This window comes from Uloborus diversus, chromosome 10 (genome assembly GCF_026930045.1).
Source record: "Uloborus diversus isolate 005 chromosome 10, Udiv.v.3.1, whole genome shotgun sequence".
NCBI lineage: Eukaryota > Metazoa > Arthropoda > Arachnida > Araneae > Uloboridae > Uloborus > Uloborus diversus.
In genome coordinates, this window is record NC_072740.1 from 19,009,364 (window position 1) to 19,081,452 (window position 72,089).

Genomic DNA, 72,089 nt, shown 5'->3' on the forward strand with positions numbered 1-72,089 from the left:
TTAATAACCTTTTGAAGTCGGGGCCTCCTAACCTAACTGAGTAGGTTTAGATTTAAAGACTAATTTCGCATTTAGTTAAATTAGTGTTCAACTCAGGATTCAGTGGGTTGTCAGATACGTTATGTAGTAGTCTCATCAAAAACAACCCTGTTGTAAAAATTTCCCCGCCAAGAAAACCTTTAACTTTTCCGCAGAAAAAAGAAAACCTGCATCCTAAACCTAAAAAACCATCAGTCATAAAAAGTTATGATATCTAGTTTGCCCGCCAAGTATCTGCCAAACTATCATCCTCCCTCTTCTCCTTTGACCCTCCTCCCACCTTCAACTCCTCAGGAATATGGATAGATCTTTTAAATTGTTTATCTTGTTTGGCGGGAAGCTTTTTGATCACCAAGCAACCACTTCACTTTGAAAAGCTTCCCGCCAAACAAGATAAAACAATTTAAAAGATCTATGCATATTTCTAAGGAGTTGAAGGTGGGAGGAGGGTCTAATGGAGTAGCTGTGATGAAAAAGGAGAAGAGGGAGGATGATAGTTTGGCAGATACTTGGCGGGCAAACTAGATATCATAACTTTTTATGACTAATGGTTTTTAGGTTTAGGATGCAGGTTTTCTTTTTTGTGCGGAAAAGTTAAAGGTTTTCTTGGCGGGGAAATTTTTACAACAGGGTTGTTTTTGATGAGATATCACATCTTTTTGCATTGATATTATTACTTTGTCTGTATTTTTAGAATTGAAAGCTTCAAGTCAGAAAATTTTCAATTGAAACAACGCTGTTTTGTGTTTTTAAGGAACAATAATGGCTAGTCTAATTTTACGTCAAGTTATTTTCTGACTATTAAGATTCTATGTTCATTTTGCGAGAATTGGGTGGTTTAAATTGTATTGCAATCCTTGCATCCTCTCTGTTGCAAAGAAAACTTCTTGGATAATAAAATACTATATTTTAAATTATATTGTTTTCGAGTATTTTACAACTTCGCAATAAATTCTATTACAGTTTCTTTATTTGACAGATTAATCAACATCTTCATGAAGGTTTCTTTAAATGTTTTACAGCTTGAGGGCTATTTTAATCTAGCTTTTCACTTTTTGTTTAATTACATTTCTTCTTAAATCGTGGATTATTTTACGTTTTATGGGATAATTTTAACTTTTTGGTGATTTATCTTTTTCTTGATAGAAGTCTTTGTTTTGTTTAATAACTAGTTTTGTTTAAAAGTTCATTTAAAAAACGAAATAACGCATGTTATTGCCAAGCAAAAAAAAAAAGTCTGCGCGCATGCGCAGTCGGTGTGGCAAATTTGTGATATCTGCGATTTAAGGTCTAGTTGCAACTGTTGGATATGTTTTTAGTCTTGATTGAATTTCATTTCCTAAGACAACTTTGGAATAACTGTTAGATCTGTTCTAACCTTGCAATTGCTGTCCGAGATAAACAAACCCTATGAGCTGAGAGTAAGTACATAAGATTTTAGGGAAAATTAGTGATTTTCAAACTTCAATTACTCCGGCCCATGATGTCCCTGGGGTTGAATTTTCGTATATGTACTCAATGCCCCCCCCCCCCAAGAAAATGTATACAAAATACCATTACCGTAGCCCCCCGGCGAGCTGTGATAGAACCCCGGGAAGGTACAATTTGGGGGGTAAAAACGAGGGGGAAGAGGAGGGGGGTCAAAAGGCACATCAGTAGGGCACAAGGAATGTGTGTGCGAAATTTCAGCTTGATTCCTTTTTTCGTCTGGGCTGTAGCCCTGTCAAAGAAAGCGAAAACTTTTTTGAACAGCGATTTTATAACTTTAATACCTCCTTCCCCTGATGGTCCAGGGGATTGTATTTTGGTTTACGGCTTCAGGGGCCACAAGAGATTGAGTGTACCAAAAATCAACTCCGGGGGTCTTCATGGGGCCGAGATACAGAGGGGTGAAAAACCCAAAAAACCCGAACTTGCTCTGACGTGTAATCTTGTTCTTGGCCGCTTTTATTTTCTTTCGTCTTTGGGGGTGGATTTGCTTCTGTTGGCTGCTGACGTTTGGTTTCCTTGGCGGGGCGGGACGCTCTCGCGTCCCGTGATATTTTCTTTCGTCTTTGGGGGTGGATTTGCTTCTGTTGGCTGCTGACGTTTGGTTTCCTTGGCGGGGCGTTACGCTCCCGCGTCCCGTGATAAGAGGCATCGACTTTAAAAAGTTATTAAAAATTAAGAGATATATAATTAGTTCGGTATTGAAATAATTCATCGTATAGTAATTAAAATCAGTTTTTAATTTTATAATTGAATTTTTAGTTTAATTGATTTTTGTAACGAAATTGTAAAATAAATTTGATTTGTAGGTTTGGGTAGGGTATCATATGTAAGTATGACGAACTATTTTTTCCTTTTTAGTTCCTCTTTGTTTTTAGAAGTCGGTTCTTTTTTTATTAAAAAATATATATATATATATATATATATATATTGCATTTTATTGGTGTGAATATAAAATAGGTAAAGGGCACACCGCCTAAATGTCCCGAAGACTCCCCCAAAGCAAGAGCCCCCTAAAAAGGGAAAATACCCCTCAAAACACCCCCTAGCCGAGGGGTGCCCACCCCCAAGAGCAAAGTCACACCCCTCCTAAATATCGTGATGACTTCCCCCCACCCAAGTGAAAAATACCCCTCTAAACAAACCCCTAAAAATTTCAATGACGCAGTCTGCGCCACGACTCGCCCCTTCCCCCAGATGGGCACCTCTGCTCTACTCTAGCCTCTAGGTGGACACGCCTGATTAATACTAATGTTTTATGGTACTTTCTTTAACACTGAGTAAAGAAAGTACCTTTGTTTTATGGTCACTTTCTTCAACAATGGGTTTTATATTTAGTCGTTTAATAAGGAATTAAATGAAATTTATTGTTTTTTGCCCATAACTTTTTTCCAAAGAACAAATATGGTGAAGCAAAGGTTTGGGACCTAAGTTAGATGACCCCTATCCATTAAACAAAAAAAAAAAAAAACATAATCACTAAGTGAGACGCTTTGAATTTTTACAAACAACAAAGCGCGAGTATGAAATTTGAAAAGTTCCCTCGCTTTCACCAGAATCCCTCATACCCAAACTTGATAGCCATTAGACGACCGGGAGAAGTATACAGTTTCAAACAGAAAAAGAATTGTCCTAATCGCGCTCCAGGCGTAATCGGAGGCATTGTACATAAAAAAATTCCGACGAACTCTGTCAATTAGTATTGTCATAACTTTAAATTAAACGGACGGAGTCATGAAATATTAAATCTAGAATGTCAAACTTCCGAAATCGGACAGCAGTTACGATATATTAATTGAGCATTATAAATTTAATCGTTAGAGGAGGGGGGTGGGGATTTTTGTCTTCTATTCCCCTTGAATTGAACACTAAATATATATAGAAACTGAAACATTAAAAAACGAAAAACTTTAATGACTAAATTAAGGTTTTTTTTTTTCTTCAAAAAATACATATTTAATTAATTATTAACTCAACTATTTTCGTAGTAAAATACATTTACTTTACTGGTTTTCTACATGTGAGTAATAGATACATTTAAATAATCAGTAATCCTACGTTTTGAAGCACAAAAATTGCAAATTATTTGCATTGAAAAAGTTGTTCCTTGTAACACCGAAACACGTGTCTGCAATAATTTGCAATTTTTGCGCTTCAAAACGTTGGATTACTGATTATTTTAATTTTCAGCACAAAGGTATTTATTCGTTAAATAGATACATTAATAAGAATATAATTAAAATTTACAGGCGGCGCCGTGAAAATCAAACATTCCGATGGAGTGAAAATTATATATTGTTCAAAACAAAATCCTTCCGTCAAGAAAATGCACAGCTCATGGCAAAACCACGTGACCTGTGACGTATGGCTCGGCTGACGCAAGTTGGATTATGTAGCCTCAACGTATGAAATTTAAAGTTTCTTAGATTTCTCTTGGACCGCTCAATCAGAACCGCACAAAATTAACATTGGACAAACTGGAAAGTATACCTTTTCAAACAAAAAAAAGACTTTTTCAAATCGGTTTAGGCGTCTTGAAGAAACCAGAAAACATACATAAAAAGCCGCAAGACGAATTCATAACCTCCTTTGAAGTCGGTTAATAAAAAATGAAACTCTTTTTGATACTAAATAACTTTCACAAAACAATATTTAAGTAATAAGTAATGGTTGTAACGTAACAGTTATACATAAGTAAATAAACATTTGAAAAAAATCATACAAATGAATTCAATCGCAAAATTCACGTAGAAACACTCAAATATGATATTTCTTTTTTTCTTCTTTTTAGTATGGAATGTTTTTTAACTTGAACGAGCAAAAATCTCTGAGGACCGGTGCCGGTCTACCGGGCCACTGGTTGAGAATCTCTTCTCTAGTCAATAGAAATCCACGCAGAGAAACTACCAAAGGATTCCAAAAAGGTTTTGTCCTTCACTTCAGAAACATTTTTCTATTCTGGTAAATTAGTTTGGAGAAAATTGAAAATCGTCTAAGTAAATGAAAATTCGCAGAGAAAAAAAATTTTTTTTTTTTGAATTTACGCAATTATCTTTTTAGCAAACCCTTAGAAATCTGGCTAATTTATGTGCACAAGCACTATTTTCAATAAAAAATACTAGCATGCTGTTGAATATATTAAACGTTAGTGTTTCCAATGTATGGCTGATAATTTAATGTTAAATATATGGTTGTTAAAATTTAGAGTTACAATATCAAAATCATGTTGTGTTCTACGCGCGGGGTGCACAGTTCCTTTTGAACCACAGTATCTAAATATTTCCTTTCTCCCTTAGGCAAAATTGCTTGTACATTACTGAAGGAAACTAGTTTACAAATCAAAACAAAATTAATTTACAAAATGAATAAATTAATGTTTTGTTTCATAGTTAGTGATCATTGATTGCGCTGCATTCCATCAGTCAAAAACATAAAAAAGTTTTTTTTCTTGATTCCTGAACGGAAAAAACTCTCTGTATTTCCGATCTCCATGTGATCCCCCCCCCCCCCCGACTCCCTTTTTCTGTAAACTTCCTCTAAAGACAGAATTATGTTAAATAAATAAATAAAAAATAAGAAAAAATTTGATCATCAAATCTAGAGCCCGACTGAAAATACTTTGGTTTCTTGGTCAACTGATTTGGAGCAGCTTTCAATTTTTTTCTAAACTACCCGTAAAAAACCCCTTACAACATAATATAATTTTGTCCCTTATAGAACCAACTAAACTCAGCGAACAGCGGCTACGTAACCGCTTTGTTGATCTGTCACAGAATATATAGCTGTATCACAGAATATAGAGCTAGACCACTGTTACAGTGTGTCTTGAAAAAGATTGACTGTTTTAAAAATTTTGTTACAGAAAAACAGTTAAAAATATAATTCCCCCCTTGCAGAAAATTCATGTGGCGGGTCGTAAATTTTTTCCTTCTAAAGTAGTAAATTTTAGTTCAAAAATTTTCGAATTGATGCCGCTGCAGATAGTAAGCCCGCGAATCAAAGAAAGCTTGAACATTACATCATAATTTTTCGAAAAAGTTTTTAATGAACAAAATTACATTTTTTTTTTCAAAAATGTCGACCGTCGGCTGCAATTACATGTCGCAATCGAAGGAAAAATCGGTGAATTTCAATTCTTCGTTTTTGACTTACAGGCTTACTATCTGCAGTGCCATCTATTGAAAATTTTTTGAACTAAAATTTGCAATTCTATGGGAAAAAAATTACGGCAACCATGTGAATTTTCTGCAAGAATTTAATTTTAACTGTCAGTCTATTTCAGAACACTCTGTATATGGTTTATCTGTATATTCTGCAATAATCAAGCTTGACTAACTTTTTAGTAACCTTCGTCTTGACAAAATATCAATTCGTTTATCCCGTCGCAGTAAGGAAGAAAGCAGCTTAAATGTCAAAAATGAAAATCAAGCTGCAAAGTAAACAAAAAAAAAAAGGAAGATGTTAGTTGTTCAAACATCTGAGACGAGAGTTCCTACAGAGCCAACCCACTTGGTGTTGTACCTGCAGAGTGGAAGCGAACAAAGAACTACGTCACTCTTCTGAGTGCCGTTCAGGTCTTGATGCTTCGGAGAAGTTGAGGAACAGATTCATTGCAAAAAGATATAAATATATTGTGAGTTTTCACGTGCGGTGGTTGGAGCTAAGAAAAGCTCCTTGGAAGAAGGAGGGAGAGTCTGCTTTTTGATGACGAAATCTTATTTCTCAACGTACGTCTTGCTTTTACTCTTCGAAAAAAATCATATCATTAACAGTGAATGCCAATTTCACTGGATAGGATTTTACGTAAAGAGCATTACCAGTAAAAAATTAAACATGTAGATTTATCAAACTGCAGCAGCCCATTCGGTGCTTAGTTATTGTTTGTTTGCATTCTTTTTTTTTTTTTTGTATTCGCACTGGCATTGAAATATTTAAAGCAGATCACAAGACTAAGATTTGAAACATGTTGTCAACTTTCAACACGTTTGTTTACCGTGTAATGAATATTTGTTCTTCACCTGATCTTCTTAATGCAGAACTTAACTGTTTAAGAGCTGCGGCTGTTGATAGAGACGATCCGCAGCCTTAGTTGATTCCATTTATAAAAAACTTTGCAAAAAATCTCAAAATGTTTTTCTTAATAGAACTTTTTACACTAAGAATTTGGTTGTTCTTCCTTTCTTCCCTGGTATTAGTTCTCAGGTTGCTAAGTTTCTGAAGCGATAAAGATTCTATTCACCCTCTTAATTGTTGTAAGATTTATAAAATTGTTTGCAATTGCGGATTCGGATACATTGGGCAGACACTCCGTTCTTTGAAATTTCGCTTAAAAGAGCATCAAAGCTATGTGAAAAAACAACAGCTGAATAAATCCAGTATTGCTGAACACTGTTAGGATTCGAATCACTCGTTTGATTTTAACTCTTATCAAATTATCCAAAAATGCCCCAATTCGTTTGATCTTGATTTTTGGGAATCTTTCCACATCCTAAGGACTAGTTTAGTTAACGATCTTACTGCAATTTCGTATTTTTCTTCTGTGTGGACTCCATTCTTTAAATTGGTTTAGTTTTCCTATTTTTTTTATGTAAACGTCTGTACATTTCTTCCTTTTATTTTTTTTCAATTTTTGCTTTCTTATTTAGTTTTGTGATCAACTAATTCCAATTTTTTTTTAATCCTTCACTCTGTTTTTTTCTGCATTTCTCCATTTGTTACATTACTTTCGTACATATTTTTTTCCCGTTGGTAAATTTATTGCTAATTTATTCGGAGTGGTTTCATTTTCGGACAATATGCATTGTTTATGGGATTTCTTGGAAATTTATTACTTAAAGGTTTTTTTTTCTGATGGAATTATATAATAAATTTCGACTCCAGGTTCATTTTAGCTTTTTTGTTATTTGTACTGTCTCATGTACCACCGTGTTGCTTTTCTCGGGTGATTTTTCATCCAGAAGCTCACATTTCTTTGCATTGAAAAAGGTGTTCCTTGTAACACCAAAACACGTGTCTGCAGTAATTTGCAATTTTTGTGCTTCAAAACGTTGATTCATTGATTTGTTTAATAAATGGTATGTTTTTAAAACGTTAGAAGAATTTTTCCGTGCTAAGTTAATAACCGGACAAATTAGCAAAAGCGCTCAGCTTTGTTAGAATGAAACCATTGATGGCCAATAAAACGCAATGCTTGTACTGTAAATCTTTTAATAAATTAATTTGTCTTTTAATGTTATTTTGAGAAAGAAGAAAGAGTTTGCTTTTGTGCGGAAACAATCAACTGCATTTACGGAAGTTTTCAAAAATAATGCATTTACGTGTTTTAGAGTTCCACGAAATTTCTTTTCATTTTATCTTTCCTTATTTTAAACATTAGGAAATGTAGAACAGGGGAGATCGGGACTAGTTGGTACACGGGACAAGTAATTAATTTCGGATATAAAATGAAGCACGACTAAAAACACATTTTTTTCATGCTAGGTGGCAACTTTCACATGTGTAGCTTCAGCGTCCCACAAGTGCTTGCAATTTTAATTGAACCGCGTATTTCAAATAACCGTGAAACGCCATGGTCCAAAATTTCTAAAAAGCAATTCTATCGTCATATTCAATTTTTTCGATAAGGATTACGATATTTTAAACTCATACATATTTAAGCGTATTTCACTGAAAAAGCATTACAATTTCTATTGAACAATTTTATATAATCTTATAAATGTTTTCCTAAAATGAGAAATTTTGACATTTGACTGGCTCTTGAAATAAGGATTCAACTAGTTGTAGAGATGGTTTGTTCGCAGACTAATTTTTCTAATAAATTCTACATTGCGACTAAGACTGAATAAAGTATTTTTGATTCATATTTCACAGGCACATTTTCTTACTTTTAGATGATTAAAGTTATTTTTCCTTCAAAGCATATTACTGATCTAATGAAAAATTTCGAATGTATGTGAGTATGTCGGGCAGAGAGATCGTCTGTAAGTTTTTAAAATGAACGAAGTCGTTCAAATGAACGGATCAAAAGAATGAACGATCCTCTGATGAACGGATCATTGGTTGTGCAGGCAGTTTCCCGGGTTACTCTAGAACACGTCTGCATAAACAGCTAAGCAGGATTCATTTTATAAAATGTTTCAGAACGACGTAAGTAAGATGGAGTAAAGTTGTCATAGGTTAAGTTTAACATATGCCCTTCATTTAAAGTCATTTAATCTTTACTTATAAGACATAGATCAGTTAAACATCAAGGTTGCCAACCATTTACTGTTTTTAAGGTCAGCTGAATTAAATACAACCGAGTTTAAATTTGATACAGCATATTGATTAAATTAAAGCGAGATTGTAATCCACTTTATATTTGAAAAATTTTGTAATATTTGAAGAAAAAAAATCATAGAATTTTTTTCTGCAAACACAACTTTCAATTTATTCTTGTAGATTAATTTACGCCGCCCCCTTACCCTCTCCAAAAAAAATCATCTGCTAAATATCAGTAAAAAGTAGAAACTTAGAACTAGAAGTATTTCGCATACATTGAATAAATAGATAAAGCTTGATCTTTTTTTCCCTTTTGTTTTTTGAATAAATATTGTTTTTTGAATAAATAATATTTTTTCGGAACTCTATTTGAGTGTAACATTTTCTTATTATGTAGTTCAAGTTGTTAAGACACTATTCAGACGCTATCTTTAATATATTCCCAAAGAAATAAAACAATGTAACTTATCACACCTTTCCTGATGGAATTGATGAAATCTAGGAGTGAAATAAGATTAAAATTCTTGGTAAACCAACTTTTGCCCACAGTTGACCATCAAAAATTTATTTAAATAAAGTTCATTTCTTCAAAAGAACTGAGGTGTGTTGAGCATTAAAAAAATTTATGGCTATTTATGATGGTTTTATATCTATTTTTATAACTATGACCACTTTACCCCATCCCAGGTCATTAACACACATGAAAAAGAAAATGTCATTAAGCTATTTAAATCTATTTTTTTCTTCCGAAAATTCAGTGCAGCGTGTTCTTTATTAATGTAATGTAAAATACCGACAAAAAATTTTGAAGTTTTAAATAAAACTCCTATCGTTATTATATTCCCAAGTTGAAAAACCTGTGTTTTAAGACCACTTTACCCCACCAGACCCTAATGTACTCATTGTTTTTCACGAAGTTGTTCAAAACGAATTGTTATCTGTATTATATCCAGAAAACTGAGATTGGTCAAAATTAAAGTAATGACATTAAAACTTCTACTCAAAACAATTTATTGATTCTGCTCAAAATAATTGAACTATTTAATAATTCTTTGAAAAATCGCTATTACTACTAAATAAGTGATTAAAATACAATTCAAACAAAATTATGTGGTTTAAAATCTAGTAAAAAGTTATTAATTGAAATGATGCTGGGTAATAATTGTGTGAGTTAAACAGATTATAATTCACATACTCTTTGAAAGCAAATGAGCAATTAAAATAATTGCTCAAAAATCATTTTCAAAACACTAATATGAATTGATTTGCCAACTAATTAAATCAGTGAAATTTCACATAAAATTGACAGCACGCATCAGAATATGAATAAATCATGTAGTGATATAAATTATGAGTATGGAATACTTACTTTAAGGCCAAATTCAGAAGTAAACTAAAAAACTGTTTCTTTAGAGCAAAACTGATTAGATTAGGAATATTACTTGATATTTTCTTTTCAAAAAATAAATGACGATTTTAAGTAACTTAAAAATCGACCGAGTTTAATATAAAAAGACCTTAATTGTACTTTGCATGACTCTTCGCACTCAGCAACTGATTTAGGGGGGGGGGGGGGAGGCATAGTACCTATGTCCCTCCCAAAAGGATGAATTAATTAAACTATTTCATTCATTATTTTTAATCGACTTCTCTATAGCATAAAAGTTTTTTTTTTAATGTTATTTAAAAAGAACACAAAACACATAAAGCATGTTTGAATAAAAGTATTTTTGTTTGCTGAAGAAGTAGTACTGGAGTCAGAGATCAGAGCGGCAGAAAACATTTAACTCATTGGTTTCGAATTCAAGGAAACGTAATATCGCGACTCGTCCATTAATTTTCCTTTGATGGAATCAATAATTAGCATTAAAGAAGAGACTCTTCTAGAAGAGTCATTTCGATCCAGGAAGCTATTTACAAAATAATAGATTTCTGTTTCAGCCTATAAAAGTGCTAAATAAAAGAAGTCACATGGTAGTTTCTTGGCAAAACAATAATATTTATTTAAACGGCATGCATTATCAAAGTGTTAGCTCAACTGTATCATGGGATTTAAAAACAAATCAGTAACTGCTTTGAAATTTGCAAAGAAATAGTTTCTGAATTCTTCAATAAAACTTATATAATTAAGAAAATCATAGCTTCACACCATATAATATTTTATATAGTTGAAATTTAAATTAGTTTACAAAAACTTTTATGAGGTATGAGTTTTTTAATAACCTTGCCCTCGTATTATAATCAGTTTGACATTGTTCCTAATTAAAACCGCTCATTTTATAGCATCTCAGTGAAATCATATAGGGTTTAGTATTGAATTGGCTTAAAATGTTAAAGATATTTTACGTCCCCATTCAAAAAATATTAGTGCATAATATTTATGTACCTAAAAGTAGATTAATTGGCCTTAAGGGATTCCCCCCCCCCTCTAAAAAATGAAGTCATGAAAATTTTGTTATAAAACATTGTATGAAGGCGAAGAGAAGGGTGCGCTTTTCAATTTCCCGGCCTTCTGTAAAAACTATTTCTGTACCTGCCCCTGTACGCACTTAAAGCCATTTTAAAAGACAAATGTTCCAACTAGTGAAAAAGAAGTCCTATAGTTGCATAAGAATGTAACTGTAATCAACGCTATTAATGAACACGTGCTCTAGAAACACACTAATTGGAAAATATGTTTAAAGACCAATCTTGCGGCTAGTGGAAAAAAGTGTTAGAGTTACATAAGATTATAACTGTAAAAACGATTCAGAAATGTTTCTGGAAAATAATGGGCAGCTGATGTGCCCAAATTCTGCCAGTAACACATGTTGCAAAAAAACAGGAACGTTTTCCGATAATACTCAGTAATCTTCCTAAAATTATTTCGGAAACCTCCTTAAAATTTCAGAAATCTTCCCGTTTGAAGCCTGTCGCATCTGTGAAACTTTAGAAGTTTAATACAATAGCTTGGTCCCTTCCTGATGCATAAAGAAAGTTCCATAAGCAGTATTGCAAACATGGCCAAAGCTAAGCCAGAATCGCAAGCAGATATCGAGAATTTTATTCGTCCGCAACTCTTGCAAAGCAGCTTAGCCCATACTTATTCACTCCCTCTGGGACCTTAATCAGCATGGACGGGCCGTAAGTAATCAGAAGCCGATTCACTTTATAAATACGCAAAGTTAATCTTTAAACTGGGAGCTAAAAATATTTTTTACACCAGTGATAAATGTGCATTCGTGCAACTTGTAGCAATTCAGGAAACTTTTTGACAATGATACTTGATTTTTCCAGAAAGTGGATAAAAACCATTGAAATCCCGACACGTTACACGGAAATACTCAGTAACGTTTCGGAATTTTTTTACAGTGTAATTAACGCTACTAACGAACATGTGATATTTTAAAAATGTAACTTATTCGCACATAGTAGTTTGAAACTTTCATAATAGGAAAAAAAAATTGTTCTTCTTACTTACAACTGCAATGCAACAAAAGAGATGGAATTTATTGTAAAAAGAAAGATAAATCAATCAGAAACATTAATCAACGTTGTCACAAATGCATTTATTTGAGCTTTTGTATATGTGATCTAATTTCTTAAAAAACAAACTGTCTCTAAAGAGATCAACTGTTTTGTATGCAAGTAATATACTATCGTTTGTTTCGAAAGTAATTTTTGAAGCAAGTATTTTACTTATAACACTATATCCTCCATTAGCATTTAGGTAAAATACATTTTCTATGCATTATATGTAAAGTGTTAGAAGTTGAATAACATAATAAATATTTTTGTACTTTAAACAGATCTATGGTTTCCAAAAAAAAAAAAGATACAAAACAGAAAAGTTACTAAGACTTGCTCTGCTTAATTCGATAAAAATGCTATTTCATAGTTTTATTTTTGATCTATTTCGCTAAATAAATAAAAGTATTTTATTTAATGTTTTTAAGATTTTTCTTTTTTAAATAAAAATGCACTACATTTTCTATACCGTTTATTTAACTAAATAGAGAAAATGGATTTTAGTTTTTGTAAGTACATGTTGAATGATATATAGGGGAAGGTTGCCGTCAACGAACCATATAACAGTTTTCGATTTTTTCAGAATTGAAATCCAACTCAAATTTTACATTAATTATAGGAACAATTTCTCAGTATATTTCTCTTTTAATAATAATATTCACTTCATGATAAATATACACATTAAATAATAAAAATTAAAAATAAATATGTTCGCAAGTTGTCCATTCATGGCTACCGGTTGCTATGGATAAACCATCGAGTTTCTATTGATGGACCACATTCTCAAATTAAAAAATCAATGTGTCCCTTTCAAATATTTATAACAGGCGATCAATAAACATAATAAATAACAATAAGTTATAGAAAAAGTGATTCATTTCCTATTTTTTTTTCGGAAAAGAGGAAAATACAGAACCCCAGTACTCACACAACACACAGCTGTTGTCATCACACCTCGTTCACCACTTGATATTTTCCCAACCTGTGCAACACTGTTCTTAGCTAATATGTTTTCAATCTCTTTTGAACTGTTGGGAGTTTTGTATCGACGCACGATTGTACTTGCTCTCTAAAATGTCAAAGAACTTATTCAACTTATTTTATTACTGAAACCAGAAGCTTAGGTCTCAAGCTACCAGAAAATATAGTTCTAACAAACTTTTTGTCTTAATTAAATCTGTGGGACGAGCTATTTTTCTCAGCCTCTTGAAAAGCCAATTCCCCCAATTTTTCGTAGTAATTCAAAAACATCTTCTCTAGTTTCAAAATATGATTCATGTTCCTATTTCGGAGGGCTTATCTTCTAAATTTCTAATAAGTGACTAAGATAGCAACAAACCGATTTTTATCTTCTTTGCGAATGTTTAAAGTTGCTTTCAGGACTCGATTGTCGGCAGACTTCGTTATGGTCCATGCCCCCATTTCTGTAAGCTACTGTAGCACGTTACATGCTCTCACTTGTCCACTCGTCATATTTTACTAATTTTTGCATTTTTCTGGAACAGCAAAAGTATTTGAAACTGTATTATTGATTTTTAAATTTTTAATCAATTTTATAAAAAAAAATTTCTGTTGAAATTATAATAAAATAAAAGAGTTTTCACGAATTACTGAGAAACATTTATTCATTACTATCATATTTATGTTAAAACAATTGAGCAATTTTCAAAAGTAATTGAGCTGAATTTACAACAATATTTGCGATTTTCCTTGAATGAACCACTTTCTCAGGTGGTCCATTCGTGAAATCACCTAGTAGTCCAATGATAGCAACTGCGTCAATTTGAGTATTCTTAAAGGTGTTATTGCTGTGACGAATCATGATGAAGCATGAAGCATGGGGAATTGTACTTGAAAAGGCACTCTTTTAAGTCAATGCTCACGTTTAACTGATCAGTGGTATTCAAAGCATGTTATAATTGAATGAAAATCTCAATAATTAGTAAGATAATAGTAGAAATCTTATCTGACTGCTTAACAATGTAATGAAGTAATTTTAGCTACTTGACGACTCTGCAGTAGACTGTTTTTAGACAAAGGAAGGTACTAAAACTGATTACACGTCTGCACAAACTTTCGTACAGGAAATATCTTCGTGGTCTAGTCATGGAACTGGTTCATTGACTGCAACCTTCCTCTCTCTCTCTCTCTCTCTCTCTCTCTCTCTCTCTATATATATATATATATATATATATATATATATATATATATATATATATATATATATATATATATATATATATATATATATATATATAATGTTTTGCCTTTACTTAAAATGCGTAATTATAAACTGCCCACGACAACACCAGACAGAAAGATGGGGAAGTTTTAAATTATTTTTGGAGGTAATAATAATTTCATGCTAAATTCAACTATTTATATATGATATCAAGTAATCATTTATTTCAGAAACAATAACTTCCGCTGGCGGCAGTTTTTTAACGCTATTGCGTAGATGAAGTTAAATTATTTTTAAAATACATAAAGAAATTATAAAAGAAAACAAAAGTACCTTCCCTTCACTCATCCCTTCTACAATAGTAGAATACTACAATAGTAATCTACAGTAAATAAATAGTTATACTAAGTTTCCAAATTTAAAACAAAAATTGTTATATGTTAAATGAAATTGTATTTATAAAGCCCTCAAATTATTTTAACTAAACAAAATATTTTGAGAGTTTTAAAAATACAATTGCCTTTGGTGTCCATTAAAAATGTTTAGTCATAAAAACTTAATTATAAATGTAAGAGTGAGAAGAGCATTCATAATAATTTTTATGCAAATAATTAAGTTTTCATATCAAAAAGTAACTCTATATTTCTGCAAAGTAAAATGATTCAACTATCATAAGTTAATAATAAGTTCATTTGAGATTACATAAATCTTATACTTGTGTGTAAAGTTTGTAATTAAATAATGAACTATAGCGGTTATTGCTCCGAGGAGTCTGAAACATTAAAAATAAGTATAAAGTTGAACATTAGCATACTTAATTAATCATATCATCAACATACTTAATTAAAACGTACACATTGAAGAATAATTTAAAAATCACCCTTTTGCTACTTCAAATCTATTTTCAGAGGCGCAATCGATTAAAAATGTAAGTAGTCATCTGTAGGAAGGGTAAAGTGAAAAAAATTTTTAGTTGCTGTTATCATAGTAAGTTTTATAGCATTAATTCAGAGAAATTCTAATAACGCAAAACCGACGTTTGTAAAGAATTTATCCTAAAATGATATTTCAAAAAATATCCGGAAAAGCTACAAAAATCTATGCTATACAATAGTAAACGTCAGCACCAATTAGATTTTCTGTCAAGCGAAGAAAGTAATATTTACCCTTTTTTTGCAGAATGGAGAAATCGCTCTTCACGCTCAGAAAAGGATAGCGTGAAATGTCGTGCTCGGGAAGCGCAAGATGACTTCGGAGCACGTGGGATGGAGGGTTGTCGGAAATTTTCTCGCCAAAAGCGAAGTTAGTGTGATGTGAAGAAGATTTCGCCAAGTTGTTTGTTCAGGTTCAGCTTTTATTTTTTAAGAAGACCACGTGGATTAAAAAGGTATGAATGAGTAAATAAACACATAAATTAAAATTGCGTTTAAAAAAATGAATTTCTTTTCCCTGAGATTAAAGTTTTCACGATCAACTACTGCTGTTTAGTTTTGAATCATTGTTTGACTATTTTCACTAGATATTATAATCTTTTAAAGTGTTTTTCTTTCTCTTTTAGAATTTCATGATTCTTAAAATTTAAATTTTTCATAAATGTCATGCTATATTTTCAGGTTTTTTGATCACCCTAAAGATAAAGGAAAAACATCCCTAACACATTGGAACATTTTAATATGCTGTATCATAATACACAGGTGCAATTACCAAAATCCTGATCTATGCAGTAAGAATTGTGCACACTTGCAGTATTTTTTTTTTCATTCCAATGGGGCTGCGTAAGAAGTTTTAACCTTTGCAGATCTAGTGCACCCCCCCCCCCCCATATTGTATCCTGTCTTTCATGTCCTACCATTAAGGCTTTCAATGGCGCAGAAAAGCGTAGCAGCCACTTTCTTCCTAGATGGTGGGCATCTGATCTCTGACGGTATGAAATCGCACTAGGAATTTGATTTGGCCGAGAGTGCTTAATCTAAATTTACTAAAAAAACTAAAGTGGTTTAAATTTTTCTGACATAATCTTTAAATGCTGTCTTGAGGATATACACCGCAACCTGACTAGAAAAATTAAAAATACCACTCAATCATTTTAATCAAAAATGTGGGTCTTTTTTTTTTTTTTTTTTTTTTGAGTTCTTTGGATCATACAAGAAAATAAAGGCCAGAAAGATCATTAAAAATTACTCAATCTGTAGTCTCAAACCTGTAAAAAAAATTTTTTAATTACATAGCATGAATCTGAAAAGTGCATTCTTTTTTCATTAATTTGATGTGGAATGTCCCTACCGTAAAACCAGCGAATAGAAAGTAATCCTTACATTAACCTCACTTAAACGAAAAACAAGCGATTATTGCTTTTGATGTTTAAATTGAATAGATAAATACATTATTTTGTGCCAAAATTTAATTGCTTCAAACTATAACTAGAAATAATTACGTAGCTTAGGAATACGAAGAGTAAAGTTACAAATTTAATTAAGGTTCCCAACAATAATCTAGAAATTCAACACTAACCGAAATAAGAGTTCTCTTCACATCAGTTTTAGTCAAGCAAACATTATAAGCAATCATGGATTCTGTGCCTCAGAGCCAGACTAACGAAAGTCCAAAAATTGCGATTTTCTGTTCAACCTTATGAAAGTAAGGCCTCGAGCCTTATGAAAGTAATAATAAATAAAAAATAAAGAAAAATATGCTTTGTAAATTTACCAGTGTTAAAAGAGCGTGACTCCAATCCTTTGTATGCACAAAGCGACCGTGTTTCTGCTCTCTGTAAAATAGCGATTATGTGACTTATGTTAGTCCGACTAGGAGGTACAGAATTGCTCTAGATATTTATTTAACAAACATAATAAGTGAAGATGTGCGTTGAGATTATTTGCTCAAAAATATAATTAGAAATGATGTTATATTTTAAAAACAAAACTGGAACAAGGTTGATAGTTAAATTTAGTTTTTTTAACTATTCTGTAGAAATTTAACACTAAATGCAGCAAGATTATCCTTACAGAAATCTCAATAAACTAAAAGCAATCTTCAATTGCTCGGGATGTTAAATTAAGATAATTATAATAGTATCATGTAACAAAGATTTTATTTGCTCTAATCGAATAAGGCTGCATATTTAATTGACTTTTCTAAGTAAGTATGCAGAAATTCAACATTGGCAGTCGCATTCACCGGACTATTCGAGCCTAGGTCAGACAGCTCGGTCGAAGCCTCTTTAAACATATAGGAAGGCGTTAATATGAATATGGATTGCTTTTTACTGTTTAAATATACTTCCATTCAAATTATTTTGAATGGAATTTTGTCATTAATAAATTTTGCTCGATTTTAGTGAAATTTCAAATTTATGAAATTTTGCTCGATCATTGTACAACGTTTTCTCTCCTTTTTTCAAATTTTCTCGCCAGTCAGGAGAAAAACGTTAACTCAGGGCTATATTGTTTATCCAGGCTTGGTAACAGAATTAATTTTAATAAAATTCACATTATATTACAAGAAAAGGAAACTATCGATTTTTTTTAACCCAAATGTATGACTCATGTATAAATACACGTACCTCGATAACCTTGTACGCGTTTTCATTTCTAACCCAGACAAAACAATCCCTAACGTAATAGTATATTTTTATTCTCATTATCTTCTTAGCACTAAGCTCTAAAAAACTAATGATCTGAATTCCGTTCAAAAAAATTTATATGCAATCTATTGTTTCCTTATTTGAAGATCGATGTCTTAAGGAAGGCAATCATTATGGCAGTTCATCTACGCTGCATTAAGTCATTAGGAAATGGAAACCATAAAAATTACTACTACAAGGGAAGAATATGATTCTGGTGCTTGTTTGTATAATAATCCCAATTTACGCGATCTATTTCCAGAATAAAAAAAAGCAAGAACTGTGAAAGTGTTTTTCTCGAATCAGAGTTTCTTCGAGTCCCCAACTGAAGTGTAATATTCCAAAAAACAGATAGCAGCAAATCATTTAACTTCGGTACATGTGTGGCATGTAGTCTTTATTAATGAGACCAATTTTCAAGTCATATTAATGTTGAATGATATTTGAGCCTCTTGAGTTGATCAATATTGTAATTGTCTACGGTATTTTCGCAAGAAAAGATAAAAGGGAGTTTAATGCAACTTGTTTGTTTTTTTCAGTCCATTTCATACACAATGTAACACTTAAGTTAAAGAAATAAAAATAATGCGTAGAAAATACAAAATGTTTGATTTCTTTGAAGAGACAGTTATTGATCATTGATCAATATTCTGATTATTGATCAAAATGTAATTGCTCTAGCAATATCCGAATATACTCGCTGCTATGCTACAGATATTGTTCAAATCATCCGACATTGATAGCCTCAAAGGTTTATCCGATTAAAATTTGATCACACATTTGCAAATACTAATTGTATGATAAAATGTTGCTCTTTGCTTACGCGATGACAATTTGTAAAATTCATTTCTCAATCATCTAGGGTAACACCCCCAGCAATTGGCAGGTCACCAGTGATTGGCACTTCCAATACAAATGTCCTAAAATTAGGTGTGTACCCAATCTTTTAAAAATAGAAGACTATATACCAACTGAATGTACATTTACTTTAAAGATTATAACTTCAATTCATGTTACTAAATGGTAGCAGTGTATAGGAAAGAGAAAAAATTGTGGTTTGTGTCGAATCAGCCATTTTTGTTCCAAAAGCTTCTTCTCTGGCTTGAGGGAAGCATGCACATAAATCCATTAAAATCCGACTTAAAATTTATTTTAAATTTTGGTTGTCAAAAGTTTTGTTTAGTTGGAAAGATGTTACTTTGGGAGGGTAGAAGTAAATTTTTGTCTCTTTTTGGGTTTGTGAAGAAATGATGGATGCCATTTAGTGGTGCTTCAGTTTTGCTAGTCCCCAGTAATTGACACATGTGCTTATAGTCCCTAATGTGTTGTGCAACGTGTCACTAGTTGGATTTCTGATACTTTTGCAGCAAAAATATTATATGGGTTCTACTATTGATTTGAATTCTCCAGAATCTACTGTTAAATTTAAAAAATAAATAAAAAATAAAAAACAAATGTGTTTGACCATTACAGTCAGATATTGCGACTGTAGAGAACTGTTCCATTTTTTGTGGTCCCTTTGAATCATCAATTTAATGTTCCTTTTTGTGTGAAAACAACTATAATTCTTAAAATCAAAACTGCATGCCGACTGATGAAACAGCAATAATCTCGATATTTTTTTTTCTTCCCTAAAATACGTTTTTAAAGTCAAGATGTGTGATTTAACATTAATTTATTCAAAATTACCTACTTAAAATTAACATTATTTGTGTTTCTTATGATGATGAAATTTGCATGTTATCTAAAAGTGAAAAATAAAGGGATTTTCCAGTTCTATTAACATGTGCGAATCACTGGATCACAAGGTGTCATACACTGGGGTATCAGGTGCCAATTACTGGTGATTTTGGTAAACTTTTATACACATAATTTATTAAAATATCTATTCAAATATTTTTGCTTTTAGTGAACTGAATAGAGGCACAGATGTGCATTCTTTGATACAAGAATATTTACAAGTAAATATTTCTTTTTTAAGAAATGAAAACAGAGGTATGTTTAAAGGAAAAACTCTTAAAGTGCCAATTACTGGGGTTGTTACCCTACTGCCCAATATTATTTCCTGAAGAAAAAAAAATATATGTACAGAATGTTTAAGAATATTGTATTTAACACACATAAGGAGGATTTCTGTTTTTTAAATGGTTTATACTTTCGAAATAGATTTTTGACCCTGTGACTATTAGCGTGTGTCAGTACCAACACTCTCAATGTAAAGCAGCCATATTGCACCACTCAACTCATAGGTCAAGAAAGGAATAACGTTCCTACAGGGAAATATAATGATGAAATTTAATGTGAATTCAGAGTCACAATGGGCAGTAGAGGGTTAAAAGCACATTCTGTTTGGTCTCAAAGAACTAAAATAGCACTGTTTTGGCATCTTATTGATTTTTGAGTTGTCAAAGCAAAACATTTTTTAAAGAGAGGAATAAGGGAAAGTCGGAAATATGGTAAGCGGGCGGCGATGTTCAGCACGACATACTGCAATCACTGCAATTCTAGACCACGTGCAGATTTAGTTACTATCCAGAACATAGCAGAGCGAGGTTGAGAAACATTTAGGTATTCACATTATTTACAACTGTACTAGTCTATGCTATTCTCAATATTTTTTGCAATTGAAAAAAGTTCAAAACTCGTGAAGATGCAAAAACTACAGTAGTGGAGAGCGGCCCAAAGTAGAATAATTAAGGTTTGACGATTTTCTAAAAATCAGGTTTTATTCTACATCTATCAAACACTAAGTATAGGTCCATACATCAACGCTGTATACGCTGCAAAAATTAAATAACATCTAAGGTCGCAATATACGGAAAGCTAACTTATCTGACATTTTAGTTCCAGAAGCGTACCGTTGATAATATTAGTATGTGTACGTAAACCGAGTTGAAGATAATTGGGGTTTGAGCTTCAGATGTGTCGCTTGATTGATGTTAGACTATAAGATTTCGTTAATTCAGTTTTTTTTTTTTAAAGCAATCACGAATCGCTAACTGTCCTCATTCGATTGAAGGTGTTCCTGGTCACTTTTGAGTCCTAGGACTCCGCGAGCTGCACGGTTCATCGGCTTCCACTAGGGTACCTCATCCTGTTCGGTGGCGTCCATGTCCCCTGGAAACGACTTTATTTATATCTTACCTTCTCGGCTTCATACCTTCCTCTTTAGACAAAATCAGCATTCAGCACACAACATCCATATGTCCGGCATACATTTGAATTTTTACGTCTTAAACTCAAATTAGGGTTTTCGCAATTATTATTTCGATAAGATCCATTTCGATAAGAGAAACAAGAAACCCAACGAGTAGGGACCTATCGCAATTTGTGATTACGAAAAACATAATTTGAATTCAAAATGTCAGAATTCAAATTAATTCCTGAGGCTAGATTCTAGATGTTGTGTGCTGAATACTGGATGTTGTGTGCTGGATGCTGGATGTTGTGTGCTGGATGCTGGACGTTGTGCGCTGGATGCTGGACGTTGTGTGCTGGATGCTGGACGAGTGTGCTGGATGCTGAACGTTGTGTGCTGAATTCAGGATGTTATGTGCTGGATTCTGGACGTTGTGTGCTGAATTCAGGATGTTATGTGCTGGATGTTGTGTACTGGATGCTAAATGTTGTGTACTGGATGCTGAATGTTGTGTACTGGATGCTGAATGTTGTGTACTGGATGCTGAATGTTGTGTGCTGGATGCTGAGTGTTTTTTTTTTTTTTTGCAACATAGTACTCAGCGACTTTAATAACGTTCTCCATATACTTCCCAGGAGGATGGTTTTGGAACTTTTGTTATCAACAAAGCTTACGAAGTTTGTTATTAAAACTTACGAAATAACTAGGAATTGCTTTAAACGAAATTAAAATAAACCAAATTGAAGCTCGCTTACTTTTTCCAGGTTATCATTTTTTTTTCATGTATCTTAAAAATTTCACTCTGTATCTGGACTGAAGTCCAGTTCACTCTATCTGAACTAGACCAACTAATTGCCCAGTGACTTAATGGTAGAGTTTCGTGCTTCCAAGTAGCAAATCTGGGTTCGATTCTCTGGTTGGGCCTTTCATCCCTTCAGTGGATTCTGGTTGGGCCTTTCATCTCTTCAGTGCTTGGACACTGGGGTTCTCGTGTTCGGCTGACCCCCTTACCGTAAATCTGCCCCCCCCCCAGAACCCTTGGTCAAGAAAACTGAAATGGGAGCAGTAGGCCTTGGACCTCGCGGGTTGTTGAGCTAATTTCGTTTAGTTTTAGTACATTCCAACTTATCACTATGTATGGACTTAAGTTGATAGTTTACCATATTCATCCCTTATCCAGTTCCCACTGGACAGATGTGTATAAATAAATCCAAGAAGATTAGGTGAAATAATTTCGCCAAATCAGCGATAAGATTATCTCACAGGTGCTTTGCAACATTGCAGTTTGTATCTTCTCAGCAGGTCTCGCCTCGTTACCAAGTTCTTGAACTCTTAAAATAAATTCTCTCATTTACCTTTCCCCTAACTCTTCTAACAACAACCAGTAAGTTCTCTTGCTAGAATTCGTACGCAGTGTTTTGCTAAGAAGCATTTCTGAGAAATGGTGATGTTGATTTCCAAGAAGTCGAGAGAGAGAGATGTCTGAGAATTGCCAGGGGATTTTCCTCTAAAACAATGCATTTATGCGTACAAGTTGAATTTTGATATTCAAAGAGTAAATGATTAAGATCCCAAATTAGGGATTTTAGAGCGACTGGAAAACAATAGTATTAAAAAAAGTACTTTGTTCATTAAAAGTCGAAGACAACTCTGTATGAGACAGGTATTCATTATAGTTGAAGAATTTGAATACAAAATTCGGAGAAAAAAAAGGGAACATACAGAATTCTCGAAAAAGTTCCCCGTGCGACTAAATCATGAGAGACTCCCCAGTGCAGAGCAGTAAGTATTATTACATGTTTCGTGGGTGTCACTGGCCATAAGCCTAAAAAATAAATACATAAATAAAAAGACACAAATTCCTAGACATGTCAGCAACCCGAAGTGGAAGTCGAACGCATTGCATTAGTTCAAAAGAAAAACATTAAAGAAATAAACCCTCAAAATAAATATAAAAAAAAACTAAAGAAAAAAATTCAAGACTTACTTGCATTGACTCAATGAGCGAATTTTTGAGAAACGTGTTTGTACAACGTTTACATTATATAAATACGCTTCTCAAAATCACTTCAGTGTTATCATTTGGGTTCTAAAGTTTTATCAAACTTATTTCCATACTTACGGGAAGCAATATTCGAAAATTTGCCGAGATTTACGATGTTCAGCAGGGAAGGATTTCAAAAATTGGTCCAGTTGATATGGAATGAGCTAACCATATTTTAGGACATTAACTCCGCACTTCATTCGGTAGTATTTTAAGAGAGAATCATTTATAGAAAGACTGTGTGCAAGCTCAATTTCAAACTTGACATACTTCTGATTCAAAAAAGATTGAAGGGCTCGGGAGAAGAACTTTTGAAAAAAACGAGTTTCTTGCTGTAAAGGCTGCTTTGATAGTTGAAATATACAGGACAATGGATTATGTCATTTGGATAAAAACATAACTGGTTTTAGTATTGTAGAATATAGTATGTTTTTACCTATAAAAATATTTGTAAAATTTTTCAAATTTGGAAATTGGCCTACTGAAAAATTCACATCGTATGGTATATCACATTCTTGCCCCGAGCTCTTCAATTGTACTGATGTCAATCAATGACCATTATTTTTCCCGATATTCAAATCAAATGAAAGTAGCAGCGTTGCCTAATGTCAGTAATAACATTCAGAAACATTTATACTTTCCTTTATTTATTTTTAGCTGTTTCCCGCGGTTTCACCACCTTAGATAAGACAACAAGTTATTTAAAAACTATTTTAAGGACATCATGCTATGATATATATATATATATATATATATATATATATATATATATTTATATATATATATATATATATATATATATATATATATATAAATATATATATATATATATTTATATATATATATATATTTATATATATATATATTTATATATATATATATGTTTATATATATATATATATATATATATATATATATATATATATATATATATATATATATATATATATATATATATATATATATATATGTCGGACCTCCATATATCGAAGTAGCAAATTGCCGGGAAAAAATTCGATATATAGAAATTTCGATATATAGAAACAACTTGTTTCTATCATAAAAAATCTCCTAAAACATTAAAGTTAAAGGTTATTTTCTTGTATGAAACCCAATTTCTAATTTATTTGAGCTTCGGATTAAACGAAAGCTAAGAATTAAAAAAAGAACAAAAATTACACCTTTGCGCCTTCATACATCTTCATTCTTCGGCAATTCAATTTGATCCGCAACATTAGGGTATTTTCGTTTTGACAATGTAATCGAGAGAAAAGTAAAAAACCAATCTACTTAACCTGAATGATTTTTACTGAAGCTAAAAGACTAATAAAATGATAATCAACAGACAAAAGGGATAACTTGAAACTAATTTTACAGTGTTACTGGTTACAACTAAGATTTGAAATGAACTTGACGGAATTTAAGAACTCCAGAAAGAAACAACGACCTTTCTTCACACCCCTCGACCCCAGATTCCTTATGAGTTTCATAGCAACCTTAGTGAGCATAATTTTCTCCCTAACCTTCATTTTTCATGAGACAAACAGTCTAAAGTGTAGAAAAAAATCTATGAATGTCTGAAGAAAAATTTCGATATATAGAGATTTTTTCGATATATAGAAACAAATTTTCTATGTAATGAACATGGAAATGTGCTGGGATTTCGATATATAGAAAATTTCGATATATGGAAGTTCAATATAGGGAGGTCCGACTGTATATATATATATATATATATATATATATATATATATATATATATATATATATATATATATATATATATATATATAGTATAAAATTACACACAAATAACCACATCGATGTTTTCCGTTAAATAAGAAAATCGGAAAAAAATCAATTTAAAATATTTGAAAACCCTTTATTTACAAATTAATTAATTTTTAAATGAGCTGGGCAATAAATGCTGAAAATCTTTCCGCCCGCTGCCGGGTTCGAACCTGACACCCTGGGATTGCTAGTCCAAGGCTTTACCGACTGAGCTATTCGAGCAACTGAAGTTCGAGCTATTGATGCAATAAAAAATGCATCATGATTATTATTCATTTGATTTCAATTTATTGCTGCTCCACTCCCTTTAGCCATAGTGGGGTGTTATATAGCCTTCCTCAACAAATGGACTATTCAACACAAAAAGAATTTTTCAATTCGAATCAGTAGTTCCTGAGATTAGCGCTCTCAAACAAACAAACTTTTCAACTTTATAATATTAGTGTAGTTTATGTGGTATGTTTGCAAGAAGAGTTTAAATGTGACATTAAAAGCAGGGGGAAACACTACAAAATAAAAATGATAAAAAGGGATTTATAATTCCTATACAGCCGTTTAGAAGATAACGAATAGGGGAGACCGGGGTTAGTTGCTACAATTTTTTTCAATTTTTTTACGCTAAACTATTTCAATTATTTACACGCGTGAAAGTTTAAAATGCATCTAGATTGTTTAACATTTATAAGATATTTTTTAAAAATTGATTAGAAGCCACTACTCCAAAATATTTCGAGTTTTTTGAATAGATGTAGATTGTAACAACTTACCCCACCACGGGGCATGTTGTTTCAGTATATGGGGTTAGTTGTTACATGAGATATATTTTAATGATGAAATGAATTTTTACATTTTCTGGTTTATTCTGTTAAGTTTTAAAAATTCTTAACCACATTAAAAATCAAAAACCTTTTGGCTTTACAAATTTACTTCATTAATGACTTATTCTAATAAACTATCATCATCATTATCATTGTCCGAATTAAAATTTTCACAAGCATATAATTTATCAAATTTAGCACGTCGGTCATGAGCCCTTTTGTCAAAATTACGACATTGTAGCGGTTTAGTTGTTTTTTTGGTACGGTTTAGAGCACTCTATGCAGAACCAGTCTTCATCATCCTCATCCGAAGGACGCACTGTTTGGACGCACCTTTTTGCATTTTTTTTTTTTTTTTGGCTTTGTGTCTGTTGATTTCTTTCCTGTTAGACACAATTTCCTTTTCACAGATCTTTGTTTCCCAGCTTCGGCTTGCAAAACATTTTTTACTGGTGTATCTATTAAAGTGGCGCTGACCTATGGTTTCCGCTTGCGAACCGTCTTCACTTCTGCATTCCTGCAGCGTTGGAGAAAGACCTACATTCGAATAATACATTATTTATTATTATTATCATTGTTGTAATTATTATTATTATTTATTCAGTCATACATATTAACAATAAATTAATCATAAAAAGAAAGAGATCAGAATTATTACTATTATTACTATCGTCATCCAACTACAGTACTTTATATGAATTAAATCATGCAATGAAACAGATCAGAAATACTACTTGCCACCACTAGCATTTTTCATCTTACTGCAGAATCTCTCTAGTGTCATGAAATTTATCGGCTGCGTTTCGTAATGAACTACCTGCAATTACTTCTTTAGCCACATCCAGGTATGTTTCTTTAGGTGTTATGCCCCTGCCCGTCTTGTTTTTATAGTCCCCCGCCATATCACATTTAAAAAGAAAACATAATATTGAATTAAAACTTGCATGGGGCAAGTTGTTACTTGTAAGAATTAACCCCAACAAAATTGTAACAACTTGCCCCATGCGACGCCACTTTAGTTCTTGGCACATATTACTGGTATTATATCTTTTTACAAAACTTTTAAATATGATAGCACTTACCTAAAAATGTAGGCTTTCACGTGGTTCAGAAATAAATTCGTTATCTGCAACGGCTTCGTCACAAATAGAAAAATAACAGCGGAAAGTAAAATTACTTCCAGATTCAAAAAATCGTTTTCCTTGAGCACTCTCCATGCTACTGACTGCAAGCACTCCAGTGATTGTCAGGGAATGCAGATGGGTGAGTGCTATCATCTACTGCAATGAAAGTCAGTTTCTCCTGGCGGTTATTTTTAAATTCTAATGTAACAACTTACCCCGTGTAACAACTAACCCCGGTCTCCCCTACAGATTCTTCATCAGTGCAAAAAAAATAAAATAAAATAAATACAAATAAATGAATAAATAAATAAATAATAAATTTAAAAAAAGTGTCCGCAGAAATCCACAAAAAAGGCAAGTGAGAATCTCGGTTTCTTCTTTTCTTTTCTTTCTTTCTTTTTTTTTTTCAATCGTGAACTAATAAGTGAGAAACTAAAGTGTCTCTTACTTTACTTTTGAAATTCGTATGGGAAAGAGTGGTGAAAATGATAGGTCTGTCTCTTCTCAATGTTTATGTGAAGTCAGAGACATTAATAACTGATTTTTTTTTCTTTTTTTTTTTTTTTTTGAAAAAAACCAGTGGACTAGTGTCCTAAAATTAGATTTTCCCTCTTTTTTTCTTTGGATAAATCATGGAGAATCGACACGGAGAGACCTTTTATTTTGAGTTTTTCAAAAGATTTAGTTTAAAAAATCTCTTTATTTTTTATTTTACCTTGCTATCTTCTCCTTTAAATTTAATGACTTGAATCATTTCGACTTAAATGGACTAGTAAGCTTATGCGTGCATGAGAAATACGCAATAACTTAAACACTTAAGATCTTTGAGAAGTGTAATATTAGATACAAATATTGGTTGCCAAATCAAGTACTACACGAACTTCCGTCCCCAAATAACGTAAATTACAATAATACTTTCACTTTCGCTACCACAACTTACGTGAATGCGTACTCAAACGGATCTTGATTGTTCCATTAAGCAAATATGTAGGCTGCAATATCTTGTCTTCATGAGATATGAATTGGACAAGTTTTTTGCATGATCTACATGCGTGATTACGAGTCTATTACGGACAGAAGTCAAGGTCGTTTTGTTTCGACATTTCACAAACCCTTGAAAAAACTATTGTCTCTCAAGTTCGCGATACTTCGGTTCCATTTAAAGGCATCCGAGCATGTTCGGAGCCAAGTTTCTGAAACTTGCAAATATCATGCAATGTTTTTCTGATTTGAACTTACGAATAATGTAATAATGAAAATAAATTCAAACTGGTACCAATCGAAAGAGCATAGGGAAACCATTTTTGACGTATAAATCATTAACTCTAGTGTCCTCGTTATCGAGACACAAGACCTTGAAGTCTGCCGAAACTTCAAAAAAAGTAGCCAAGTTTAAGAACTTGGCGAAAAAATCAAGGTAACGCTATTTCATCGTCTGCATACGACAGGACATCCATTTGCAAAGCGTGTGAAAGATATCTTCCATTTCTCACCAAAACTCGCTAAATTTGGCGACTATTTTTTTAAATTTCGGCAGACTTGAACGCTTTATATTTTAATAACGAGGAGACAAGGGCAAATAATTAATGTGTCCAAAAATACGTTTTAGATTGATTTTTCGATTGCTACTCATTTTGATTATTTTTCATTATTGCACTATGGTATTGTTTCCTAGTTAGTAAAGATGAACAATTGACCTATAATTTTGGGGCAAAAAGAACTAACTTTACAAAAAAAAAAGAAAAAGAACGAAAAAGAAAAAAGGAGTTAAATGTATGCTGCTTTTTACAGAATTTTTTCAAAAACTTCAAACATGGTATACTAAAAGATTATTTGTATATTGTTTAGATATTTTATTAGTACTTTCTTTAAATGCTTTTCTAGAGAAAGTACTCAAACAATTTTTATTATATGAATGTGTTTTAAGTAATGGACATTCATTTGAAAAATTATCTTTAAAAAAACCGTTAAAGATCTCATGAGAATTCTTATACCGCTTCTTAAACCTTTATTTATTCAAATTACGTTTATATTCTAGCACATTCTCTAGGTCAAAGTATGTAACTTGTTTTAATATTAGTTTTATTTGAGTTACTATAAAATTTTGGCCGCTAGCACATTTGAAGCTTTTGCAAATTTCTTCTTTGTTTTAAGAGGAAATTTAACATTTTTGACAACTTATATTTCTTTATACACAAAAATACAGCTCTAATGTTCATCATTATGAATTTCGGATGTAAAAAATATTATATGGAGCTACATATCATCAGAAAATCATACCAGAATAACGCCAGAAATTTTGTTTCGATTGTATTCGGATACCTGAAGTTTGACAAATAGTTGCATCTTAGTCAAAAATGGCTTAAGAATTTTGCAAATCAAACAGCAGTGAAAAGCATTGTTATAGCAAAAAATTTAATCAATTAATTAAGTAGCTCTCCCTAGAGAAAGTTCGAGTGTAAAAAAGAATACATTGGGTAGTAGGACGTATTTTACATTTAATTAAACCATCGACATCGAAATAAACACTTTTAATAAAGAAATTTATTTATATAACGCATATTATTTATTAATGCTTAAAAGGAACTGAAATCTCTTATAAATAATTTTCTTTTTAAACTAAGTTTTTGTTAGATATTGTTTCAAATGAAACTAGGTAGGCAGGTAGAAAACATGGCATTAAAGTTTTACCCTCCACCCCCCCCCCCCCCCTCCCTCGTGCTCGAATAAGACCTGAGTGATTTTCGTAAAGCACGCGTTTTAAAATTTTGAGGTCAAAATGTGTTAAATTTCTCTTATTTATCATTGCTTAAATGTTACATTAATACCGGATGATTAAAACTTTTTTTTTTCATTGTTCTTGTCGGATGATTTTGAAGAAAATTACTGGAAAATTACTGGAACTACTACATTACTGGAAAGTGCCTAATCAGCAAATTCCTCCCCTGTTCCCATACTTACAAATTTGATTCATATCAAAATGACCACACAGAGTTAATCGAGTGGTTGAAAAATGTCAACTCTTGCTCAATAAAAAAATTTTTGAAAAAAAAATAGAACCGACTTCAAAATTGCTCTAAAAAGTGAAAAATAATTTTATTCTTTAAACACCATCGATAATGCTTTTAAACATGATTTTTGAAGTTGGTGCAAAAACAAAACGTAAAATCCAGTGTAACCATGCTTCGTTCATATTTTTTTTCAGAAAAGCATCCAAAGTTACGAATGAAAGATTTATATCGTTATTCAAATATGCTGTCATCAATGCATAATGTATGTGATAGTGAAGAAACTGGGCGTGGTTAAATTTATAATTATAGTTGAGTTACGGCTGTGAATGATTTTATCTATCGTTTTTGCGCCAACTTCAAAAATTATGTTTAAAAGCATTATCGATGGTGTTTAAAGAATAAAATTATTTTTCACTTTTTAGAGCAATTTTGAAGTCGGTTCTATTTTTTTTTTTTTTTCAAAATTTTTTTATTTTATTCTTTTTAGTGTAAATGTAGGTATTTCAGAAATAGTAAGAAGTTACCATCACGAAACTTCGCCTTATTTTTTTCATAAAAATGCTCCATACTAAAAAAAAAAACTATAAACATGCATTAAACTTTAAGCGATTTCCCACTAAAAACTTATCTTTGTTCCTCTCTGGAATTCATATGTAGTTAATTTAATTATAACCATTTAAGTATTACGTTTTCCCTAACTAGTTTCCATTTCACAGCATACAAGTTGCTTGTTATGCAATCCTGTATTTTCTTACTTATCCCTGATCATCTGTTATTGGCGTAGATGATAACGATAAAAATACTACTGTGTAGTTGAGGCAAACCAAACGGTAGCATTGTGAAGGGTAAGCAGATCCTAATCACTGCATCACCTCGCTTCCAGGTTAGGTTTACCCCCACTATGAAGCAATATCACTGAAGAAGGGAAGATTTCGATAATTCACATAGGCTTACTATAAATCAGCTGGATTACCAAAATCAAATTATTTATGCCAAAAATGAGACGTCAGCGCCAGATTCCCGATTATCGAAATATCCCCCTGAAGAAACTCGATGCTTGCTTCAGAGAAGCCTTCATTCAAAATTATCACTACAATTACTATTAATGTTACTGTCGTATGGCACCAAACTTTCATCACAATGGGTTTTATATTTAATCATTTAATATAGAAATTGCATGAAATTTGTTGTTTTGTGCCCATAACTTTTTTTTCTAAAGGACAAATATGTCAAACAAAGTAATGGGACCTAAGTTGAGCCATCCCCTATCCATTAAAAAAAGAATCATCAAAATCGGTTCACTAGGTGAGACGCTGTGTGAGTGGACAAACAAAAAAAAAAAAAAACATACATACGGTATGAACTGATAACCGCCTCATTTTTGAAGTCGGTTAAAAAACGGGTTCAATTTTTCATGTCGGTACTCTCTTAACTAGCTAAAGTACCTGTGTAAGATAACATCGAAAAAGAACTGGTTCAGAATTACAGGAGATTAAAATTATACTTCTTACTCATCTATTACATGTTCTCAGTATAAAGGACTGAAACATTTTTTCACTTAGAATTTCCATGGCATAGTGTAAAACTAAGTTGTAAATATTATTTTTGAGATGCCGCAGCTAGCGTACAAGTTAGTTGAGTCAAGTAAATATTAGCCAATGTTTTCCGGTTAATTCAGTTGCTGTTCGAGCTTTGTTAAAATGCTTGCAATTCTCACACTCAAATTGCCTAGATGAAATTTACAATTTATGCTTCTAATGAGAATCTTACAATGCTTACTTTTCTTTTCAGATATAGAGTGGAACTAGCTTTGCAATGTTTCTAAAAACGAATAATATACCTCGAGATACTCGGTATCCAAATATGTACCTATTTAGTATCATTGATTTAATTAATTAACGCTTGCTTGTGATTAAGTAATGCTTGATTTGGAAATCAAGACACCCAATTGAATTATAATTGCTCCCGAATTTAATTTTAAAAAGTCTTGATTGTTTCGTAGATGGTACTAATTGTTGCACTAAGTCAGTTTATTAATTTCAATTTCTGAAATTGGCTTTTGTTTCGCTTTTCTATTTCTGAAATATATTTTCGATCAGAAAACTTGAAATAACGAAAGGTTTTGCTCTTAATTCTGGGATTTCAAGAGGATAGTTATAATGTATCACACTCCTTAAAGATCACTGTGACAACTCAAAAAAAAAAAAAAGAAAGAAAACTAAGGCCTGGGAAAGAAGTCAATAATACCGTTAGTTGTGAACATACAGAGGTTCAGGGATGCTGTAATAAATATATCTCAAGATTTCAAGGCGAGATATTTTCACTGATATGTCCTAAAACTCATATTCGTGCGCGGAATTAATCAATATAAATGCGCATTTGTGGCATTAGCAGTAGCACACGTTGCATCTGCATCTTGGAACCCTGGTTTAACTATCTACTGGACCTCTGGCCCTCAAACAATGAAGGACTGCGTGCCAGGCGCCTTGCCTTCAGAATACAACACAATAGATGGTGGTGCCATCTTTGGACAGTTCGAGAATTTAGAAGCAGGCCAGGAACCGAATAACTTTCTAGTCTGGCACCCCTAGAGGTATCGTATCACTTGGAGGACATTGTGACCACGAGCACATTTAGCGTCGCCCAGTCACCATTAATGACGACGGTGGATCTTCGACCAGCGAGGATCGAACCCGAGACCCTCCGGCCCCAAGTCCAATGCCTTAACGATCAGGCCACCACGACCTTATACCCTGTTTCAAACCCCGCACGGGTATAGATGTATGATCGGTTTTGCACTTCTTCTGGTACGTCCTAGTGGTTTGGAACCTACTTAAGGCTGTTTGTCTCTATCAATCTCTAGGGTACTTACCATGTAGTGCTTGGCTAGACAATCAAAGTCTGTGTTGTTCATAAGAGGTTGGTTGTTTTGGCGATAATTAGGAGCTGCATGGGAGGAAACTTTCAAAAGAATGAATCCTGGCTGAAACTTTCTAGGGCCGCTTTAGCTGAGACAGCAAATGTATCTGCTCCAGCAGCTACCTGCGAGACGGATGGAGGGGTTGGGTTCGACTCCCGCTTTCACCCCGGATGTAATTTTTTCGCCTTTGTATGTGTGTTTGCTTGATGTAAATCTTTGTTTATGGAGGCAAGGTGCTATGTTTACAATTCTCTGATATGTGTGAAGCTGATTAGCTTCTTGTACAGTAAATAGTAAAAAGAGGTCTGACATTTTCTTCATGAAATTTATGTTTTTTTAAATTGTATTTTGTAATCCGAAACGCTACAATTCAAATGTTAGACAGAAAATAGTCTCAATATCTCACTGCGATATTTTTTGATGATACGTCAATATATTTTTGCTGTGAAATCTCAAATGTTTACAAACGCAGTACTTTAAATTTCCTTCTTTCAATTCTTGTGACGTCACTTATCAATGGCTGTCTAGTGTTTGGATTGTAATGATAAGATATCGGAAATAACCATATAAAAACAAACTTTTTCTTTCTCAGCTGAGAAAAGCACGTGACATACACAAGTAAATGTATATATAAGTTTGTTTTTGACCACGTTTATAAGCATTTGAGAACATATGAGATTTTTGTTTGCTGTGAACGTATGTTTTCCTTTCTATCAGGTATACGAGGATTTGAATTACATGAGCTGTCTGTTGAATGACGCTTTTACAACAATTTTTGCGTTAAATATTTAAGAGTTAATGATATAAATATTATATGGCTTAAATTTGTAAGATGCTGAGTTATTTGTCAAAAAAATAGACATTTTCTTTTTTTTTCTGTTTAACTGCTTCAAAATATCATAAACTAGTTCTTTATATTCCAAAATCATTTTGTAAGATTGATCTGAAGATGATGACTATTGAAAATCACCAAAAATATGTTCACAATTGCGATACTTCAACCTGTAGGTAAGTCAAAACGTTTGTATTTATTACATTCCAAAGGCTCGCTTAAAAACATGGTAAACTAACCTGAAGGGCGGTATATACACGTATTCATTTTCCTATTCTGCTATTTCATTAAGTACTTACGATCTGCGACATATTTGTTCAAGTTCATGAAGTACGTTGCTGAGTTTATTAAAAACTGTTAGAGTAATAGGGAAAATGACTAGTTATGAGAGTGGTTAAAGTTTTTTTTTTTTTTTAATTCATAATGTTTCTGAACTGTGATGTGATGTGGCAGTTATAGCTCGTAGAACAGTCTAGTTTTCACGATGTTAGAACTTAGAACTTGTACTTTTATAGATCTGAAAGTGTCATTAATTTTTAAATAGGATTTATATTTTGTTGACGTAAAATAGAAAACACTGGTTTGACCAAATACGGTCACATTTGTTTAGTTACGGGCATGCTAAAAACTAGTAATGATCATGATAGTTGAATTCAACTGTTTTCTGAAAATACGCAAAAAAAAAAGAAAAAAAAAGCATTCAAAAATATTAAAATGCTTGTTTTTCTTACGATATGATCAAATCTAAAGTGTCTTGACTTAACAATTCGAGAAAATTTAAAACTAAAAAATGCATAACTCCCAAATCGCTTTTGAAAGGTTCGTCTCAAAAACATCAACTAAATGAAATAAATGGAACTATTCTACTGCTTCATTTTTTATTTATCATTTAGCAAACTTAGCCTACGTTTTAGCATCAATTCCAAACAATAATTTTGAGTAAGAATTGCCAAAACATTAATTATGGTGCCCATAAGTAACATACTTACTTTTAATTTACTAGTTATGCGGACACATTCCATTAAAAGGATCTTGATTAATAGCCAATATATATATATATATATATATATATATATATATATATATATATATATATATATATATATATATATATATATATATATATATATAGGGTGTTCCGTTTTAACCTGCAAGACCTTTATTTTCGCAACCGTTAGTTCTAGATACTTCCAATTGCAAAAATGTTCAAAATCAGATGCAGAGTTAGGATATTGAATGTTTGAAGTAAAAATTAAAATGAGTCTAAAAATACAAAATTTAACTTTTTATACGGGTCTCAGGTCCCCCTTACTTATATTTAGGGAAATTTTCTCCATTGAAAGATCATTCCAACAGAAAAAGTTTGACATTAGTACGACCAATATTCACAGAGCTATGAAACGCAGCGTTTTGTGACTTTACACACCACCATCAATAACACCTTTCGGGGGGAAATATAGCGGTTAACAAGGATTTAAAATTATATGTGTGCATATAGTGTGATTTTTCAAATTGTTCGAAGTTTTGTAGTGTGCTTTTCTGTATCATGGCATAACATTTGCATTTATTTTGGAATAGCAATGAAAAATATAAATACTTATTGTATTTACTTCGACAATCTGACATTCCTCTGAAAGGGTGATAAGTTCCAATCTCATCTTTTGTATGGTCCCTTAAAACTTTAAACTCGAATATCTCCTTCAGTTTTGGTAGCACAAATGTGAAGTTTTTTGTGTCAGTAGTAGTTTTCAATGGATATGGTTTGTCTAAATATTACTTAGGGGACCTGGGGCCCGTATAAAAAGCAATCTCAGGTCCTTAAGAAAGAAACCCTTCAGAAACCTCAATGCAGAGAACATTCACTATTGGTGACTAAGAACCATTAAAATAATAAATAACACTGCTGATTTTAAAAAAAAATTATGTTTGAAAAATGTGATGTTTCGGAAGATGCTATTTTGAGAATCAACTGATGCTGTTCCTAGAATATCGTTTACTAACTAGATATTGTCAATACAAGACAAACCTGCCTATTTCTGGTTGGGTGTCCATATTGTCATTTACATTAATTGTAATTTGTCTATGCTTAGTTTTTATGTTCCTCAGTCGCATTGATAAATGACCAAATCAAGTTTTTCTTGGTAGGCACGATTAGTTTTTCAAAAACCAAAAAGAGGGGGAGGGGGTCAAATGGCACAAAAGATACATCAGTAGGGCACAAGGAATGAGTGTGCAAAATTTCAGCTCGATTCTTCTTTTCGTCTGGGCTGTAGCCCGGTCAAAGAAAGCGAAAACTTTTTTGAACATCGATTTTCTTACTTAAATTCCTCGTCCACCTGATGATTCTGGGGGTTGTACTTTGGTTTATGTCGTCAGGGGCCACTAGAGATTTAGTATACCAAAAATTAACTCCGGGGGTCTTCATGGGGCTGAGATACAGAAGGGTGAAAACCCCAGAAAACCCCAACTTGTTCTGTCGCGTATAAACTGTTCTTAGTCGCGTTTATTTTCTTTCGTCTTTCTTGGCGGTGAATTTGCTTTTGTTGGTTGCTGACGTTTGGTTTTCTTAGCGGCTGGAACGCTCCCGCATCCCCTGATTCATTTGAAAAATTATCTTTAAAAACCTTTACAGATCTCATGATAATTCTTATACCGATTACCGAGAGTCTTAGCATTAAAATTTTTTTCAAAGAAATAACTATAACTACGAGAAATCAAAGTCAACTTTGATTAAACACATATGCAATATTTTCATAGTTTTAAAGTTACACGTAACGGAAAAGTGTAACTGTACGTTAATCTATAAACAATTAAGTTGATTTCTTTTACTTGGTGTTGTAAAAAAGTAAGTTGGAGGTATTCATTTTTAAAATATGCATACTTTAACCTACTTTCATTCATTAGATAAGAATTTTAACCCCAAAAAAGCAGTATTAATTATTCAGTTTCATTCTTACAAGAATTAACTTCTCCCCAGAAGTCTTTCTAAATGTTCTGCTCATCAATAATCGCACTATTTTTAGAACTAAATGAATAACTTCAACAGGTCTAAATTATGAAAGAAAACAATGTTCAACGATGGCAAACCTTCAGAGTTTGGGTAATAATCTTTAATATTCACTGCACAAAGAAAACTGTAATTAAGTTAAGAATTTAATGAGGAACTATTTTCTTCGATAAACTATTCAGTTATTCCTTTCGCGTTCCAAATCCTCTTTTTCATGTTCCAACAAAACTAAATCTTGTTTAGGGGACATTTAACAGAAAAAAGTCCCGTCAGTAAATCGTTTTTCTTTACCATGAAAGTAATTTCTTCCGGTAATCTGTTTAAATCTTCATAGGAGGGAATTGATGACCTTCCCCTCAAAGGGTTTTCTTAATGCATATCGCTCAAAGGCGACAATAGTGGCGCAGCTCAAAAAAAAAAAAAAAAAAAAAGAATACCAAGATTTTACATAATATGATTTTTCACTAATTTATACTCAAATACTACAGTGTACACAAAAGAGTTATGATACGTTTACTATTTGTTTGTTTTTGTTTTCTTTTACTTTTTTTCTTCGTAGATTTAATGAATAATGCATATTTGATGTTTGAAAATGTTTTTTCTTCTATAATGACATTAATGATGCGCTACTATTTGATTAAATCGTTTATACGCTACCACGCACCAGTTACGTAAACTAGTTTTGTGCCAATGTTTTGTAATTTTGTGCTTTGTTTTGTAATCAGTTCCAAATTATCTAAAACATTTTTATCATAAAATGTTTGGTTTTAGATTTAAACGCTGTTTAATAAGCTAGTACTCTTAAGCCACTTTGTAACATTTCTATCATCTAAACAATGTACATCTTCAACACCATTGGATTATCTAGACGCAGAAGCGTGACCAGAAATTTTTGGGCCCGTCACAAGTGACTTTTGCGTGCCCCCCTCCTTATTGTTTACCCCTATATTTCACGATTAGTTTTAAAAATATTTGGCCCCCTTCTGGCTCGGGCCAACAGGTGTCCCTTCTCCCCCCCCCCCCCTTGTGCACGCTAATGTCTAGACGCAGAATGTTTTTAAAGTAGTTTTAAAGAGAGAAACTAGAATGTGCTTCCTATGTCGAAAGAAAGCTACGTTTTTTCAGAAAGTTTAGTTCATTTATATTTAATTTTTTAATTCATATTTCTATTAGATTTGTGACAGATATTTTTTCTACAGATCGAAAAGTTTCAGCAACCTAAGAAAACTAATGAGTATTTTACAAAATATTTTTGACCCTTCAAAAGAAAAAAAGGGTGGGGGGAGGCAGGGGGCGATATTTTGACTTTGCAATCTTTGATCAAAGACAATCGACGCATAAATTGATACAATCAGAACCTGTTCGCATCTGTCTGTGCGTGTGTCTGTAGCCCTATCTCCTCTGGACTGGCAATGTCTACCAGGTCAACACCAATACCGTTGGATACAGGGCATCCGGGGAACGCCATTCTGCTCTGTTTCATCCCTCAAAACCTTAAGGGACTAGATATCCAGTTCCGGTGATGTCATGAGGGCATCCTCATCTCCGGATGTTCTTAGGACATCCCATGGGACATCCAGGGGTAAAAGCCTTAAAATCCTCAATTGTCACTCGCCGCGGTCAGTATTTCCCCACTGCAGGTGGCGAACCGGGGGTTCACAAGTGAAGCCCCGTAGTATTAGATTGATTTATGTGGCAAATAGAGCTTTTGAAGAACACCGAATCGATTCTTCATTAATCAAGACGAAATCATAAGCGACAATAAGAGTTTTTGAAGGACACTTCATCGCTACTTTATTAATCAAGATTAATTCATAAGTGGTGATAAGAGTTCTTGAAGGACATTGAATCGGTACTTGATTAATCATGATTAATTAATAAGTGGTTGTAAGAGTTTTTGAAGGACACTGAAATTACTACACTTTATCTCAAAAAATAAGTAACAAACAGTGAAATTAGCATAACTTGAGAAGAAAGGTTACTGCAACAAAATCTGTATACGTACTCGTACCTTACAGTGAAATGGGAAAGTAGTTTCACTGTAAGATATTTGCATTACTACATATGACATAATAACTTTGTGTATGTGATTGATTAATACAGTGTCATTTCTGCAGTTGCTATTTTGTTTCATTGAGTGTTGCGTTTGTTTGGGGCGCATTTCTTTATTTCTTTGTTTCAAATTTCTGAAAATGGGTGTATATTTCTAGTAAAGGAAGTCGCAGACTTGACTGCTAAATCTTAGCATTTAAACATTTTTCGTACGAGCTAGGGACATTATTTGTTTATACTATTATTTGAAAACTTAGTGTTGTTTTCCACTTTTCACTTTGCGTGACAGTGTTCTGCTCAACAACCTGTGAAGTTTTCATTGTGTTTTATTAAATTGTTTATATTTATAATTAGATTTGTGTTTGTTGCATATATTTTTAGAGAAAGAGTCTATATTTCATCAAACTCCTCAGGAGTTTTCAGATACACACACGCGCGCATACATACATACATATCTATTATGTATGTATATTCTAGTAAGGGAATGTGGGGCAAAGTGGAGTGGTTAAGATACTTATCTTTTACAAAATGAACAAATCCAAAATTTGTTTTGAAAATTATGGTACAAAAAGGAAGAACAATGTGTTTTCTAATAACACTTGGATTGAAAAATTATTTTTCATTTTTGGCCGTAAATGTGAACCTTAAAAAATAAAAAGTGGACATTTTTCATTTTTTTCTTCATAGGGGAAAGTCAAAAAAATCTATATATATATATATATATATATATATTTGAATGAAATATTTTCTATTTGGTTATTAAAACATTTCCGATAAAATGAATTAGTAAACAAAAGAATGAATAATGATACATAAAGCGAATAAACAAATAAATTTAGAAATTGATATGTGAGGGGAAAAATGAGTGAATGAATAAACAAATAAGGGAATAAACGAATGAAAAAGCTGATTAATAGATAGAGGAATCCATTATCAATAAGCTTATCAGATGCATGAATTAATTCATGAATGAATACTTAAATGATTTAATAAAAGAATGAATAGATAAACGAAATGAAGTATTTCTCTTTACCCCGCGTAGGTGCACCTGATAAATTCATCAAACATTTAAAATGAAAATATGCCTTACATAAACTAACTGTACTGGATATCAGTAAAACTCAATAAATATTTAAAATGTTAAATGCAAAACTATCATTTTATCATATAGAAAACTACAATGTGATAAACCACAAAGTACTACAATATGTGAATGAAATTTTGAAAATGCCTTATATTTTTAAATTCCTTGATCTTTAGAGCAATTTAATTTTTGACTAGAATTAACAATATGCTTAAGAACATAGATAAACCTATCCTGTATTGCAGGATAGGTTTTGCTGCAAACTGTGAAAATATTTCACTTTTTCACATTGCCCCACATTTTCCTATATTTTCGTCATGTTTTATACATTTCTCGGGTTGTTTTCTTTTTCAAGGTCTTTTTTAGCAATGATAGACATTTGAAAAGTAACTCTTTCGTTCTCCCTTTTATTACTATGGCTGTAACTGAAGCTAAGTTTCTGATCTCATTTTAGAGAATCGTTCTGAGAGAGAAGAGGGGGGGGAGGTTGCGCCATCCCCACCTATTTATGTATTTTACAGTATTATTTTATGCATTTTACAGTAAATATATAATGAGTTCAGTGGCAGAACACAGTAAAAGAAAATCGAGTGGAAAGGGTTAATGTTTGAATTGAAATAATTATTAACATCTATTGCTTTGTTTTCAAATACTTGTTCAATATTTGTTGAGCAATCATGATTGCTTATTGCTTTCATTTGACTGTTTTGAGGTCCTATCATTCTATTTTCCCGCCAGCACCCTCTGCTGCATCACCGTCGACCGGCTCCTCACGATGCTGCTCCTCTAGCGAAAACCGTCTCCAGGTTGCGTCAATATCCTACACTTACACGCATACACACACGCAAGTACACACTCACACAAACACATACACACACTCAAACACGTACGTACACACACACGCATACATACAGACACCTACACACACTCAAACACATACACCCACACGCATACATACACACACCTACACATAACTACCCAGACACTCCTGCTTGCACACAGACACAAACACATATGCCTACACACACATACACATTCCCCCCCCACACACACAAACACTCATACACACAACTACCCACACAGTCATACCTGCACACAGACATAAACACACATGCCTACACACACATACACATACCCCCTACACACAAACACAAATACCCCCCCCCACACACACATAAACACACACGCCTACATACACACACACTCGTGGTTGCGGAAATCATAATTTGAATTCAAGAGGTCAAAATTCAAATTAATTTTTTTAAATTTATTTAATGTTTTTTTTTTTCGGGACAGGGAGGGGGGGAGCTTGATTTCGTTGAAGCAACATTCCTCGTTTCGTCTTCTATGGTCCTAAATCAAATACTTTATCAGTCCCCTTTCCAAATACCTGTTCATGTTAACATGATGAATATCATCAATAAGACCAAATGGCAGGAGCTACATTCTTTCATTAAACTGATAAGAGTAACTTGTGGGAGTATTTTCTCATTTTTTACAGACAGTAGAATTTACTTTATCCGTTAAAAAGCAATATTGGATTTGAAAAATAAAAAGAAGCTAGCGATGGAAAAAGTCTGCGCACCTTTACATAATTTGTGTTTGCAACTTATGCAGGGGAAATATTGACACAATTTCGTTGTAATGTAACTGATACATTTAACATTTTAAAGTCATGGTTTAACTAATTTTGAGTTTCACTTCCATTGTATCCCCTTCAAAACTTAACTAATCGAGGGTTGAGCAAAAAATGTGGAGCTAAGGTTGAACGAAGTTGATTCTGAATCGTTACAATTTTTCGACTCTTTTCTCTTGCAAGCGACAATATTCCATCGCTTTCTGACAATATATCAAACCCTCTTTTTACAGATGCAGACGAAGAAGTTCAATAAAAAATCCTCATATAGAAGAGATGAAAGAAGATGTGCTATACCATCTTGGATTAACAACATTTAATGATGATCTTCAGAATATGTTTGGCGATGTAAAAGTGCGTAGCTGTATTTTTTTTCTCATATAAAACTTCGTTAAATTTTATGGAGGATTATTTATAAAAATCATGGAGAAAACAGCCAATTTGTTTGCTTATGCAACATTTTAAAATTGGAACACCTCTTTTAACTTCTCTCTCAGATTTTGTTTGATAGAATTTGCATAACATTGACTAAGCAGAAAGCTTTACAAAGATTTAAAAAATACTTTCGTATCAACAATCAAGCTAGATTTATTGCATATATTATTTTACAGTAATTAATGCAAGAGCAATGGTTGTATTACAAGCCACAATTTAAGTGTACTTTTCAAGTTTTGTATCATAAACTTGGTGCCGTGCACTATCTGTCAGCACTGAGCCCACATAAATGCTTAAACTGAGAAAGTACTTAAAAGTAGATTTCGTATTCATTTTAATGTGCATAATTTGCTTAATTGTAGTTTGTTTCTTGTTTAAGAATCATGACATATTTAACTAGTTAATTTTTAGATAACAAGTAGATCTTAGGTTCCAATACATACAATAAGGTTAGGTGGAGTATAAAGTTGAAAAGTTTCTATAGCTTATTTACCCCCATCTTATTCAAAGTATACTGTTTGTGACGCTACAGTTCGTGGAGTTAATACTACAACTTTGTAACTACAACTGTGATTTTTTTTTTTTTTTTCATTTTTTTAAATACTGTTTTAGGGCAATCTAAAAAAAATCAATGCTTTTCCACTATTTTTGAAGAATGAAGATTTGATTCAACTGTTATTGAAGTACTATTTTCAAATTTTGCTCTATTTGTGTTCTTTCGAACAAATATTTTCAACAAAAATGAAATTTATTGTGCCCCATTTGTTTCTACTTAGTTGTATTTAGCCCGCGAATTAACTACCTATATGATTTTCTTTGGTAGCAACGTCATGCTGCGGAATACAAGAATGTACAGGATTCAAATACATTTTTATAAGCTATTAAATTTTGCTCAATGTTTGCTCCAAAATTTTAATAACTTTTAACTTTATTTAGTATAAATAAAATATTTTCGCTATTTAAGCTTAAATGTTGAATCAGTATGTTTGTTTTTAAATTAAACTTAATCAGTGGTGCCCAACCTTTTTTCACCCGCGGGGTATACATCATATTAAAATTTGTATGGATCCAGACAAATAACATTTTTAAATATTCAAAATTTAACTAAATAACTCGGGAAAACTTGGAGAATTACAAATCAAGAATTGCTGTTATCATTGCTTGATGCTTATTTCGTTAATTCTGTTTTCCAGAAAAAAAAATCTGGATATTTGGCTTCAAATTTGTGACGTGAATAATCGTGGTTTTTCGATTTATAACATTGAGAAATACAACGGGACACAATGACTAGATTCGCGGGTAGGATATAGCCCACGAACCGTAGGTTGTGTACACTGAACTAAATCAATTAACTATATAAATACATTTATCAATTGATATGCCTCTGAGGAAAGAATATCTCTTTGGAAGTGACCAAATGTAGTGTCCCCTTAGTGTCTCTTCTTAGAAGGTATAGGGTAACGGCACCAGTAACAAACAAGAGTCCAGTAACAGACAGTCGTAAGTTTAGATTGAAATAATAAGAATTTTAGGCGAGTAAATCTGATGTTGCTGTGACCCATGAATAAGGTGCCACCTTCTAGTGTTATCAGAGTGAATTTTATGAGCCAGTTGGTATTTACAAGGCAGTGGTGGAAGGTTATGAACAGCTACCACGATCTCTGCCGGTGTTTCATGTTCATTTGAATTTAATAAGGTTGTAAATCTAAAAATAAATAACTTTTGCACATTTTCAAGAGAAAAAGGGAAGTATGTAAATTACTAATCCTTTCCTAGTTTTAAATTTTACTGGGTATCATCAGATTTTTCGGTGTCTGTTACTGGGATCGGACTTTTTTCGAAATTGAGCAAATAAAAACTGCATTAACGAATTCAGAAGCAGCCAAACGTTAGATGAGATGTAGTTGCATGAGAGAAAAATAGTTTTAAAAGTCTAAACACATTAAAAGGCTCAGAAAAATGAGTTAACCTGAGAGCGATGTCTTAAGCATGTCTGTTACTGGTGCAGTTACCCTAAATAAGATTTAACCAAATGATATAATATATATTCAAGAGTAATTATAATCCATAGTTATTTCTTTAAATAATACTCCCTTTCCAGTTTGTGTGCGTTGGTGGAACGCCAGAAAGAATGATGGAATTTGCTCAATATGTTAATGAAATCTTGAGACAAAATTGTTCGTCGGACAAAGAACTGGGCAATGTATCGAAATCGTCAAGGTATGCCTTGTTCAAAGCAGGACCAGTGTTGTGCGTCAGTGTAAGTATTTATTCATATACGTGAGATTAGTTTTATTCAAAGAACAACTCAAGGTGCGATGATTTTTTTTCTTTTTTGTTATAGCACGGAATAGGATCACCGTCTATTTCCGTTGTGCTGCATGAAATAATGAAACTGATGCATCATGCTGGAGCTCAAGATCCAATATTTCTTAGAATAGGAACTTGCGGAGGATTAGGTATGCGACAATTATAAAAGAGGATATAATACAGTCGAGTCCCGAAAACTCGGCCTAATGTGAACCGCAGAGATGGAAAAATACCGGATAATCGGAAATGCGCGCAACAGGTTTTTTGCTCTGTGTTCTTTCGCATTGCTAGAATGTGGCCGAGTTTTCTGGATTCGATTGAGCTATCAAGTGTCGAGTTTTCGGGATCTTTCTTTGTCATGTAAATGGATATATGAATGCGATGAGCTTGAATTATGTAATGCAAACTTTGTAATTTGTTTTAAATATTTCTTTTTTTTTCAATTAAGTCGAATATAATTAGAACAAGTGTCTTATTCTCTTCATCTTTATCATTGCTCTGCCAATCTATGTAAATAATAGGATCCAGTGCTCCATAAGCAGCATATCTGTGCACGAACCGTGCGCAAGAGCGAACAAAAAACAAATATTAACGACTTAAGGGGGTCCGGGACACATTTTGAAAATTTTTTTATTATGTACTTTAGAGTTTTGAAATTTTTTGAACTGATTCATCATTTATTTAATAAGCAAAATCATAACATAAATATGAAAAAAAAAATTTTTTTATTTAAATTTAATTAGTTTTTTTCAAAAAAATGGGGTTGCTTTAAATTGCTATAACTCAAAATATTGTTGGTCAATTTTCAATTTTTTTTCAAAAAAGTATGCACAAATATCTAAGCTTTAATTTTTATTCGGCGATTTTAAAAATATTGATTCAATAAGAAATAAAAAATATTTGAAGAAAAATTTCGAAAAATTCGAAGATACTTTTTTTTAAAAAAATCATAACTTTTGCAGTAAACGTTTTTTTCAAATTCGCCGAATAAAAATTAAAGTAAATTGCTTGAAACAGATATGCTCCAAGTTTCATTACTTTATCTCTATCGGTTCCTGACTTATAAGAGTTTGAATGCAAGAAATCGGGAAAAATTGCATCATGGAGAAAAACGCGTTTAAAGTTTTAAAGTTATGTACACATTCGTTAGATGCATGCAACAAAAATAACTATAACTTTCGTTCTATTTAAGGTGGAAACAAGATTCAAACGTCCTCTTAAGCAGAAAAAAACGGAGCAATTTTTCAAATTATAAAAAAAATTTTCAAAATTTGAGGATTTTTGTGTCCCGGACCCCCTTAACAGTGCCCCGAATTTGACAATTGAATGTGACAATTTTTGACTGTGACAATCCCCTTTCGAATAAAGTAAAAAAGTTTTTTTTTTTTTTTTGAAATTATCATTGGGTTAATATTAGAGGTGGGCAATGTCGTTCTTTTTAATGATCCATTCATCAGAGGATCGTTCATTCTTGTGATCCGTTCATTCTACTCGTTCATTTGAACGACTTCGTTCATTTAAAAAAGTTTCAGGTGATCTCTCTGCACGATGCTCACGTACATTCGAAATGTTTCATTAGATCAGTAATATTCTTTGAAGGAAAAACAATTAAAATGATCTAAAAGTAAGAAAATATGGGTGCCTATGAAAAATAAATTTAAAAAAACTTTATTCAGGTTTAGATGTATAAAACAGTTATAGTTCATTTTGTTAGATATTTCTCAGTTGCCGAATGGTAAGATATGTTTTCTATTCCAAAAATCGCAGGTTTACTTTTCAGCAAGTCAAAAAATTAAATTATTAAATTTTTCTAGCTACAGCACAGTATTCCGGTGTCCCGGATGAACATTTAAGAAATCTGACAAGATTACCAATAGACCATGTATAACGAAAAGAGAACAACAAATGTATCGGTAGCTCAACCGGAGTACCGGATAACTTAATTAAAAAAAAAGACTCACCTAAAAATATTAAGAGCTTCAAAATTATTTCACAGTACCGATGAGAACAGAAAAAAAAAAAACGCAACACTTTTTAAAATGGAGAAAAAAAATTAACCAGTAGAAATCAGTAAAAAATAAAGCCAAATCGATGTAGATGGTATTTGATAGGAATGTTATAGAAGACAAAAGGTTTTTCAGAAAAAAATGATTAAAGGTATTTTTAGAAATAATTTTGGCAACAGAAAGCGTGAGAAGGATTTTAGCAGGTGCGTGGGACAGGAAGTAAAATGTCCAAACATTTTGTTAGTAGCCCCAACAAGTTACACAAAACATTACTAATGGGTTCATTGGAAAATTGCAAATGAACTGTAATGAATAAAAAAAATGATGAGTAAATCAGAAAATGAAAATGTTCAAATGAATATATTGTACTACACTGAGAAAAAGGAAGTTTGAGATTAATTGAGTTAAAATTTTGAAGATGAATGTTATTTTAAAAAAATAAAATAAATAAATGCGATTTTATTATAAGTGCATCAATGCAATGTTCCAAACTGCTCACTGTTCAAAAGAACGGTCGTTCGATTTTTAGCGAACTAACTGATCCGTTTATTTTAAGGATTCGTTCTTTTTGACCCGTTCGTTCATGAGCGACACATCCCTAGTTAATGCATTTTATATTGAAAATTAAAATCTTTTCCTTTTTTAGTTTGATTGTCCTTTCTGGCGTTTTTTGGGGTTGGCCTTATTAGGGACATCTGTTCCTATTATGCAGTTCTTTGTTAAACTGATGACAAACATAATTTAAAGAATTTCCCATGGACTGATTTTTTTTTTCTTATTTCATATGAGTCATTTAGAGATCGTACAAAACTTGGGAGTCAATTGGCATATAAATGAGTCAGATTTTAGGCCCTAAAACTTACGTGGGCCTTATTTAGAGCACTTACTTTTCCACGGATACCTTTAATACTTTAAGAAATAACAGTCTTGTTTATTTTCATTTAAAAAGTCTCTACAAAAAAAAAAAAACCTTGACCACGGAGAGATAGCGGATGACCTTGAAGTGGAAACATCATTTTGATTATTTGTAATAGGTCGTTTGTTATAGTTTTGTAATGGATACATTCAGAGACAACACACATCTTAACTACTCTGTGCTTTCTGGCTGATTCTACCTTTACAAATGCTACAAATGATGTTTTCGCAGCATAGTCATCCGCCATCTCTCTGTGGTCAAACTTTAGTCTGACTTTTTTTATGCATACAATATCTTCTCCTATATTCTCCTATATTCTACAATTCTTCTCCTGTATCTTCTCCTATATTCTCTATGATGTTCTTAGAAAGTACACTAGCTAACTAGTATTAGAGTTACAGTGAATCAAAGGTGGCAAAATATTGCATTATACACAAAACTTATCACTAATTCATAGGAAAAGGTTTAGAGTTTAACTATTGTTACTATGTGCTTTCATATTTTTAATTAAAGGAAGTTTCTTAAAATATTCTACATGCGTATACTATGTGATTTCAGTCAGGTAGGACGGAACAGTTAATGAATTCAAGGTCTTTAGTACGGTACTATGTTGCGAAAATTGAAAATAAAGTTTCACTATAGTTTTTTCGAGCAATCACATTGCTTATTGTTCTCATTTGACTGTTTTTGGCATCTTTTGATTTTTATTTTCCCTCCGCCTTCCTCTGCTGCACCATTGTCGACTGGCCACTTCCGATGTTGCTCCTCTAGCGAAAACCGTCTCCAGGTTGCGTCTATATCCTACACACACACACACATACAGACACATACCCACACACTCATGCCGCACATAGACACAAACACTCACGCCTACATACACTCACACTCGTGATTGCAAAAAACATAATTTGAATTCAAGATGTCAAAATTCATTTATTTTTTTTTTAAATATAAAGCGAGTGCAAAATATGGCATCCTCATACCCGGTGGTACAACGGGGCTCTACTGTACTTGGTTCTTATACTAATTAGTAAAAGTTGGAGTTGAAAATATGAGTGGTATTTGCTGTTTATTATTATTATTCTTTTTTTTTTTTTAATGTTTCTCAATGTTACTCAGATTTTGATTTTAGGTATACCTCCTGGAAGCGTCGTCATTAGCAGTGACAGTGTTGATGGGATGCTTCGGCCCTACCAGGAACTTGTGAGTAAATACTGACTTAGTTGCGGCTTTATATGTGATGTGAGCTTTTCTGATAAGGATAACTCGCTGCGCAAACGCGAACTTCTCCTCTTGAAATGTTTGTTGACATTGAGAACCTTAAGAGTTTTGACAGGAAATGAAGGCTTAAGATACGCAGGATGACATTGATTTTTTTTAAACTAGAAAGACTTCTTATTTTATTGTTTTACATTTCTTCTGTTTATATTTACTATCATTATAACTGCTTTTTATCTCCAAGGCTTTTATTCAGTTCCTTCTATGAAGGAATTTATAAACAGCTGTTATTTCTTTTTTTAAATAAGGGCTTATTTTAAGAACTTTCTTACTGAGAAACATATTTTGATCATATGAACTCCTCCTCAGGACTTCATTGCAATATGGTACAAGGAAGAATAGGGTAATGACGCTCAGCAGGCAATACCGCTCCCCCAAATATCTCCAAATACGTAAATAGAATTAAAAAAAAACTCGCGACTGGTACCGCCACATAGCTAACATCATTGTACACTCATAGTTAAAGATCTTGACAGTATCCGAAGGAAAGTATTTTGGTTAATCACGTGATGAGTTAACAGTTTTGTCATTAAGTTCTCCAAAGTCTAACTTGCAGATACGCTCCCCACTTTCACGATCCTAACTCTACATCTTATTTTGACCATTTTTGCAATTGGAAAAACTCGTCTAGGAATAACGGTTGCGAAAATACAGTTCTTGCGGATTAAACGGGGACACGCTGTATATAGGGATATAAACAGCCCAAACAACGACATATGAGGTAGTGAGAAGCAAAGGGATGTAAGTGGACATTTTCAAGTTTTGAGTAAAAAGCGTTTAAAGATAACGTTCTAGTTAGACATTCATTGATTTTTTTTCCCCTAAATCATACTGTACAGCAGCACCTACCAGGACTACTAGTACTATCTCTTGTCCCGTGACAGAGGAGAGGTTCCCCTACTATTTGTACTGGTTATCTCCAAATTTTTAATTTTGCCACTTATATCCCTTTGCTTCTCATATCTCTATGTCTTTTGTAATTGTAATACTTAAACGTTGTATCCAAACTTTGAGCGCGATTACCCTACCATGTTAAACACTGCCGCTCAATGTATGGTGCAGTTAAAAGATTTAAAAAAAAATTCCCTGAATCTTTTATACAAATTATTTGATTGTTTCTTTGTTGTTATATTTCGTTTTAAAAATAATAATATGTTTGTTCATTTGACTACTTGATTATACTTTCGCTTTAGTGCGTGCCATTCCCCTACGTGTTTCGATACTGAATGCCAGCTACGTGCAAGGAGGGGAGGGGACACCTGTTGGCCCAGGCCCGAGCTTGAAGGGGGTCCGAGATTTTTTAAATGAAGGTGAAATACATACAAGGACGTAAGGGTAGACAGAGGGGTAAAGTAAAAGTCATTTGTGAGGGGCCCTAAAATTTCAGTGACAGCCGCTGCTGAATGTCATAGTGCGTAATTCATTGTAAGTTAAGGAAACATGCTTTCTCTCAGCGTATCAAGGATTATAAATGCATTTTGCGCAGTGAAAACCTCTCATGTTCGATAAATTCAAATTCCTTCATGTGATTTGCTGAACAAATATTTATTATATGTGTGACTCACACACGTTACTCAGTCACGCCCTTTTCTAAACGTATCACTTACCGACGACTCTCCTTAAAGTAATATTTTTGCCCAGTTTCCTATTCGTTTGTTTTATATTTGCGTCGTACCTATAAGCCTTGCGTTCCAGGAAGGAGCACTAAAACTTTGGGCGGGAAGAAATTCTCAATTTGCCACATAAACTTAGAATTCTGTCGAATGTTAAAATGTTAGTGGCATACATAATATGCTTATAAATACTGATAAAAGTAATGAACTGTATTTATTGCAAATTTCAGTACTGTCTCCAAGTTTTTCGAATCGTCGGGGAAAAACGGCCGAATAAGGGCATTTTTTGGAGGTCACAGTGCCCTCTAATCAGGGCACCATTGGTTCCTTTTTTTTTTCCTGCGTCATGGAATTTTTTTAGATTTTTTGAAAAAAAAAGATCTTAATGGTATTTTTTAAAGATGTTTTCTATTATTCACATATGCCCCTGAAGCTTGCGGCACATATGAAGTCGAATTTTTGCACAAGCGTCTTATTTCAACGAAAAACTCTTTAATGTAAAACCTATGCGATACGTATAAAATAATTACATTGAAAGTCTTTTAACCTATACTGTATCAGTTTAATTGTACATTAACTGTGCCATTAGGAAAATATTTTCCCCAAATATACAGCTCTGCTCACTCTCAAATTTTAAAGTTGGTTCTGATAACTGAATAAAGAAGAAAAAAACTTTTAAGACGACATAATTCATGCTATAGGGGAGGGTGGCCCAAAGCGGATAGGTTTTCGAAGAACGCTCGAAAATTGTAGTTTTTGTATTTTAGTCGGAACAATTTCGGTTTTATTAAAGCAGGGTTCTTGAACTTCAAAATAAAAAATGATTTTTGTTTATTTCAAACCCAATATTTGATTTATTATCAAACTTAACAAACATGTGAAAAACCCGCTTTGCCCTACCATTGAACCCAAAGCGGGTAAGCTTAACTAATTGTGGTTTGTTACATTTGCCAATCAAATATGAAGTTATCAATGCTTAAAATAGTTGACTAGCTATCTGCCATTATATAACAAAATATAAAACTTATCGAATTTTAAGTCAGTACATTTGTTTATAAAATATAAAGAAATAACTGAGTTAATTAATTGACTAATTAATTGCAATGCTAAAAAATAACTTTTTAAAGTTATATTTATCCTATTGAATTAAAAAATCTAAGTCAGCAAACGAGTCAAGAAATTTTAAATAAATACATGATTAAATCTTATATCCACCATTGGGGGGGGGGGGCATTCGAAGGCCTACTCGCTTTGGGCGACCTACCCGCTTTGGGCCACCCTCCCCTATTGGATTATGAAAAGATTATTCTAATCTTATGTTGCTTTTAAGCTTTATACAGAGTGTGATAAGGTATTTAAAAATTATTTTAAACTTCAGCTAAAAATTAAAGAAAAATATTTTGGGTTTTTATTTTCTGTTAGTATTACATAGCACTAAATTGTAGATCAACTATTAAATGACAAAAACTTTTTTAAAAAATTTAAAATAACAAAAGTAAATAAATATTTAATAATAATAAACGATAATTTTGCAAACTGGTTGTAGAAAAATATTGGTGAAATATTTCCACATTTTATTTAACACTTTTAAAACTCTACATTAATATTACGGACAGGATATGGGAACTGTTCACATGTGCTCCCAGATGTTGTGTTCACAAATGCTTCAGCATCTGCCTTAGAAATAACTTGCAAAATAAAGAATTTTTAATTTAGTAGGAAATTTTTTAAACATTGTTAAACTGTCATAAATTTACTTGAAGGTTCATATAACAGCAATAATTAAGTTTAGCTTATTTACTGTTTCATGTACCATGTTACTTGTTTCATGTACTATGACTGATGACTTGAGTTACCTATGCACCCCCCTAAGAGCAAGGGCGCGCTCCCCCTTAATATTGCGAAGGCCCCCTCCCCCCCCCCCCCAAAAAAAAGCACGAACCTCCACCAAAAGAGTGAAAATTACCCCCTCAAAACACCCCCCTCCCCCTATAAATTTCAATGGCGCAGTCTGCACCATGACCCCCCGCCCCTCCTAGGTGGGCACCCTTGCATTAGTTCTTCTAAACTTTCTATATATTATTTGATCACATTATCTTATTTGTTAATGAGAATTCTCTACATATTTTAGCTAGTTCTTGGTCAAAAAGTTCAACGGCCAAGTACTCTAGATAAAGAACTTAGTAAGGAACTACTACAAGTTGCTAAAAAGCATTTAAAAGAATGTTCAGTTGTAGTAGGAAGAACGATGTGTGCTGATGATTTTTATGAAGGTGAATATTAATTTATGTTCATTTCACTTAGAGTGTTCCATTTTTTTTATAATTAGTTAAAATATTCAAATATAATAAATTGGATTAGATTGTCTTTTTTTTAATCGTTTGTTTGGTATGCAAATTTCAAAAAAGCATTCGAAACAGAAATAAAAACTCAGACAAATAGAAAATTGAATAATATTTACAAAAAAATGTTAGGTCATGAAACTTGAACGAAAGGAGAAAAGATTATCTTTTAAACGAAAGACGATTGCTGCTAGCGAAGAGAAATTTGAACATCGAAAACAAGAATAGTGATAAGTGGCGTTTCTTATCATTTTTTATTTTGCTTTCTTTTTTTATTAAGATTTCTACACCGCGTGATAGCGTAGGAAACCCTGAACTAAAAAATAAGTTTTCTATTTTTAACATTTTGTATCAATAAGGTGTTTTTTCGTACTGAATCGATGATGCTTTGAAACTCTGCAATTCCTTTCTTTCCATATATACCAGGGGTTCTCAAACTTTTTCGACATTTGAATTTTCTCACTGCTCCCTAGTCAATTTCTATGATTTGAAGTACGTGCGTAAGGCTATCCTTAGGTTCAAAATCTAATATCTCGTTCCCTTATGACTGAATTTCTCCAGCTTTTGCATATTCATTAGGTAGATGATTCACAGAAGCTAAGAAAAAAGAAAACCAAATAAAAATTTCAGTTTCAATTCTCTCTCTCAACTTCAGGGCTCTTGCGCGATTTCAAAGTTTTTTTTTTTTTTTTTTAATCATTTTTTAAATTATTGTCAGGATGCTGATGCGCAAGTCTGCCGCGCTATTAGAAATTGATTAGAATAAAAAAGTGTTTTTCGACCCACCCTAATGTTCATGTAATATGGCGTGACATGTGATAAGGGGTAAATTGAAGTGTGACACTATGTGACAAGAGGGGGGGTAAATATGCTGAAAAAAGGTGTGACATCATTTATAGACAGTCCCTTATAAGAAATTCTTGCTTTTTATTGCAAAAACACTAAAAGAATGCTTTTTCTATTTTAGAATAAACATGAAATCATGAATTAATTTTGCATGACGAGTACTTCCGAATTACACAACACATTTTAGAAATCCAACGTCAAGCAGTGGAAATTCGAATTATTTGCTAAACACAAACGGTAGTATGAATACATTTTTCAAATAATAAAGAAATGTATAGGGTGAGTTAGAGTACAAGGAAACTTTTAAACAAAGTTTATTACCTCACTTGCAGGGCGTGATTAGCACATAATCCTGCAGGTCCTTGGACCTGGGGCACCACAATTTTAGAGACACCGAAATATGGTAAATTTCTTTCTTTTTTCCCTTTTTTGAAAAGTACTACTTTGAAAGTGTGCAAATTTTCTTGTGAGACGGACATCAAATTTCACGCCAGAACTTGGGGACCATCTTATCTTGATCGGGTCGCGCTCATTTGTAGTAATTTTTGAAGCTCAACTGTTGGTGAGTGAAGCCTAGATAACACGAATAGAAGACACTGTGAGTTCCACTTGTCTTCAAACAATTGTGAAGGCTTCATTATAGTTTTTAGATGGTATTATGAAAAAAGTTGTTTCTTAAAGTTTAATGCTCATACCATTTCCTTTCTAGCAGTTCTACAAATGCGAAGTAACTGGTTTTAACTAGTTTTACTTCTCATTTGGAAGGTCAGTAAAAATATATTTTTTGAGTTCCACCTTCCCAGCTATTTTTGATGTGCGATTGAGGTGTTTTTATTATTCCCATCACCTCCATCCACATAAATACCGTACTCTGGAGTTAAGGGAAACAACTTAGTTTTTTCGTTCCTTCTACTTTTCCGAAAATTAAATTTTTAAGCGAATTGCATCCTTGTGTGCATTTTACATTAAATTCAGCGCGCATAGTTAAAATTTTTATATGATTTTCCTTATTAAATTATTTCACATTACATTTGGAGGATTCAATGGGTCGCATGCGACCTACGGCCACAGATTGAGTGAAGTTGGTAGTGAACTTCTTGAGCTTCTCAAAAAATGATTCTGTATGCTGCGATTATCTACCTACATCAGCCTCTGTCTCGGGGATAAAAGGAAACGTGATTTCATTCGCTAACAAACAGTTATAAAGCCAAATTTTTCATACTCAGTCACTCTTAGAGAGTAGTCTTTTGTACACAATGCACTTTTTTGTATTAATTCATCCAAAAAGAGATAATTATCTAAAGTTAAAAACATTGAAATTCTGTTTTTCTTTACCCCAACTGAACCTACGTATTGGCTGTGTGTCTCAACATCGTAAAAAAAATTCAAATTTCTTGCGCATGGGAATCCATGTGGGCATACTTTCAAAGTAAATTCAATCTTGAACTTGAAAAAAAAAAGTTATTTGAAGAAACAGTCTTTTTAAAAGTCATCGTATCATTCGTAATTTTAATATTGGCTGTCTTTTTTTCAAAAGTTTCAGCCTCCTGTACTTTTTAAGGTCTACAAAAAGAAGTATGGTTAGTTGGAGTGAGAGGAAATATAAAGTAAATGGAATCAAACTCGATTACTTCACTTATAGTAATTTTTGAAACTAAACTGTTGGTGTGCTAAGACTGGGTAACATATAGAAGATATTTTGAGAGTTCCCCGTGATTCCAAACAATTGTGTAGACGTCATCTCTGTTTATGGATGACACTAAAAAAATTGTTTTTTTAAGTTTAGCAATGTCACATTTTGCTCTCCAGCAGGTCTGCAAATGCAAAATAGCTGTTTTAAACTCGTTTTATTTGTCATGTGGAAGGTTACTAAACACATTTGTTTGTGAATTTCAACTTTCCATCTATTTTTGGTGTGCAGTTGAAGTTTTTCCTTTTACCCTTTACGTCAGTCTTCCCATTTTTGGTAGATTAAACTTTGATTTGAAATTTGAATTACACATTTGTGTTTATTTTACACAAATTCATTGTATAGCTTATTTGTTTGTATTTCTCTTTAAGGGATTTCAGATTACATTCAGCGTGTCGCATGCGACTCACAAATTGAGTATTGATATTGTAGAACTTTTTGAGTGCCTAAAGTGATTAGGTACAGTGAGATTACCTACCTACATCAACTTCATGGGTAAATAAATGGGGGGGTTTTCCTTTACCCAGTAGTCTCTGGGGTAAAAAGAATACACCCTGGGGTGAAAGGAAACCAGACATGAGATTCATTCACTAACAAACAGTAAAAAAGCCAAATTTTCATACAGAGCTACTATCAGAGAGTGCATTCTTCGACACAATAAAAAAAAAAAGAATGTTTCAATTCCTACAAAAAAAAGTGGGGTGGGGGGGGGGGAGGAAATCTAAATTTGGAAACATTGAAATTCTGTTTCCTTTTCCCCAAATGACCGTATAAGCCGAAGATACTCGTACATCTTAGACTTTCAATCAATATTTACTATAAATAGCTAAAGAGTAGTGCTTATTAAACTGAATATTATTTTTCAGGGCAAGGAAGATTGGATGGCGCCTTCTGTGACTATAGTCAAGACGATAAGTTGTCCTACTTGAAAAGATTAAGAGATGAAGGTGTGGTCAACATCGAAATGGAATCTCTGACATTTGCTGCCATGTGCCAGAATGCAGGAGTAAAAGGTAGGGGGGGGAGTGGAAACAAGCAGTTATCTTCTCTAATGAATAATTTCATAAATTGGAAACAGTCGGCAAAAAGTATAAAATGTTAGTAGAATCTGAGAAAACAATTATTAACAGTTAAAAAATTTCTCATCAAGTTGCAAGTTTTCAAACTGTCTGTCATTTGGATTGATGGCGCAAAATCATAGTAGAATACGGTACATTTATTTTAATAACATTTATTTGAAATCACTCATTCAGTTATCTGACATGCTGAAAAAAAAAAAAAGCAGATAGATAGAATTTGTTTACCGTATATCTCACCAGGGAAACCCACACGATCAAGGAAATTCGAAAAAAAAAACAAAACAAATTGGTAGCATTTGGAAGAGCATCGTAAAATATGCTCATGGTACAAAAATTATGTGCCCTCGTATGTTCGTTGTAAAAATATGAGGTCTTAAAGTTCGCCGAAATGCAAACTAGTTGATTAAAAACTGTTTCTTTTGCTTTGGAGTAATACTTCGTTAAAAAATATCGTTCCTTTTTTTTTTTTTTTGTGAATTTACTAGCTATTCAAGTTTTTCCTTAAGTTAGCGTCCCACAGAGTCTGTTTTGTGACATAATACTGATTTTTGTAAACAATATTGTTCACGATAAGAAATAAACATTTGAATCTCAAGCATACTAAACAGTATTCAGAGTCAGTTTTATTTTTCTTTTCCAGGTGCAGTTATTTGCGTGACTTTCTTGGATCGTTTAAAAGATGACCAAGTTACAGCGTCTGCAGATATCTTGAAAATGTGGCAAAAAAGAGTTTTACATTTGGCTGCGATGTACATCAAAGAAAAATTAAATGGTGAAGTTTAACAAAAACTATGGATTTCTGAGATCTGTATGGGAATTTTTTTTAATTTAGAATCTATAAGAAAGAGACAGTAAGCCACGAGAATGTATAAATGACAGTTATTTATCTACGTGAGATTAAAGGAAGTAGTTTTTTACATATAACAGGTTAGACAGCATTGTTGCTTTGAGGATTTCAGATTTAAAAAAAAAAAATTATCTTATAGGCTTTTTCGTCCCATTAACGGAAATAAATATCTTTATGGCCTTTCCATTTTAGGATTTTTCCTTTTTATGATCCCCCAAATGAGTTGTTTTGCTAACGCATTAGCTGAAATTAATGTTCTTGAAGAGTAATGCCAGTATAGTATATTTCGTATAATGGCAACATCCAACGCATGTGGTTTTGTATGAAAGCATTTAGAACAATATTTTCTGTAATTTAAAAACTAAGATATCAAAGTATATTATGGCTTTTAGTTCTCATAGCTTATACTTTATAGTTAGTCTTCGAATGAAAGTACTTTTTAGATTCTAATCAAGTTTCATTCCTTTGTCGGAATTGAACATCCTCATCGTCTCTCCATTTCAACATTTTTAATTTATCTTCTCAATGTATGAGTCATTTTGGAAAGCTTTCACAGAAATTGAAAGACTTGAAGAGGTAATGCAACAGCTTTTACGCTAAATGTCAACATCAAACGCAACAAGTTTTGTATGCCAAAACTAAAACTTGACCACGGAGAGATGGCGGATACCTTGAAGAGGGAACATCATTTGTATTATTTGTAATAGATACGATCAGCGAGAACGTGCCTCTTACTACTCTGCGCTTTCTGGCTAATTCTTACCATTACACATGATACAAATGATGCTTCTGTTTCAAGGTTATCGCCATCTCTCCGTGGTGAAGCTTTACCCGCAGAAGAACCTTTTATGTTGTTATCAACAAATCACTAGTTTTAAGCATGAATATCGTAGTATATGTATTGTGTTATGTCAGGCAAACTTTGTAATTAATATTGTTTTATTCAGCTTGACTTTATTTTTTATTTTTTATATGTGTATATTTACAAATGCAGTGTGTAACGTTTGTTATAAATGCCTAATAAAAACAGTTTAAACTATTTTTCTGTGATTTCTAGGAAAGATAGAGAAGTTTTTTTGTATAAATTGGTTTATATGGTTAGTTTACATCCTATTTTCTCTTTCAGTTGCAATGTTTAATTATCTGAGTTTACGCAAGGTCGTAAATCACATGTATTTCCAGTTAAAGATGCGAATATTGTTTTTAGTATAAGCGTGAAAATGTAAGTAATCATGGTTAAGATTATTTCTGAAGCAGTATTGCATTTTGAGTATAGAATTTTATAAATAAAATGCATATTTTTTAAAGTTCAAGCGTAGTATTTGTCTTGTTTCTGTCGGAGAAATGTGAGCAATGAATAAAAAAACTCGTAATATCAAAAAGTAATAGCGAATTTCTGTGAAAGACATAATTCTGTAAAATTCTAAAACTTTATACATATCAATTACATACGTTGTAGAATTTTTGTAATGTATTTTTTTAAATATTGTGAAAGCAATACTTTGTAAGAAAAGCGTGTGCATGTGCATAGGATTTCAGCCTATACAAATGCTGTCACTACCGGCTGAATATTCTACAATTCTACCTAACTTTTGCCAGTTTTCTAGGAATTGAAAACGTCATTAATTTTGAACTTATTTCTTTACATAACCTATTTTTTTCAAAAATGTTTTACCTATGCAAAATCTGCTTTTATAGGGAGTGAGAATGTTTAAGTTCTTCGGATAGGGGACTCAGGAAATATTCAAAGGGGGAGGGGGCGTCAACGACCGAAGATCTACTATTCCCATATCATACTTAAACACGCATCTAAACATTTTCATTTTATCGATTGTCCGGGAATAAAAAACATTTTAAAAACTTATTGGATAATTACTTAGCATTGGTTAATAAAATGAATTTATAAATAGCAAATAACTAATTAAAATACCAGAAAGCACAAGAATGTATGTATTTAGTTTTCTCATAATTAAAAATAAAAACAGCGAAGCAAAATCATCACTATCGAACAATTTATGTTCACATACAGTTCGATTTGCAGAGGAAGAAAGAGAGAAAAAATTTAATTTTTCATTCACATTAAATTTGAAATTCTTGTAACCTTTGCTTGGAATTATTTTATAAACTATCATAAATAGGATTATAGTTAATCAAAAAAACTTAAGGGCTATGGAAGGGGTCCGGACCCCTTGGACCCTCCCTCTTGTGTGCGCCACTGCTTCGGATGAAACATACACCTCTTAGATGGGTATAATTTAGAAAAGGAAATAGTTGCAGATGAATTCACAGTGGGACGTTTTAAACGAGGTTGAGTTAAAGATTGCAAATAAAGCTGACCTGTAAGGCAATATAAAGTACTTTAGTAGTATGGTTTAAGCTGCCGTGGGCAGGTAAACGGCAGCACATGCTGAAATGAGTTTTCGAGACTTTTGAAGAAACTTGTTTTGGGTTCAATACGAATAATAGGAAAATGTTGGAATTAGACATTTTTACGTGGTTTTTTTCAGCGGAAGCCAAACAATCAAGATTTTACAGTAAAGCTAATATACCATAAATGTAAAAAAAAAAAAAAATTGAAAAATGAAATATTTGCAGTTTCTGCCCTTTACTTATCCACAATAGTAAGAAGTAACATAGCCGAATTTCTTCGAATGAACTCGATAAAAGATGCTTTAGCGAGACAAGGGTATATTTATTATTATCATTCCTTAAGCGAAGTAAGAACAATGCCTTTTCTGAAAATACCAAATTAGTCTTTTCCCCCCGTTAGATGTCAATCACTTTGTCTTGTTTTGTAGAATTGTGATAATGTTTTTAAACTGTTCAAAACTTTTGTAAATGTACTTAAGTACGATTTTGAGAAGATGTTTTTTTTTTGTGCGTGTGTGTGTGTGATTGATCCCAAAAGTCCACTGTTTCTTCACCAGTTAGCCAAATGTAGGCCACAGTTTCGAATGCACCCAAACACTGTTGAATAATTGTAACCCTTTAAACCTTAAGGAGTCGAAGATATGAATAGATGAAAGCATGATATCCAGAATGTCTACCAGACATACAGATGAATAAGCATTAGAATCATCAATTGTCACCAGGGGTGCTCATCCCCCACCTCCGAAAGTTCAATGGCGCAAGTGCCCCCCTCCCCCTTTTTCTCAACTCTTTTCTTTTTTTAGCTCTCTTTTTTATTTCATTTACTTTTTTAAAATGGCTTTTATTTATTTTTGTACATTTTTAGTTCTTTTTTCTATTTTATTTACCTTTCTTTAAATATTTTTCATTCATTTATTTTTAATTATTATTATTGTTTTATAAGAAAAGTTTTGTGCTACGGCTGACAGACACACGCACAAACTAAATAAATAAATTAAATGAAATATAGACAGAATAAAATCTTTAAATTTAAAAGAAATCCCACCCCCCATTTTTATTGCCCAATTTGCACCGTATTCCCCCCCCCCCCGTCCCTGTGGGCACCCCTGATTGTCACCCGTAGCAGGCGGCATTTAGCCCCGCAGGTGGCGAACGGGGGTTGGCGAGCGAAGTCAGCAAGGAAGGATCCCCTTAGTACAGATTAAGGTGTTTCATTTATTATTTTGTTGCTGATGATGATGATGATACGAGAGGGGCAGGAGACAAATCTTAAGCACTTGCAACTTTAACTTAAGTCAGAATTATGCTTAAAAAGTCATGAAATCAAAAGTGTAATATTGAAAAAAAAAAACTATGTTAAAACGCAGGTGAATCAGTAACCAAATAACTATTTTGCTTGGGAAATACTAGAGATAAGGATCATTGTTCAAGAATTGTAACTGCAAAATGGATTAGAGGACAAAATTTTACATTACACATACATCCGTCGGCTATTGTTCAGACTGTGTATTATATAGAATACGAAATAGAAGAGATAATATAAATAGAATAGAGTTCCAATTCGTTCGTTTCTATAAGCAGCTGCCTCTAGATGGTATCCGGCAATATGTGACATCGCGAACAAATGTCACTCTGTTCTAAACCAACGTCAAGCATCCAAAATTAAATTATTCTTAGAACAACGTGAGATTTAAGAACGCCATGGAAAATATCTGATCATAAGCACATCGTTCTTTCCAACTTTGTTTCAAATTAGAACCCCCCCCCCCCCCCAAAAAAAAAAAAAAAAAAAAAAAGATTTTGATGCTTATGGCAGCCGACGGTGATTAATTATTTGACACATTATCATTATTCAGCAGAATTCCTACTTCCATTGAGATATAAAAACAGTTCTTTATTCAGCTATGCAAATTAGATTACAAATTAAGGACTAAATACTATGACGCATTTTTACTATTTTAGTCCTACACTTAAAACACATTTTTTATCCTCTCTATTATAACACAATTCAGCCAACAATGCAGGGAAAGTCTTAACGAGATGCTCTACATGAAAGATACGCTGGGAACTCGGGTTAAAACAAGCAGGGCCGTGCCAAGCCTGATCGGCGCCGTCGTGCAAATGTCTTGTGAGACCCTCTATGCTCTGGCGTTCAGGGAAAATATAGCTAACACCTGAAGGGAGGTTTTGTAGACAAATATGAAATGAAAAAAAAAATACGTTTGGCATTTAATTTATACAAAAAATAGTGTGTGAATATTAGTTTTGGAAAATGGCGTACATTTTTACTTCGTACTTTGAAATCATTTCAAGTTCAACAGCTCCTCTGGTGTGCTAATAATGCGTTTTGGAAAAGGAAAATATTTTAAAACATCAAAGTGTTAACGCCACTTTGAATATCTATCTAATCTCTTAGTGCTTCATAATTAATAAAACTTTTATGCCTGTCAAAACATCACAACAGGACAGGAGCAGTGCGCAACTAGAAAATAGTATTAGACGCACATTTAAAAAGAGGGTTCCAGGGGTTCTCCACGGAAAATTTTTTGAAACTTGTAGTTTTAATAACGCAATTTTTATACGGTCTTTGGTAGTGTTATGGGGGTGAAAAGTACAAGGGGCTCCGCTGAAATTTATAGAAGTAAAAAACCTTCAAACGCGATTACAGGGCATATTTATTGACGTTAGAACAAGGGAGGAAACGCTTGGATTCCACCAGATGTTTTTTTTTTTTTTTTTTGAAAAGGTAAATAGAAATTAATTAATCCTCTCCCCTCCAATTTTTCGAAATTGAACTTCATAAACGCAATTGTAGACAACTTTGAAGATTTTTACAGGAATGGTATTCTGGAGTCCTCCCCGGGAAAATTTTTCAAACTTAAGCTATACTTTATGCTATAAGCAACTTAAGCTGTATTTTATGAAATTAGTGGAAAATGTTCAGAGCCTATTCCACTTAAATTTCTCGTAAGTCACGTTTAAAAAACGTATTTTTTGATGATATTAAAGGAAAGCGGTTCGGAGGCCATTGCCCGAATATTTTCTGAAATTGAAATCTTAAAAACGCAATTGTAAGACCATATTTGGTAACATTACGGCCGGGAATCTTTCAAATTGAAGCTCCAAAAACGCAATTGTAGCTGATTTTCGAACTCAATTCAGTGTTGTTTGGTATTCAGGGGCTTTCCCTGGAAAATTTGCGATATTGAAGATCTGGAAATGAAATTTGAGATGATCCGTAATGCTTTTGGTGATGGGGGGGGGGGGGGGAGATTAGGAGGAGTAGCATTTTAAGACTTGCTTAGATTCAGACGAAGTAGAAAAAAGAAAAAGAAAAAAGAAAAGAAATAGGACAGAGGGGACGAGTAGCTGACCAATTAGTTGTGACGATTGAAAACTTTTAATTCAAAGATTTATTTGGAAAAAAAAATTAAAGTTTTATCCCAACATCACTATTTTTTCTTCTTATTAAAATCACTTTGTTTTCCAAAGACGCGCCCCCTTCCCTTCAATAATAAAGTATATTTTTAAAAACATTTAACTCGGCATTCTGGAGGGGAGGATGCATGGTGTGGGGCAACCTGAGGCAGTGGCGGATCCAGCCGATTGTTTTGGGAGGGGCCATCCGAAATTTTTGAACAAACTCCTCAGATCCGAATTTAGCTCCATGCCATCTCTAGGCAAATTTGAAATCTGCCGCCCCCTCCCCCCCCCCCCCTAAAAGAAGCAAAATATTCTTGACTCAAAAAAAAAAAAAAAAAAACGTAAAAAAGTGTTCCCCAGATTCAAACTGTCAAACTTATGAAGAAATGATGGCGTTTCCCAGAGGCGCCCCGATGAAATAATCACAGTGGTCTCTCAAAAAAATTTTTATTCGGCAAATTTTGCTGACGATTCGGCAAATACCATGATTGAAAAACATTTGACTTTCATAAGTTGTGTGAAAGTAATCATTATTAAATTATAAGAAGAAATTGTTTCTGTGGAAAATGAAAGAATGCTAATATTTTACTTTCAAGAATAACACTTTAATTCAAAAAATGTGTTTAAAGTAGCAAATTTGCCGCCCCTGAAAAGTTTGCCGACCTAGGCAGCTGTCTACTCTGCCTATTGGGAAATTGGGCCCTGATAATTCCCCAGAAATTTTATTAAAATGAAGTTTTAAAAACTCAATTTTCGGTATCGAGACTTTAGGTGAGGGGGTGGATTTAGGAATCTCCCTCGAAAATGTTTCAAAATTTAAATTTCCGAGCGATTTTTGAAAATTAGGAAACTAAAAACGCATTTTGTCTATTTTTGATGATGTACGGAGAAAGGTCAGGTTCGGGCGCTGGCGAATACTTTTTGAAAATAAAGCTTAGAAACCAAAATATTCTGTCATTATACATTGAGAAATTAGAAGAGGAGGGGCGCTCTTCTAGCTCTTCAGCTGTCCAGCCTAAAAATGCACCTTTAGGTTAAAGGAAGTGTGAAAGTGCTTAGAATCCTTCCTTCCTGGAAATATTTTGCCTTTGAGGTCCCAAAAATTTGGATTTTTAACTATATTTATACATATTTTAGAAAGGAATGGAAGATTCGTAAGCTCCTCCAAAAAACCTCCTTTTAAAGCTATCATCACGATATAAACTACGAAGGGAGGGGGTCCTATCAAAACTCGTTTGTAATTGAAGTCCCCCCCCCCCCCAAAAAAAAAATCATTTAAGTTGTTTTTAAGCAAGTTAAGTGATAAGTTAGTTTCCGTTGACATTTTTTCCAAATAAAAGACTTAAAATGCAATTTTTTACTACATATCAAGGCATTTATGAATGGGCATGGGAAAAGGGGTTATCCTCCTAGTTTCGAAATTAAAGCCATAAAAACGAATATTTAGGCTCTCTTTGGTCTAGTGAACAATAGGTATACTCCGAGAACCGCAACATTTAAAGATCGTCCAAGTGTCTGTAGTTGGAATCAAGAAATGATGTAAAAGATAGAGAAAAATTTTGGAAATAAAAGTTTTATTTTGAGGATAGGAATATAATTTATCTCCCAATTAAGGTCTATACTTCTTTTTGAGTAAAATACATATGTCAAATTTTGTTATCTTCTCTTTTTTTTTCTTTTTTTCCTTAAAAAAATTTCTACAATCACAAGGCTTTGGGAGGGGCCATGGCCCCCCTCTAGATCCACCCCTGACCTGAGGCGTGCCCTGTGGATCCCCCCCCCTCAGTCTGGTTACGCCACGTAACAGGAGGGTGCTGATTATATTTCTAAATTGAAGGATGATATTATAGAGAATATTCCACCTTAAAATCTGAAACTGAAACTTGCCGGTATAAAGAAAAATTCTAAATTATGGAATCGTTAAAAAAGCATTTAATTTAATATCTGAAACAAACATTGTCCAAAAACTCTTTCCTTAGCTTAATACACAAACAGTTGAAGAAAAAGGGTGTGGGGGAATCGAGTAATTATGTTAAGTCGTTACTTTTCGGAACTAAAAAAATTAACCTAAATTTTTGTCTACAATTTATGGTGTATTATGCACAAGTAAATTATATGCAAATGTGCTTACTGTATTTTTTTATGTATGATAACATAAAAAATGCAGTACAGTGGAATTACCTCGAACAATAGTTAAAAAACACCAAAAGAAATATTGCACAGATTATAATACATACAACAAAATGATTTTAGTTATGAAAGCTCTCTTTGCGTAGCCATAAATATCCAAAGCCTTTAAATGAGAGATAAATCTCGCGAATGTATTCACACTCGATAATAAACAAGTCACATTTCAATTGGTGAGCAAGATTCATGAACATGCTTACTACTCTGAAAAAAGTGCCATAACGAACACAATTTCAAGTATCTAATTACTAGTTTTACTAAAAACCATTTCACATCTGGCAAAGTTAAAAGTATTTCATTTCATTGGTGGATTAAGCAAATTAACACTTGTTTTTTGAACAAAAAAAAACCTTAATGTGCCACATTACCAGTAAAGAAAGCATATTCTATGTATTAAAAAAAAGCCCTTAAACCCTACAAAATTGTAGACATTAAGAAAGTGCTTAACTGTATACCAAATGTTTTTTTGCCTTTCATAAAAGAAATTTGTATGCGACCCAGCACAAGTTGTAATTACCACGAAGAGGATTCGTGAATTTATCGATTTAATTTAGCTATTAAACTTACTTCATTAACTGTTGATACAATTAATTTCAGAAATATCAATGTCAACTTCATTTGAAAAATAATAAATTTAAGATTTCAATTGAAGAATTATCATTATTTTCCCTTTTGAAAGTATTAAAAAGTATTTTTTAATGTTTTTGTCCAAAAACATGTCATCTCCAATTTCAATCACAAGTCATCTCTTTCAATAGATGACAAAAATATAAAAAATTAAAAATGAAAAATTTGCAGTTACTGCTCTTTACCTTCCCACAGCAGAATACTCAACGTACAGTCTCTGCTGTATGAAACGATAAGATACTAAAAAAAAAAGGTCATGTCTCAATATAAATCAATTTCTGTACATTTGCATCAAAAACAGCTTGTTTCTACTCTTTTTGCAAGCATTTAAATTTTGGATGGGTACAGAATTGTTCCAATTGTTACATGAATTCAGTGACATTGTTGATAAAAACCCACCGTTAATTTTCAATAAAAGTATCTTGATGCAGGCAAGAGAAAAAAGGGTCAAATACCATTGATCTGAAAGTATTATCCACAAAATTATTTTGAATTGAGAAAACCCAATACATAAACTTTTTTAAAAGACAACTTCACATGATCGATGAAAAGCTCTTTTAAAATGGCGAGTAATTGCTGGTCTAGAGAATATTAAGAAAAGACAGGAAAAGCATATAAAATATTTTATTTCTAAATAATTATAAATAAATTTTAGTTAAGACAAAACATGTGAGGAAAAGCTATTCTCCAAAGACACTAAGTTTTTACAAAATTGAAAAATGAATGTTACAAAAAATATTTATAAATTGTTTACATTTCTGAAACATTTACAGTTAAATTCAATAAATGAGATTTCGTCAATAAATGTCATACAGCCTCAAAGGACTTCTCCTTGCAGGAAAAACAAGACTGAGCTTTTATCAAGCTACTCAAGATTTCTTTAGTCAGATATTATTCGAGGTAATTTAAAATTATTTAGAACCAGGAATGCGGAGTCAGACTGATTTGGGATAGAGGAGTGAGTCTGGAGTTGAAGATTTTAAAATTCCCAAGGGCCAGAGTTGCACTGATTTTGAGACAAAGTCTGAAGTCTGAACTTTTCCCTCTGACTCGGCAGCCCTATTCAGAACAGCTATGCTAACACTTTTGAACATCAGGACAATGTAATTAATACTCAATCCGAAAATACTATATGGCCAACCATCAACAATTTAAATTACTTATCCTTTCTTCAACATTAAAAACCATCATCTTACCTCTACCCTTTGATCTTCTTAGATTGCTTAGCCATAAAAATAAGTTAACATACATATTTAAAAATGTACTAAAAAGAAGGAAACAAAATGACCCGTAAAGATATAATCAGTAAATATTTTTCTTTTTTAAATCCAAAGTAAATTAAATTACTTTTTTAAAATGAGTTAGTAGCCATTTCCAATAACTTTTAAGAAATAACCAGTTTTGAGAACTACTTCAATGATTTTAGTTAGGTTGCTTGTGTGTGTGTATGAGTAAATATTATTTTTCATTTATTCCACTTATAGTCCTGAACAGATTAAAAAACAATAACATTCGATTGAATGTAGCTTTTGACAAACTAAATAGGGGCTGCCCATAAATAATGTCATATTTTTAAAGCATTTTTGAACCCCTCCTCATTTTGTTACTATGTGCCACATGTCCAGGGTTTTCACTCTCCTAGTACATTAAAAAATATATAATTAATGGCTTTAATTTTGCACTTTTCAAGTCCATTTCTAACTGTGTAATGCTCAATTCATTAGCACAGGTGTGACATTTTCACTTGCAAACTTTTACTTTATTCCTGGAATTTTATACTTCGACATTTCATTATCATATATTTGAGTGTACTGCACCATTATGCATTATAATATCAAGTATCAACTTTGTAAAAAAAATTTGTACGTACTGCAGGGTGTGACCGAATGGTCAAGCACTCGCAACAGTTACAAATTATCATTTTTTACATACAACAAATTTTTACATTAAAAATCTTTTTTCACTATTAAATTCCTTTTTTGATTTTTAAAATTTTGCAAAATAAATGTTATAGAAAATCTTGGAACTTATGTGAAATTAAAGTTGATATAACTCTTTAAAAAAAAACAACTCCAGTTTCCATAGAACTTGAGTCATAACATTTTAAAACACTGCTGGTGCTAAGTAAAACAAGTTTTTTAATGAATTTCAAAATTTTCAAATTTTTTTCTCATCAATTATGAATGACAGATTTTTTTTTTTTTCAAAAAGTTATATATAAGTTCAAGAAGTCAAAGAGTAAGATTTCTAAAAGTTTCAAGAAAGTTTGAGATGAGAACATTTTTATTATTATTAGTTGATTTGATACAAAATGACCCAAATGCTAAAAAATAGGGCTCTTTACTAAATATAGCTTTTAGAGGGGCCCCCTACAAACAATACTTAAAAATAGGGCCTGTATAGGAGCTTTTAAGGGCCCGTGAAAACCCTGCAGTTCACTTTATTCTCCCCCCCCCCTTTTTGTCATAGGTCACAGTATTTTTCATAAACATTCTTGTAAAAATGCCTGATGTCGCACTTCTTGTTACCCTCTCCCTCCTGCTTGCCCCAAACTCACAATTTCACAACCCCCCTCAAAGCATGACATTTTTGGACAGTCCCCAAGAATTATGCACTGTTAACATGTGAATACAATCAAATTTTTACTCCTTCACATAATTTTGGAATTGTTCAAAAAGATATAACTGTCAATGAGCGAAACTCGGTTCCGAAAATGCAAGGATGCTATTAAAAAATTTCAGACAAACATACTTTTATAGGGGAATATACTTATATTTTATATTAATTCAACTATTAGGAAAAAAAATAAGAAAAAAGTAAGAATTCTGCCCACTTTATGACATGAAACTTTAGGACCTTCAAAATATTTAAATGCAACAAAAAAAAAATGTTGACAACTTTTTTCAGGAACATTCTTTTTGCCACGAAAACTTTTTATTTTACACATTCTAAATAATATTTTACTTTTAATGTAAGCCGTTTTCAATTATTCATCAATATTATTACCTATAATTAATATTATTTCTTACTACAGTTATAGATCTGACTGGAATGATATCCAATAAGTTCAAAGAATGAACTTTGTTTTAAAGTAATAAATTTAGCAAATAAAAGAAAGCACGTGGAATTATAAAAAGTTGAAGTCCTGTGAGAACATACATAAAAAAATTACTGCTAGTAAACATGATGTAGAATTTGTAAGTATTATGGAAGTTTCTGATGATTTCTAGAACTGAAAAACAAGTGGCTCTTGGAGCAAAAATTTTTTTATAAATATTAAGTGATGTATTTCAAATTCATAATTTATTTTGGTAACAGTGAATTTGCATTAAATTTTTTATCTCAAGAGAAAACTAAAGGTATGAGGAATAGGTTTAGAGTCACTGTTATTAGAGCTCATTTAAATCACTAAACCATACATGAATGCAATTTTTTCTGAGATAAAATCACAATATTTTAGTAATGCTAGTATATTTACATTTTGTACTATTTCATTTGACTTAACATAAATGGATTAAATCCAAAATGATAAGCGTAAAAGTCAACTATGTATGTATCACTTGTACAATTGAATATTAATCATGCTCTGGAACAATACACAAAAAGGAGACAACTCAAGTACAGATCACTTAAATTCAATGATAAAAAAGAAAGTAAAAAGATTAGATTTCAAATTTTGTTGAATGCAACTATAAAAACCATCAACACAAATGCTGACAACAGATGCATTTTGTGACCTTTATATTCAAAAAATGCATCTGAATAAATATTATCTAACAGAATATAAACTCTAAACAAAATATCAGTAACAAAATAATTAAATATAACTATTTACTAATAACACAATTTTCAACAATAGTGTTTTTAGAAGATTTAGCAACAAGAATATTAAAATTAAAAATGTTATAACAGGAAAATTCATTCTAAAAATGGAATAGTTAAAATCTTGTTGATTGGATTATATGCATGAAACTGCAATATATTTTTCAATTAAAAAGAAAAACTTGAAAAATATACGAGCACAACCTGAAAAGTAGATTCTTTTCCAGGCATGCTCAACTTATGAGATGATTTAGAGATGTATTATATACAAAATGATAAATACTATTTTATATAGAAGTGAACAAAACATTTTAAATCAAGACGGTTACAAATAAATATTTGATAAATTGTACATGTTTTATCACACAGATCTTGTTTTTTATATCACACTCGACAGCTGCAACGTTCAAAAGAAACACTATCAAACACAAGATGAGAAGCTACAATGCAAAATACTCAGCTTTTATAAACAATTTTATGACTATTTCTTTTCTTAAAACTTGCATAGTAACAAAACATGTTGAAATTTAGTAGACATATTTCATGGAACACTTTTAAACTGTTCAAAAAGTTCAAGCTTTTAATTGAAAGAAATTTAAGTATATATTCATGATTATTATTATGATAAAATGTTTGTCAAGAAATAACCACAAAACTACAATGAAAGGAAAGAAAATAACTCACAGTTAAAAATACAAAACTCGGTAGCACCAACAAAAATAAGGAAAAATGTTTTACTTTTCAACATATTAAGATAATGGAGCATAAAAGGTCACAATTTTAATAGTCACCAAACTAACTTCAATTTCTCATGTATGCTCAAGTTGGTCATTAAAATTAAAAGTAAGTTACATATTCACACAGAAAGTTGATATACGTTAATCATCTGCAACATATATAAATGAGCCCTTTTTAACTAATTTATTCGGATGAAAAATGTTTAAAGCAAATGTGTTAGTTTGATTAGCACCAATATGTGCGAGTGCTACTTTGGGCAAAAAGTACAAATTTACAACACAATAATTATGATACAAATATATTATATACAGAGTGACTTCCTCTTAAAAATAAAGTCCTAAGTAGCAAAAAACAGCTTTTCTTTTCTTCCTTTTGAGCAACAGTCACTTAATATAGGACAGTCTGATATCAACTGAAAACCAAAGTTTCTTTTACCAAAAAGAATTAATTTTTAACTGTCTTGGGAAATTTTGAACAATTTGTGCTTGAAAATGCTGTCAGCAAACCTAACATTTTAAAAGCATAGAGATGTGAAAAATGGGAACTTTTGAACAAAAAAGACAGCGCCTTGCAATATTCAAGTGTAATCTAGTTTATTTCAAATAATTGTTTATTTACAAACTAGTTCCTCATCATTTGCAAGCCTAGTGACCCCAGGGGATGGCATTCATTCTTTCATGTTTCACTACTATCGGTGAAAGCCAATACAACTATGACAATTTTCCCAACCGAGGATGCTAAGTCTCCCACTAGATGGAATCCCCTGGCTTTTTGGATGCAAAATTGTACTAGGAATTCAATATTGCTGAGAGTCCTCAAGGTATCTAACAAGTCACAAAAAAGTAATGTGGTGAATAGTGCCCTACGGTTTCAGTTTTATGAAGACCAATCATAATAAATTTTAAACTAAAATTGTAGCTGTTTATTAAAGGACTAATTATAAGTTCAAAAAGGTAAAACAAACAATCCTCCCTACCAGCAGACAACTTTCACTAAAATGGTTGATATTTCATGTCTTGTGACTGTCCATTACCAAGAGGTACTACTGTATTTAAATATATGTAATAGTGCTGAAATATAACAGATTTTATGAAATGCTTATGCTGCTAAATGACTTTATTTATTACATACATCTATAAATAGTACAAACAAAAGGAGCTGGAGATTTTTTACTGCTAAGCAAGTATAAAGGATCAAAAAATATACATTTAATTAAAAAAGTATTCACAGATTGAATTAATAAGACTAATTTTTACTTCAAAATAAAAACAAAAGATATGGGTATTTTCTGTTATTATTTGAAGTAAATTGGTAAATATAAGTGCATGGTTTACTTCAACAGTGATAAATGTATGATAGATACACTAACTACTATTATTAAAAGCAAATCAATTCTAGCAACCAAAATATGATACTTAAGTTAAAAGGCTTAAGAACTAAAAATTTCTTGTATGCAAGAAAAAGAAAACACAACATGTACTAGAACTCTCACAAAGGCACTTGCTTAATATGCAAGAGGCACAATATGATGCATAGGTTGCTACATTCAAAAATTTATGCTCATGCTAAATGTAACAGAACTTATTATTTACCGGAGATGCCAACCTGAAAATCTGTTTCCTTTTAATCATAATTACAGACACGTAAGAGCCTTTTACAAGAAAGCTCGTAAAAGCTCTAATAGAGTGAAAACTATCAGCAAATTCTCAAGGAAAATCTACTATTTGTATTTGTTTTGCAATGGGATTTTCCCATTATAGTCCCAGAATACTACAACGGCTAACTAGTTAACACCCGAGCCGTTGGAGCGTATGTAGAATCCATGAAATTAAATAGACCTAGTTTACATTTTGCAGTATCAAAGAATGAGTTAATTACTTTTTTCCCAATTAAGAAGAAATTTAACAAAAATATACTTGATTCACTGCAGAAAATATGCAACTGTTTATTGTTTGAAGTAAACTAAAAACTGATAATATTTTCTGTCATCACTATGCACAACTT

The 72,089-nt window shown here is 32.5% G+C and overlaps 1 protein-coding gene across 2 annotated transcripts; it reads left to right on the plus strand.

Moving 5' to 3' along the window:
- Nucleotides 1–22,784: 22,784 nt before the first annotated feature.
- LOC129231502 (uridine phosphorylase 2-like) lies at nt 22,785–58,216 on the plus strand. 2 transcript variants are annotated; one of them, XM_054865830.1, is made up of 8 exons: nt 22,785–23,019; nt 41,790–41,910; nt 44,093–44,251; nt 44,336–44,450; nt 48,356–48,426; nt 52,246–52,387; nt 55,859–56,005; nt 56,712–58,216. In XM_054865830.1, the coding sequence occupies exons 1-8, from the start codon at nt 22,892–22,894 to the stop codon at nt 56,852–56,854; spliced, it is 1,026 nt and encodes a 341-aa protein (XP_054721805.1). In that variant the 5' UTR covers nt 22,785–22,891; the 3' UTR covers nt 56,855–58,216. The 2 variants fall into 2 exon arrangements, with proteins under 2 accessions (XP_054721805.1, XP_054721806.1); XM_054865831.1 differs by lacking the exon at nt 22,785–23,019 and adding an exon at nt 33,626–33,953.
- The last annotated feature ends 13,873 nt before the right edge of the window (nt 58,217–72,089 follow it).

Bases quoted from the DNA above. Each gene is read 5' to 3' on its own strand.
- LOC129231502 (XM_054865830.1), top strand. From the start codon at position 22,892: ATGAGACAGGTATTCATTATAGTTGAAGAATTTGAATACAAAATTCGG. The intron at 48,427-52,245 runs GTGAGTAAATAC...TACATATTTTAG, and splicing joins TTCGGCCCTACCAGGAACTT to CTAGTTCTTGGTCAAAAAGT. The intron at 56,006-56,711 runs GTAGGGGGGGGA...TTTCTTTTCCAG, and splicing joins CCAGAATGCAGGAGTAAAAG to GTGCAGTTATTTGCGTGACT.